The sequence below is a fragment of the Strix aluco genome, chromosome 3 (genome assembly GCF_031877795.1).
Source record: "Strix aluco isolate bStrAlu1 chromosome 3, bStrAlu1.hap1, whole genome shotgun sequence".
Taxonomy (NCBI): domain Eukaryota; kingdom Metazoa; phylum Chordata; class Aves; order Strigiformes; family Strigidae; genus Strix; species Strix aluco.
The window spans coordinates 123078182-123150270 of NC_133933.1; positions in this window are offsets into that span (position 1 = coordinate 123078182).

Below are 72089 nucleotides of genomic sequence, written 5' to 3' on the forward strand. Positions count from 1 at the left end.
CTCCACTATGTAAAGCCTCTGCTATCATACCACGTCTGTATTCCTCTATACTACATTGTTAGAGTCAGAAATATCTTGTTCTGCACAGAATAACTACTAAATAATCATATCTATGTGAAAATATGATTGTACCATACAATAATGAGAAAAGCAAAACAAAACAAATTAGCCATAGCCACTTGGTCAGAACAATAATCCTATCACAGTGATAAGGTAACACAACATTATCCTAGCAAGTCCTGAGACCTTGCAAATTCAGTAGAGAGACTGCGACTGGTTTTAGGAAAAGCAATACTGGATTTGTGGGCTACAGCTTTCCAGGTCTTTCAGCGTTCAGTCTGTGCACCTTGCTGCTCTTGGTCTGTTTTGTCTTTAACATACCCCCATGAAACAGGAATGCATTGTTGTTCCATTATCTCCCCTACTGAAACGCTTTGTAGGTTACATTAATTTCTAAAGGGTAAGCACAAAGTTTTGTGTATTAAAATCATGTGTAATACACTCTAGTTGAGTGTCTTCCCACTTAGAATATATTACTACATAAGATGAACTGAGAAGTTCTCTGCCACCATATATTCTGATTCTGAAACTTAACAATTAGCTATTCATTTTTTAAGCTAAGCTTTTCCTCTTTATTTTAACATTGCCTTAAATTTGACATGAAAGGTTTTAATGAAGGTGTGAAATACTTGGCAGTTAAATCTAGCATATGCTATAACACCTGTTAATTTCAACTGTTCATTTTAAGCTGTTACTTTATTCTTGGCATTTAGTCCAATTCACACTGTGATTCTTAGTTTGAAAGAAAAGAAAAAATTCCAAGCTGCTTATATATTCCCTTCTACTACAACTTTTACTTAATATTATGTATTTCTGTCATTTTTTTAACATTGTGCATTTGTAAGGAAAAGGTGTTAAAATCAGGATTGCAACATCATGCCACAAAAGATTAAACTGCAAGATGAGAAAACATGGGAATTAATGACTGAAGATTCATCTTGAATTTTCCTAAGAAAGCTTGGATAAGCTCAAATCCTTGGAGGCTCTTGGCAGTCTCCATCCATTTAAATTTGATTTAATCACAGGTCTGATTTTAATGTTTAGATATTGCTAACATAGAAATCTGACTTTTCGCATTGCAGTTATAATTTTAGCAATAGATATGTGATTAAACTAAAGTATATAAAGCTTTATTTTTATTTTAAGATTATGGTGAGCATTGTGCTCCTTTCAGTGTTAACCCTGGTGGTAGTCAGCAGCAGCTGGATTAATTCTGTCAAGAATTCCTGGACTGTTCCAGTCAAAGTCAGTGAACATTTTAAATAAGGTAGTGATCTAGTATTCAAAGCTGATTCATAAGGATGATTCAACTGCATTTTACAGAGTAGCCTAAATATGTATATCTCTTTTCTGTGTGTATTAGGTACTTCCATTATTCCATGAGTATAATGCCAAAAGATGTACCACTGTTAAAATAGGCTCTATAATTAAGTGTGAATATGGCTGTAAGCTGACAGTATATCATACAGGGCTAGTAGACCCTAAATACATAAATAGCATCATAATAAAGTCCTCCTCGAGATCACTATCACTTTTCAGATTCCATATCTGCAACACCTAGGGCATTAATGATCTCAAATTCCAGGTGTTTGTTTCCATTTCTCAGACTACAGGGACATAAGAGACGATATTTTCAATTGCTTGATTAAAGGAATCAGTACATACTAACTACTGATAGTAAATCCTCTAACAGTAACACATAGGTACATTATAGAGTCTTAGTAAAATAGGGTTGAAGGTTGCGTCAATTCCCTCACTCAAAGTCAAAAGCAACAACACCTTTAATTTTACGATGTGTTGAAGACTGGGACATCATATCTAGCCAAGGAAAGTAACCCAGCAAATATCTGTGTTTAATGGACAAGAGACACTGCTTCCTCAAAAAAAAAAATACATTTCCTTGATGGATTTACTATCTCCTCTTCTTCTCAATAAGTGGCATATTGCATGCCAGGAACATTTTCTCCTTTTGATTTAGTTGGTTATTTTTTCTTTTGTAGATGGTTAATTTATGCATGAATATGCACATATGTGTGTCTTAAATTTTCAGCTCTAGAGATATTTACTGCACTAGAAGTACTCTGGGTTTAACTCTGGCCTCATATTTTTCAAAGAACTTTGTAGGAAATCAGGAGCTGTAAAAGCTTCAGTTACATTTTGAAAACAAAAGGAGTGTCTAACTGTTGAACGCTAGCTTTGTTTGAAACTGTAGTCCACACTGAGAGATGAGCTCTTTGAAAATTGTGACCCTGAATGTTGATTTACCTGGAAAACAAAAGAGACACCAGAAAGTGAACCCCACCATGCAAATTAAATTCCTCAAATGTCCCAAACTGTCATAATGATTGTCCTTTTAAAATAACCACAATTCCAGTCTGATGATAGGTTTCACAAATCATAGTTCTCAGATTTCATTACTAATGAAATTTGTCGTCTAGGTTTGGCAGCTGTGATTGCCACGCAAATGTGAGCCACTAATTAGATTGATTGTCTATTTGATGCCTGCTGATTAGCTTATGAAAACCCTCTGTATTCCTGACTTCATGATAAAATGTTCCTGACTACATGATTGCTGATTGATGCTCAGAAAATCTGATTACTGTCTTGAATAGCCAAGTAATGGCTCTGTCAACTTTCCAAGGATATAGATATTCACCTGACAAAGATGATAGTGTAGGATCTTACATTTAGTGTTGACTATTACATGTTTGAAGTTTTTTAATTAAAATGTTCATGATACTTCTCTGAGCTGTGGATGGTAGATATTTAGAATTGGGTCCAAGATATGCAGAATAACCATCAGGTGTCTACTTTCTGACCTTGGACCTAGAGCAAGTCCAAGAGCTTCAGGAACTATTGCAAGCAAATTCTCTGATTTACAATTACAGTAAGAGAGACATCTAGCGACATACCGTTCAGCAATCAGGTTATTTGTGGCAGAGAACAGCATGTTACTTGAGTTATTTAGAACCATTTTCCGCAGCGAGTTCAAAAAGAAGATGTAATGTCATATGAGCTTAAAGACCTTAAAATTATTGGCTTAGGATGTTATATGCTCCACATATTTACTGCTGTGTGATATTTAGATTTTACACTAGTCTGTGAAAGTGAATGTACTACCCTTGGACATACATTTTGTATGTGTGCCTTATGAGTTCATAAGTTAATTTTCCACTGTTTTCTGTAACTGTGAGGTGTTATTTGATGTTTGAATTAACAGAGGAAGCAGTGGTTTGGTCCAATGGATGTATCCTAATAGTCAAGAAAACTGCAACCTGAAATTAGGCATACAGTTCTCACCTAGGTGTACTGAAATTGATGTTGTTTCTTTTGCTGTGGCTTGGACACACATTTGTGTAGAGGTAAAATTGGTTAGATAGACATCTATATTAGCAACAATCTGATAATGGTGATTAAGTGTGTAAGCTATTACTCTTCAGAAAGTAAGGGGACTAATGACATTGTGCTTATTACAAGTCTGATCCTGATATATTTGGCCGCAGTAATCCTACCCACCAACCAGATCCTGTCCCAGTCAACTTCCAGTCTGTAGAAGAGGTATCCTAAAAGTATAACATACAGAGGGTGGTAAAACTGAAGGGATTAGAATGCAGAGATAAGCAACTGAACTTCTCCCTCTGGAAATGGCTCAGCCATTGATTCATTATGTAAACCTTGGCAAGCTGTTTAACCTATACTGTCTTCATTTCCCATGTGTCAAATTGGCTGTCCTTGGTGAAGCACTACAAATGAGAGTTGCCATGTAATTACTAACCACCTTTACTTCTCTGATACTGACCACCAACATAATTTTGGATGGCTTCAGTACATTGTTGAAAACCAGTATCTTGTTAAGAGGTAGTTGCATGGTGCTTTTATGGCTTATAGAGTGTCGGTGACTATTAAATTATAGTGAAAGGCATACTTGGTTGCTAAGAGTGTTATTTTCTTTGACTTTATTGGATTTATTTTAAAAGGTATTAGCTTCGAGACAATGAATAAAGTAGCAAGACTATATTATGCCTTACAATATTGTATAAACAATTATATGCAAATTAATTAACATACCAAAGGTCATGTAGTTGAAATGGTGTAACCTTTAGAATAAATCCATCACAACAATCTTGTTAATAGCAAAATACATTTCAAGTCCTTATTGGCCTTTTAACACTTTATTGTATATGTGGTAGGACTATTGAATGAAAAGGACGTTGATATTTAGATTTTATTATGACATAGAGCTCAAGGTACTTTAAAAAGACTTATTACATACATTGATTGATGATTGACTTCAGAATACTTTTGCTTCCCTAGATGAGAGAAGTGATGGTTTTGACCCTGCTCATTCAATCAAAATGTTAATGCAACAGGAAGCATGGCTGCCTGCAGATTCAACAAGCCAGGAGAGAATCTAAATTATGCACTGTTTGTCTCCAATGTACATTTATGAATAAAATTGATTGTCATCCATCCCCATCCCCTCTGCCAGTGCTGAAACCCAAATACATTTTTGTCATGTTACAGTCAAACAGATTTTGAGGGAATAAGGAATTGGTTTTAGTATTTAGTATTGCACATGAACTGGAATTATTTCTATCTTTTAATATACTGTTTTCTCTAAGAGGTTTAGGTAGAATAAATGCATAAGATTGGAATGCCTCCTGCACACAATGAAAAAAAAAGCATTGCTCAAAATATACGTCTTGAATGTTCCACATGATGCCGAACATCATAAGTTACTTAAGAGTTCTCTTCAGGTCCCTTTTTCTATCATCGTTTTCTTTGCCTTTTTCACTGCTGTTCCTATTTACATACAAGTTAATGTAACTGTAAATCCTGTGCTTCCAGGAACAGAAGTTTTAACTTCCCAACTGAAACATTTGTGAAGATGGAAGATAGTCTTTTAATCAAGATAGGAAGCAGAGTGAAGGAGTTAGAAATGGAGTATAGTAAAAGTGTCTTATGTAGTAAATGTTAGCTGGTGACAGATATTTAGCTTCCTACCAACACTGAGAGATGCATCAGCCATTGCCAATGGTTTTATTTGGTGTCACTATTTTCTGTACTTGGCCATGATTTGCATGCTTTTCTCATTATGCAACTTTTTGGCTTTTATTTCTGGGTCCCACAGGAGACCATGATATCAAATTAACAGACTGTTACGAAGAAATTCTAATTTCCCAGGCCACAGATTCACTTGGGCGAATTTCATTCTGGGTGCTTTGACTATATCCTTTTCATAACCAATAAATATCTCTTTTAAGAGTCCATTAAATAAATCTAAAGAAACCATTTAATCATCCCAGCATTTCACAGAATCACAGAATCATCTAGGTTGGAAAAGACCTTGAAGATCATCTACTCCAGCCATTAACCTCACACTGACCATTCCCAACTACACCATATCCCTAAACGCTATGTCGACCCTACTCTTAAACACCTCCAGGGATGGGGACTCCACCACCTCCCTGGGCAGACCATTCCAATGCCCAACAACCCGTTCTGTAAAGAAATACTTCCTAATATCTAGTCTAAACCTTCCCTGGCGCAACTTGAGGCCATTACCTCTTGTCTTATCACTTGTTACTTAGTTAAAGAGGCTCATCCCCAGCTCTCTGCAACCTCCTTTCAGGTAGTTGTAGAGGGCGATGAGGTCTCCCGTCAGCCTCCTCTTCTCCAGACTAAACACCCCCAGTTCCCTCACCCGCTCCTTGTACGACATATGCTCCAGACCCTTCACCAGCTTCGTTGCCCTTCTCTGGACATGCTTGAGTGATTCAATGTCCTTTTTGTAGTGAGGGGCCCAAAACTGAACACAGTAATTGAGGTGCGGCCTCATCAGTGCCGAGTACAGGGGTAAGATCACTTCCCTGTCCCTGCTGGCCACATTATTTCTGATACAGCCAGGATGCCATTGGCCTTCTTGGCCACCTGGGCACACTGCTGGCTCATGTTCAGCCGGCTGTCAATCAACACCCCCAGGTCCCTCTCTGACTGACAGCTCTCCAGCCACTCCTCCCCAAGCCTGTAGCGCTGCTGGGGGTTGTTGTGGCCCAAGTGCAGCACCAGGCATTTGGCCTTATTGAAACTCCTACAGTTGGCCTTAGCCCATCGCTCCAGCCTGTCCAGATCTCTCTGCAGAGCCTCCCTACCCTCGAGCAGATCAACACTCCCACCCAACTTGGTGTCGTCTGCAAACTTACTGAGGGTGCACTCTATCTCCTCGTCTAGATCATCAAAAAAGATATTAAAGAGGAGTGGCCCCAAAACTGAGCCCTGGGGGACACCACTCATGACCGGCCGCCAACTGGATTTAACTCCATTCACCACAACTCTTTGGGCCCAGCCATCCAGCCAGTTTTTATCCAGCAAAATGTGTGCCCATCCAAGCCACAGCAACCAGTTTCGCCAGGAGAATGCTGTGGGAAATGGTGTCAAAGGCCTTACCAAAGTCAAGGTAAACAACATCCACAGCCTTTCCCTCATCCAATATGCAGGTCACCCAGTCTTAGAAGGAGATCAGGTTTGTCAAGCAGGACTTGCCTTTATGTCTCTGCTGTCCTTCAGGAAAGTAGAAAAGTAAAAAAACTTTAAGCACCCATTGGCCAACAGTGGTCACACTAGGAGATGCACACCAGAGTCTCCATGTGGTCAAGAGCCATTACAGCCAACAGCTGTAATATGAATATGCTCAGAGAGCTCAAGGGAAGGACAAATATGAGGGAGGAAAGATGGTGATGACTATGTAGCCCATCACAGGGAGTCTGGGCTACATAGACAGCTGGCTATGAGCTATAGCTCCTACCAGCTTCTCTCTATCCAAAACTAGAGACTCAAAATCACCCATTATGACTATGCCACATCATTGATCATCTGAAATAGCCCCAGTTTGGGAGCTACAAGGAAATCAGAGGCAGCAGAAGTCACAGTTCACCTTTCCATGCTCATGGTTTAGAAAAAGTCATTTCAGTTCAGCTAATTCAGTGAAGGCAAATCTGCCTCACAAAGAGAGCTTGAAACAGAACAAATAGACATATACATCTACAGGAGAAAACTGCCATATTTGGCAGTGTCTGTTGATGAGAGCTAGTCAAGATTTTTCCAGTTTAACAGGTTGCCAGAAGAAAATGCCAATTTAACAACACCTAAATGTTTTTCAAGAATGTACCAATTTCATTTAAAACCTTGATGGGAAAATTACCAAAATGAAACATTTTGATAAGGTCAAAACATTTCATTTTGACATTTATTTTATATTATCATTTATTATATAGTAAAAGTAAAAAAGATGAAGCAACTTTTCCAACTTTATCAGAACAGCAGATTTCTACCTTATCAAAATGTAATGCTTCAGAGCAGTTGAAACAAAGTTTTTTGGAACATTGTGCCTTGCAGGGAAACCTTAGATTTTGACTTTTGTTCCCCTTTAGAAATGAAGATACATTTAAAGTCTGGATTTTGTACGCAAAGAAGTTCCATTTGGAAGACAGTACTAACATAGTGTTCACCTTTTGATCTTGTAATATATTATTTCTGAATCATATGAACTGTTGAACAGCTCCTGACAGCACATGATGAGGTTACATTAGACCTAAAGGGTGGAATTTAGTTTTTGATTAAGATACCTAGATGTATGGGTTGTCGTCTCATACTGAATTCCCCCAAAATGTGTGGAATTAAAATGTAAATATTCATAAAGAAATATTAAAACACTTAGATTGCAAGATTCACAAAAAGAGAGAGTCCCATATGATTACTGGGGGTAGTGATGAATAGCTTTATATACCCAAATCATGATGTAGCTTGAAACATAATTAATAACAAGTGGGTATTTATTTTGGAATTGTCAGAAGATTCTATAGGTAGCCATTACCTAGGTGAAGCACCTTCTTTGACAATACTAGCTTAATTTTATAATGCACAAGGATTTTAATTCACTTGATATAGACGTCTGCAACAACATTAAACTTTTGAAATGTTAGAAAATTGCAGGCTATTGCTTTCATCTAATGCAATTAATAAACTCTAAAGTTTCAGCCAGACAGCATGTTTCCTCTGAAATAATTTTATAATTACATTTTAATTTTCCTTTATTTTTAAACTTGTTAATAAGTTACGGTAGAAATTCAGGGTGCAAATCAGAGATCACAGTCTGTAGTTAAGCGTAATGTGTGCCAATAATATCATGGTGATGATATTCTTTTGAAATTATGGTCCATTATTCGTTCTTGTTTACACAGCAGTGATCTTGAAAATATAGCTCTGCTATATAAACTGCAGAAACCTGCAAATCTGCAGATGTTCCTCAAACTTTCATAAAATATAGCAGCTCTTATTTCAAAAGCAGACATTTATTGTCTTCCCTATTGTAAGATAGAGGTTTTGAAAGTTGTTATCCTCTGGAGGTATGTAAGGAAAGAAAGAGAAAGCAAGAGATATTCCTTTTTTTTTTTTTTTTTTTTTTTTCTTCTGAACTGTGAGTTAGAGGAATGCTGCTAGCTATTCTGTGCATCCAGAGCACCAAGGATCAAGTAACTCTGTAGAGGGCTATATGGGTACAGCAGATGTAAGGCTCTGTTTCCTCAGAAGTGCAAGTATCCAATGAAAAATTCCAGTGCCTATTACAACTCACTGACACTCCCAGGAGACCATGGGAGACTATTTCATGTAAAACAAACCACTGCATGATTCATTTCACCATTTCATTTCAAGTAGCAGAAAAGGTGCATTCTGATTTCTCAGAAAACCATGCCCTTAAGTTCAGGTAGTGACAAAGTAATAAAAACACTTTGTTTTGTTTCTGTCAAGTTTTGTCTTTGTGGTTTGTTTTTTGCCACCTAAATCTTCTGTGGTTTGTACTGCAGGCAGCAGAGCTAGGAAGGTACATCATGTAAAATCATATGGAGTTGCTTGTGATGTCCAGTGACACCTGACTGGGTACAGCGCACTCTGTTAGGAGGAGGAGGTATTGTATGACAAATTATATATCTATATCACTATATGTATGCATGAACAGGTAGAACTGTGGGATTCATATGACGCTTTTTGAAAGAGCAGCTGTTTGGAGAAACAATTTTTTCCCTCTAATGAGATCAAAATTGAGAGGAAAAAACCAACAACAAAACAAACAAAATAAGAAACAATTCATGCTATTCCTGAGCTAGAGAGCTAACCAAGAGATAGGAGGTTGCTACATTTTTCACCTTCTGAAGGACCATGTGGAATTGATATAAGAGAGACTGGAAAAAAAAAGAAAGATAATCTGGTTGAAGTCAATGATTCTCCTCATGAATGCTCAGCTGTGGAGTGTCATTTTGTGTTAGATTTGTTACAGAGATATCAGTGAAATGGACCACCACATAAACAAAACAACAATAACTGTGTGGTGTATCTCAAGCTTTCACTCTATTTGTGGCTGGTCTTTTTTTTTTTTTTTTTTTTTTTTTTAAATGAGAAGGCAGAACTCAAAATGTCTGAACCTCTGTTGCATAGTAATTGCCTCGTCTTGTAAATTGGCTCTAATAGATTTGCAGTTTGGAGCTGATAGTGTTTTATGACTATGTTGCACAAATACAGATGACTGATGCTGTAAAAAGAGGGGATCTCAGGATCCTGAAGCCTAAGACATTAACAAAACTCTTACTGCCATAAGCTTAAATAGTCACTGGTTGTCTAGGGTTTCAGGTCAAATCACTGTTATCTGTCATTTGCTTACAAAAGAAAAAAAAAATGACAACAAAAGGAATTAAAAATTTCCCTTCTCTTTACTTTTAACATTTCCTGTTTCTCTTCTTTTAAGCTCAGAGGAGTCACTGCCAGACATAGCTAAAGATTATATTCCCATAACTGCATAGCTCTGGTTACATTTGCTTCTAATTTCTTCCTGTCTACACACAAACCTCTCTCACATGAGCTTCTTGATGGAACCATCTGAGCTAGCTGGCTAGGCTGGGTTCTGCTCTTGAGCTCACAGCCCATCATGAAGACAGCACACAGGCCTAATAGCTCCCAGCAGGACGGGTGGGATCTTTCATGATGAATTGGGAAAGAGTATAGATGACATCTGTATCAGCGGACTTCAGGCAGTTCAAGTCAGCAGGTTTCCATGCTTATATCCTAGCTACACACTAGCATCAGTCTTCATATGAGACTTTTATGTAATCTGATTTTCAAAAAAAAGAAACCCACATGTGTGCTCTAGACATGAATCAAGGTTTGTTGCAGAGATCAAGATGGGACTCGGATCCTGGGGGGTGCATCTGAGCAGAATCCAGCAAAGCATCCTTAATGAGCAATTGGGACACAGGTTATGTCCCCAGAATACCAAAGGATAAGCAAGAATGAGCAATACTAGTGAGGGTATTTGAGTATGGTCATGCAGTAGAGACAGCTGAGAGAGACTAATTTGGCTGTTAAAGCCCGAAAGCAAGCAACTCATGTTACCTCTGGAATGAACACATACAGTTAAAAGGATTCAAAGGTCATGTTTGTTGTCTTTTTGTTATTGTTTTCTTTTCTCTTTAAATGGAGAAAAGAAAGAGTTTAGGGCAACTTGAGATCTTGCAGTTGAAATCTGATGCTATCTCCTGTTAGATAAAGCAAAATAAATGAACATAAGGAGAGAAAAGAACAGTAAAGATATAAAAGGCAGGTTCTGTCTCTGGGGCTGATTTTTGCTTCTGACTTTGCTATGGGAGAAGCAAATCATGCACACCAGGGTCTAACACACTTGCTGCATTGCTAGGCTGTATGAACAGGTGCTTCCTTCTGCTTTTGTTACAGGTTAGCAGCACTGGAAAAGGTGAATTTGATTCTAAGAACACAAAGAATATTACCTGAAGTGATAGGTGAGTAGAAATACATGACTGAAGAAAAATTGTGGAAAAGGGGAAGTCTTACGTTACAGGTGACATTCAATGTTTAGCACAGGCAATGGAGGTGTTGCAGCACCTACTTCCCTTCCTCTGTCCTTTTCCAGCCAGGATGTGTTTCATGACCTGCCTGATAAAGTCAGAGTAGTGTTGTGGAGGATCCCAGAAATCTGGGAGACAAGAACAGCAGTGATAATAATAAAAGTTTCTTCTTCCAGCTTGATTCAGTCCCAGTAACTCACAAACGTAGTGCAAATCAGGATACCAGTCTCACCTTATTGTAGACAAAAGAATTTTAATAATTCTAGCTGCAAATATTTTCTCCCATTTATAGAATCTTTCAGTTCATTATTGTACCAGCCCTTGACATTACCAGGGGCTTGGATGACCTCTGATGACAGTTTTCTTCCTCTGAATGACCAGTTTTATTTGGACTGCTTTTATAAATAGTTTCTTTCCATGTACTTTATAGACTAATCTAGACTTTCACGCCTTTAGGTACCCCAAGGCTTTATCACCAGTGCAAAACTTTAGGTCAGAAAGGTACATTCAGATGATCTGATGAGCAATACAGGGCATCTGATCAGCAGAGTGGCTAAATAAGTAGCGAAGGGCTTGCAGCAACACAAGGGCTGTACCCCTGCTTGCTCTGCTTTCTGCATCAGTGTTGTGTTTGAGCTCACTGTGGCACTACACTCTCATAAGAGCTGTTTGGATTGGAAGGAGGATGAGCTTTGAAAAAATGCAACATCCAGTTCCAGTGGTTGGAAAAGATTTCTGTGCCTCAGCCTTTGTACTATGTGCTAAGAAAAGGGGAGGAGAAGCACCGAGTTGGTAAATGCCAGATGCACAGCACAGTGGACACTTGGAGCAAGGAGAGCTCTTTCTCTCTGGCAAAAGCAGAAGGGTTTTGCTGTTAGATCAGGGAAATCATCTCTCACTTTGGAGGTGAGAATTTGAGTCTTCTTCAGACTGTCTTGCAGACCAATAAGCTTTTACCACTACAAACTAGCATATGATCATTTGAGCTAAGGAGTTACAGGTGAATGGGTGCTAACATTATTCACTTCTCTCCCTTGAATGCCACTGGCTATTAAGGCTGCTGTGCTTGAAAAATGTTAGCCACTTTTGGTGGACTAGCTGGTGACTTACATGTTGAGTTTCTGATAGCATTATTACCGAGTAGATTGGTACTAGAATAAGAATTAAATATAGCAGGACTGATCTCTGATCCAACAGGAAAAAGAAATGAACAAGAGGTCAAAGCATCACCTATTCAAAAAAGAGGAAGAAAAGAGTCAGGGTAAATCTATATACAACCTGTAACGGGGATTTGTGAGAGATATGAATGTGAGTATAGGCATACATGTCAAGTGCCAGTAGACACTGTTCATGAGTACATAGCTAAGCACTACGTTTTATCAGACCAAAACCAACTTCTTGATATGCACTAAAATGGATTTTTGTGCATATATGTTTACAAGCATCTTTTATAAGTGGCTTTACTTGTCTTTTGTAGAGTAAGGAGTGAGATTAATTGTGACAGTTAACATTCACAAGGAAGAAAATAAAGGTTAGAATGAAGCTGAATTGGCAACCCTGATTTTTATTTAAGCTATCTTTACAAATGCATGAGTCCTACTAAAACAAGAAGGAAGCTAAGCTGAATTTGAAACTAGCATATGGTTCATTGTTTGCCCATCCAAATGAAGTTGGAGTGGAGCTTCAACTTGTCAGATTATGTTATAGAGGACATCCAAGATTCTATTATATTCTTATTAGCTGTCCAGAACTTAATGAGCTCAATAGAGATCGATTGCTTAATAAGGCCCCTCAAAGTGTATTTTTTCTGTCAGGAGATGGGGAAGTAATTTGACTGATCTTGCTGTCCAGGAGTTCAATTTTTTAATCACCCAGATGTATAAAAAAACCCCCTTTCTCAAGAACATCCACAGGAGTCAGATTTTTCTCAGTTATATCATTTATATACTTTCAGTAATTACACTCCATTTACTGGGTCATGGGAACTGACATTTAACTTTGAAGTGAAATGAATAACAATGAATTCACCTCTAATAGTTTCCCTGTTTCTCTGACCTTGCAAAATTACACTGCGATTTATTCTTTGTTGTATGAATTTACCTATTGTTTTACTAAATACCTATGTTGGGCAGAATACAAAATAAAAAATCAGATAGAAATAACTAATGTGTTACCTCTATACTACACAGATCACTACTATGACCTTTGTAAACTGCTCATACCCTGGTCGGGAGTGCTTCAGTTTATCAACATATGAAATGGAAGACTACATAACTGAACTCACTCTGCGGGCCCTTCCTGAAACTTGACAAACCAACCAAATTTGCATTTGTGTGCAAATCCATATGGATCATGTTTCAGAGTGAATTATGACATCAGCAAGTTGCATCCAAAGGTGTGTATATTCCTCCTCCCATGACAGAAAACAAAGACTTTCCTGGAGTCAAGGGCTCTCTGGTTACATCGAAACAGTAAAAAAAAACCAACCCAAAAAATCCCAACCACCTAAACATTATTCTGAATCACTTTTAAGATAATTCTGTTCACAATAATAAAATATTGGATGGCTAATTTACAGTATTTGTAATTATTTTGCTATTGCCAGTGAAAAGCACAATACTCTGATAAGCCCTTGTCCCTGGAACATGCATAATTTAGAAACAATTCATTATTGCATCAATTTTTATATAGTTATCCTTTGTTTTAATGATGACAGAGAAAACGACTATTGTGTATAGTAGAGATTAAATTTAGCCTTAAATTCACTAAGTAAAACTGAAATTTTCCTAGGATTTAGATTTTTTACAGTGGTATTAATGACATTTAAATGTCCCAAATGACAGAAATATCATAAAGTCTGTTGATTTTCTGAAATGCAAATCTTTCATGGCAAGCTGTTTTGGATAGATGCTGCTAACATCCTAGATAGAACTATGTTTTTAGACACCTTCTGGACTGTTTGAACCTGAAAGTATGAAAACTAAGCACCACTCACATATAAGATTCTGATTAACACTTGCATCCTCTTTGATCCATTTATTTCAGAAAACCTGGTATCTGAATATATTGCTAGAGAAAGAGATTCCTGCAACCTCACTGAAATATTTGGAAGTGATTCTCACTGGCAGAATGTCTTTTATGTACAGTTTTATGTACATTTGTGGTGTACATCTGGTTGGAGGTTTAACTTGAGACTACAACCAAAGAACATGGCTTTTACCTTCTCTAAATAATATGGTAAATTTCTGCTTTTCACAGGAGCTACATCATCTTTAGTTTCATCTCTGTCCTGGTTTCGGTCAGGATAGAGTTAACTTTCCTTGGGGTGGGAGGGAGCACAACTGGAGGGCCAGACCTGGTTTAGTCATTGGAGTATTCCATATCATGTGACATTATGCTTAGTATATAAAGGAGGCGGGGGCTCTCTCATTTCCGTTTCTGGTCGGCGCAGCAGGATCTTTCATGCTGTCGGGATTACTGCTGGGGGTGGGCTGCATACTGGTCTCCGGGTGGTGAACAACCGCATTGTGTATTACCCGTTTGGACTTCCTATAGTTATTGTTTTGTTATTATCACTAAACTTTTTTTTATTCAACTTACAAATTCTCCCTTTTTTTGTTCCTCCCTTATTTTACTGGGGAAGGGGGAAAAAATAAGTGACTGGCTGCGTGGTGATTGGCTACTGGCTGAGCCAGCTGAGTTCAAAGCACCACAATCTCAAAAGTATTTTTTTTCTTTTTTTTTTTTTTTTTAACTCTGAGGTGAATTCTATTTGCTTCTTTTAAGCACTTCATGGTAAGACACTGCTTGACTCGTGACATTGATACAACTTTAAAAATGATTGCATGCGGAAGAGAAGACTAACTCAATAGCTATTCTTTCTAATCTATACTAGAAAGTTTGAAACTGTCTACCAATCAAGCAGATCAAGGCTATTCTGCTTTTTGAACTCTTGATTTTATGACCTTTGTATTTTTCTACAGCCCAGCAAAGACCACAGTTGCCGTATTGTACAGCATACAAAATCAGGCCTCAAAAATACTCCACCGTGGTAGTGCTTGGGGCTAACCAATGCATCTTTGGAAAAAGGCATAACATTTCACTATGCACTTATGATAATTACCCACTGGAACAAAGTCCTTATGTGTCATCTAAGAGGCCATAAGGATAAAAGTGATAAGGTGTCCAACAGATGACTGTCAAAACTCAAGGTTTAATTGCTTCTTGTCAGAGTCTAATTTTCTCTTACATTTTCTGTTATACTATCTAATCAAGCACTAATGGCACAGAAAGTGTTCCCTACACACACTTAAAGAGCTTTGTGTCCTCTCTAGCCTCTCACAGAAGAGCTTTCAAACCATATTTCACATGCATTTGCTATTTCCCCAAACCATTTGTCTTCTATCAGATTAAATCTTTTGATTTTTGACCACTAAGATGAAAGATTGAACGTGTTACCAAGTTACTTTTACTTTTTATTGGATTATTAGGTTGGCTTTTTTTTTTTTTTTCCCCCCCCTGAAATAGCTATTACTGACAGCAGCAAGAGAAATATTTTTATTGGAGATTTTAGAGCTAAAATACTTTGCTTGGCCACATAACAACAGGAGAATCCCCAAGTGGGAGTAATGACTCATTCTGCTATGTACTTTACAAACATAGTAAGAGACAGTTCTTGCACCAAAGAGTTTCCAATCAAAAAAAAAACCCTACAAAAAAACCCCAAACCCAAGGCAAAGAAAGAAAGAAATGAAAGCAAAGAGCTCTAATTTTAACAACAGGGAGCTTTGTGACAGAAAAATCGAAGACTAACTGAGATTTTTGTAAAGATAAAACCTACAATAATGATTAATACAGATTTGGGTGGCAAAATGTTAAATTTTGATTGCAAGGATACTCATGTGGAACCTTATAATTGTGGTACCAAAAAATTAAGAGCAAGTTTTCAACGTGGAAGTAATAATTTATACTAATAATTGTAATCATTACTCATTTAAATAATTATTTGGATGTGTTTGGCACTTAGAAGAGCAATGAGGAGAAGTTGACATTCTTCCTTTTTCTTTTTTTAAAATATATTTTGTTTCAGATATGTGAGATCTAAACTATGGAGGAGGATTCAAGCCTGATTTGGATAGGGATGCAGAAAGTAATAAATGTCACAGAAAAAGAGAAAGAATGAAGGAGGTAATGACAGCAAATGGAAAAGAATTACATAAGATAAGGGGAAAAAAATGACTCTTTGAATCCAGTTCCTTCCTTTTTTTATTGAAAAGGTGCCTGGAGAGTATGGAAAAATATCAAGTGATTTAGAAAATATGGGTTTTTTTAGTCTGGAAAAGACAACGTTAATGGATTAACAGCTCTTAAATTAAAAACAATCTCATTTTTATAAAGAAGAAAATAACTGCTTGTTTTCCAAGGTTCAAGGAGACGACACACATCAGTTTAATATACAACAAATATAATCAAGCATGGATCAGACTGCATGAGAATTGTACAGAATCTGTGTTGAGATTTTTTTTTTTTTAAGATAAAGTTAAACAAACATCTGTCTGGGTGGTTAGGGTATTATTGACACCATCTAAAAAAAAAGTTATTGACTTGAGTTCTTCACAACCCTCTGATTCTCTGATTGTATTTCTTTGCCAGAAGAAGGAACTTTGGGAAGAAAGGAAAAACTTGAGGGCAGTGGTAGCAGGAAGGCTAATATAGTCTAAGTGCTGATCGGGTATCCTAGGATAAATGCTTAGTTCTACAGATGAAATGGTGTTTCCATGTAAGAAACTTGCCTGCTTGTTTTTTCTATAATAGTTTCCCAAGTAACTATGAAAATTAATGACAAAGGGCTTGCCTGAGACTGAGATTTGCTCTTACAAGTCTCAACTGAATATGTACTATGATACGTCCACAGTTAAATCTGTTTTGCCATCGTTTGCTTCACTTTTCTGTATGTCTGGCCAATGCAGATGTAGGACTTTCATGCTACATTGGGTTTGTGTGGCAAGGTTTTGGTACCAGGGGAGCTACACAGGTGGCTTCTGTAAGAAGATGCTAGAAGATTTGCCCATGTCCAATAGAGCCGATGCCAGCTGGCTCCCAGACAGACCTGCCGCTGGCCAAGGCTGAGCCCATCAGGCACAGTAGTAGCGCCTCTGTGATAACATATTTAAGAAAGGGGGAAAAAACCTGCACAACAGCAGCCAGAGAGAGGAGTGAGAATATGTGAGAAACAACTGTGCAGACACCATGGTCAGTGAAAAAGGAGGGGAAGGAGGTGCTCCAGGTGAAAGAACAGAGATTCCCCTGCAGCCCACAGAAGTTAACGGCAGAGTAGATCTCCACCTGCAGCCCGTGGACATCCCCACGCTGGAGCAGGTGGATGCCCAAAGGAGGTTGTGACCCTGTGGGAAACCCACACTGGAGAATGGTCCTGGCAGGACCTGTGACCCCGTGGAGAGAATAGCCCACACTGGAGCAGGTTTTCTGGCAGGACTTGTGACCCCATGGGAACCCACACTGAAGCAGTTCATGAAGAACTGCAGACCATGGGAAGGAACCACATTGGAGAAGTTCATGGAAAACTATCTACCATGGGTGGGATGCCACACTGGAGCAGGAGAAGAGAGTGGGGAGGAAGGAACAGCAGAGACAACAGGTGATGAACTGACCATAACTCCCATTCCCTGTCCTCCAACATTGCTTGGAGGGAGGAGGTAGAGAAATTGGGAGGGAAGCTGAGCCCAGGAAGAAGGGAGGGGTGGGAGAAAGGTGTTTTGGTTTTATTTCTCATTATCCTACTCTGACCTTTCTCTGGCAATAAAATAATTTCCTCGAGTCATGTCTGTTCTGCCTGTGACAGTAATTGGTGAATAATCTCCTTGTCCTTATCTCAACCCACAAGACTTTCATTTTCTCAACTGTCCCATTGAGGAGGGGGAGTGATAGAATGGCTTGGTGGGACCCTGGTGTCCAGCCAAGGTCAATCCACCACACATGCACAGCAGTCCCCTCAAGTAGTAAAGAATTGTCTTTCCAACAGGGATGTTAGAGCTGAGCCTTTAAACTGACCAACCTTTTGCAGAGCTCAGAACAGGTGTCTTCAACAGACTTTATATCACTGATTAGTTAATGTGAATCATAACTACAGAGACTAAATGTTTAGTATTTCTGGAGATGATCATGTAGATGCATGAGTTTTCAAATGAAAGTCTGCCAGTTTTTAAGTCTGCAAGTATATGCTACCAAGTTTTTAAAAAATAGATTCAGTGTTAGACCAATGGTAATGAAATGCTTCTATTATTTCTATAAAGTTGTCTCAGCTTGAAAACTTGATACAGTTTTGGGTTGTGTAGTGATCCATTTTGAAATTCTGAAAACATGAGGCTGTATTCATTCCCAAATGGGTTGTCAGAAGGGCCTCAAACAAAGTTTTGCATTATGCTGAGGCCACAGTGATCTTAGCTGTATTGTATTTCTCTGACTAACGTGTCTCCCAAAAAGATCTCAAGGTCCGGAAAAGACATGGAAATAATTAGTGGGTTGTAACGAAAAATCATATTCCACCACACTGCACCTCTGGAGAGAGTGTTGTCTGCAGAGTTTAGTAGTCAGCGAAATTATTTATGTTTCACCTGAATTGAGTAGAAGAAGACCATTTAACATAAAAGATATCTGATAATCATATGGCCAGTTTGAAGGCCCTTTTATCTGGGTCTGTGGATTCCCATATCTGCATGCTGTTGAGGAGATGGTTCGAATTTTGATTACAGAATAAAACACCTACAGAAAGTGCTGTATGCAAATGCTGGAGAGGATGGGTCAAAGTTTTATGCTTTCTGGGACTGCCTAGCATATTAACAGGTCTAGGGAAAAAATGACTGTGTTAAAAATTAATAGCACACTGACAAGTATGATTTAAACCTATCCAAATCTAAATCAGTCAGCCCTAATAAAATCTTCAAATACTTAAGAGGTAACCCATAGCCAGTGGTGTCAAAAAGTGCTATGAGGATTGAGAAATTAATCTGCATTTCTCTCACATAACAGTTTTGTCCTTGTGTGAAAAGTAAGTGAGGGATTTTGCTGCCCTTGTGTCTTTTATTTAACCTCCATTAGCACTGCATGTAGTAAAATGCTACCGTGTTAAATAAACATTACTTCTTTGAAAAACAAATTAGATAGCAAATAATATGTTAAGAGCTGACTGAATTCTTCCTCCTCATTTAGTTGAGATACATTTCCTTTTTCCTCTGTCAAGCATTTGTTGCTTTACACTTCCTTATGCTCATCAGAAAGTTGGATAAATTATTTTCAGATGCTGGGCTAACTGTAAATTGATTGCTTCCTCTAAGTGGCATTTATGGTATAGCTGGATCATCTAAATACCATTGTACTGCTTCGTTTACTAAGTAGGTGACAGAAACTTTCGTAATTGGAGAGCAGAAAAGGAGTTATAGTTATTTACAGAAAAATAGTTTGGAACTTTTGAAAATATTTCTGCTATTTAGCTGCTGTCCATATGATAATCAATCATCTGACCTTATGCAATACAGCAAACCAATCTTGATTCAATCATTAATGAAAGTCCTTTCTGAAACCACTCAGCCACCTCTGTATATGAAAAACCATTGATGGCACCGTGTAATACAAATATTGCAGCAATAAATCAGGTCGTGGAATGAATGGCAACATCCATATCTGTCTCTAGATCCAAAATGTCATCTATTTTGTTATTTTCTTTATGGTAGCTCACCATATGTGTTAAGTGCTTTGCTTTCAAGAAGGACAAATGAAGATCCTATTTAAAGGAGTTCAAGTCTAGAACAGGTTAGTAAAAAAAAAAAATTAAGGAGAAAAGAAGCAACACCAGATGATTCATACAAATATCAGCTGGACACTTTACTCCAGAATTTTTTTTTTTTAACAGAAATTTAAATGTGGAATGCGGAGAGGTGCTTACCAGTAACTTCAAACCACTTCAGTTGTTTTAGCAGTTCATGTCACTGGCTGATTCATGGTAATCTTAACCCCATTCCCAATTACTATGTTACTATTCAACAATCACAAACTGGGAGTCACTGGCTTCTACCAGAGCTGCAGACAGGTGTATTTCAATTCTACCCTGTCTTGGACATGTCTTCCATCTGCACCCACACCTACATTAGAGATTTTCTTCAGAAGAGTATCACATTTTGAGGTATCTCAACTACCTCCATTTTCTCTGCTTTGGTTTGGTTAGCAAAGTGATACTGGTACACAGGAAGCAGACTTCTGTCAGAAGCAACTAAATGAGAAATTCCTCTCCGCATGGGCAATTAATATTTGCTGTCCCCTACTGGGGACCAGAGGTTAAGAAATAATGACCAATCACTGAGACAGCTTTGAAATATCCAGTGGGGATGTTTGGTCCAAAGGACCAGCGTAAATCAATCTAAAGTATACCCTTGAATCACTCTGAATTACTTCTTAACATAAACATATCTTTTCTGTGTCCAATATGGCTTCAGCTGGCTTCATTGTTCTTGTTCACCTAATGCATAAATTAAAGTAATAGTGTTTAATGAAGACAGAAAGCAAAGATGTACAATTTACTGATGTAAAGTGCTTTGAGAACTTTGGACATTAGCTTTGTAAAATGGAAAATCATTACCATATGAAACAAATGCCTTATTCTCTTGAAATCTAATGAGGTAAATAACTTAAATGTTTTAACATTAAGTATTCAAAAGCACTTAGTATTGCTTAATAAAGAAAGCAATAACAAGAAGGAAAGAAGGAGAGCAAGTAAGCAACTGCAATGCCTACGGCAATTCCAGGGTTAGGCAAAGAACTAGTGTGCAATGAAATCTCATTATAGAGAGAAATAATATTTGCATTTTTACTGTTTCTTTTGTTGAGTCTTATATTTGAAAGGAAGCGAATCTATCAGTATTAGATATCTAATTTAGAAATTTAATATAAATTGGTTTATCTTTCTTTTTCAGTTCACCCATTTTTTATTGGATTTTATAATAGCATAAGCATATATGAAAAAAAGAGTAAAAATGGGTAATTATATGCACAGTTATTTTCAAAATGCATTAATAGCAAGGATGAGCTGAAAAGTACTCATACACTGTTATAGTATAGGCCATACATTAGGAACAGAAGATTAATCTTCATGAACAAAAGATACCTCTTTAACATTATAGATTAGATAGATAGAGAGATAGAGAGATAGACAGACAGACAGACAGACAGATAGATATGATGTGTGTATATAGATATGGTTACTGAAGAAATTGAAATGTAAGTTGACTCCTTTCTCACTTTCCTAAAATTTATAGTGAGAACAGCATCAGTGTGTGTTACAGATCTTCCCCTCCACCCACCACAGACATACATGAGAGACACTGAACTGGCACCCTGCAGGTTCCAGGGCCAAAGGAACTGTTTTAGCTTGACCTGAAGAGCCAGTATATACACTGCTGTCAGAGAAAAGATGTTGCCAAAGTGTGTCACATTTTCAGTAGATCATCTGTACTTATCTGATCTGGGTGACTTCATGAGCGCCCTGAAGCCCCAGATGAGGCTCTGTTTGGCATTTCTGTTTCTATAACCAATGAAATTTCTTATAATTTTCTACAAACTAGATAAAAAACACTATTTAAGTGTACATCTGACTTTTAGATATTCTCAGGAAATAGAGAGGAGGTTGAGAAAGAACCAGCTAACGCATTAATCCAGAGGAAACCAAAAGATGGGGACTGGCTTTAAGCCAGAGCCTTGTATTCTTCACTTTTATACTGTTATCTGACTTCCAGTATAGGATATTTATTTTCTCTAGACATCAATCTCTACAATGTCCAGAAAAAAAATGAGTTTTTATGGCTGAAAATGCAGTTATCTTTTTCAATTCTTCTATAGCTTGGCCCAAACAAATGTTTTAAAATATGTAAGTCGTGATACTTCTTTGTAGTCAGACAGCCAATTTTATTTGTCATCTGAGGCTTAAAACAAAGCAAAACTTTAAAGACCACATTGATTCCTAAAGATATTCAACTAAGGAATTATTAACATATAATATCAAAACCAAGAGTTTAAAAATCCTTAAAACTTAATTTTGTAGCTATGAATTTCACTTTGCTGTTAAACTGTAATGAGACTATGGATTTGCTGTAGGTCTTTTTTTTTTTCCATATCATGTATCTTTCCCAGGAAGTATATTGCCTTACAAGAGAATAAAAGTAACAACTTTCAGAAAGTTAGCACTTCCTGAAGGCTACTTAGAAGAGTAAATTCTTCTAGACTGGCACAAAAGCTTGCGGAGTTAAAGATCAAAAGTATTTCCTTACAGAGTGTTTTCCCCAGCAGTTATAGTGGCAAAAGAATCCCTTTCATTTTGTAAAGGGTTTGCTTAGATGATTCAAATAACCTACTCACTGTATCCCAAGGGAGAACACTAATTATATAGCGATGTAAATATGTTGTTTCAACAAATGGGAACAGAACAAGACTACTGCCCACATTAAATTCTAAATAGAATTCAGCATGTTCTCCCTTTCCCTGTAATCAGATAATATTTAACTATTTTAGTTGCTTAAGGTCTTTCCAAGTTTTTAGTGTCATTTTCATATTATTGAAAATATTTTATTGTTCATTTAAATCTCAGCTTCCCTGAAGCAGAGACATTTTGCATTAAAGATTGTGCATGACCAGCTTCATAGCTATTCACCTGGGGATCCTATGGCTTAAAGTTTATTTTTATTTTAATTCAGTGATATGACTGAGACTAGGAACAATTTAGAAAAGGAACATTAATGGCATATACATCAGATAAATATGCACGAACACATATATGTGTATGTGCTCCTACATGTTCAAAATCAATACAGTTTTGTCCTTTAACACTGAAAGACAGGTATTAAACTAAAATTACCTCATATCTTATTAAGTAAATTTTTAACATTTCCTGGATGAAGGGCCTTTAGGACAGAGTTCTCATGTTCTGTCAGACTCATCAGAAGTGCAGTTAAATTTTACCAATTTTTTTCAGATTTTCTGAAGTTACAAACCAGCTGCTTTCAGATCAATGTTTTCCCACAGTCATCTTTGGCATATACCATTGTTTCCATAGAGGTGTTATCATCTTCTAACTCCCTTGCCTTTCAACCCCTGATACTTCAGTCTATGAAAGAAAAGTAGTTGTCACTCTTGTCATTGTCTCCCAGGACTGAGAAATGAGAAAAGGAGGTGCGGTAACAGCTAGTCATCATTTTCATCTGATAGAAGGGATATGTTATGTGGAGGAGGGAGTGCCTGAAGTGGGTAGAGGGAATGTGTCATTGGCAAGCCTAGGGTAGGGGTAAATGTGGGCTAGGAGAGAAATGTTTGTGAATTCACTAAAACTTGAGAAGAGGGAAATTCCACACTGAATGGAGCTGATACGAATCCCTCCTTGCCTTCTCCCTTTAGGATAATTAGCCAGACTTTAATTGACCCATTCAAATTCTTACACACAGGGTGGTCAGAGTGAGTTCATAATGAAGGGGACATGACATTTCATATTATCTTTTAGGAACAAATGCAAAGTCTTCCCCCAGAGGGAAAGCAAACTGGAAAAACTGTCATTATTTTGGAGCTTTGGGAGTTGGCAGTGTGGTGAGAGTACAAGGACCATTAGTAAGCATACCAAGGTAAGAGCTGCATTAATGGCATTTATGCCCAAGACATATGTTTCTGTTAACCAGCCAACTTTTCTACCTTCCTGTAGAAAACAGAAAAAAAAATCTTACTGATTCCAGAACTGACCCTCTTACTCGTTCTGTTCCTAGACTTCTACCTTACCAAGATTGTTCATATTTTAAGTTTTCTTTAGGACACCAAGTTGTCTTTTCTTCTCTCAAAATCTGTACCCCATCAAATAGGTTTCCTTCTGCATGCTGCTCCTGTTCTTAAGAAGCTGAGGAACTCCTTATTTTCTGAATGAGTTGAGGAGAGGAGAGAAGAATAAAAGCAACATGGAGGGACAAGACAAAAGAAAAAAATAAAGGAGATGATAATAGACATGAAGTATTTCTTTTTATACAGACATGCTTACCCTAGTGTTAAAGACTTCCTTTTACCATCCTTCTCTCAAAGAACACACCACATTGTAAAGAAAGAAGGTGCTATTGACAGGTGACCTCCCAAAGTGCACAACAAAGTCACATAACAGCTTATAACACATTTATAGATCTTTTCAAAGGAAATATCTGATTACATAGAAGAGATTATTCCTATGGTCCAGTAAACCTCAAAATATTCAGATTGCTGCGGAGATGTTGACATTTTTGAAATATTTGAAACTGCGTTCATTTAATTCACAGCTCTAATATATAGAAGCACAAAAACAAACCCAAATTATAACCAGTTTTCTCTCCTCTGCTCATTCCATTATGAGGCTCATAAGTTGCCTAAGCATTCACTTGCAGCCAGGTGTGGCCTAAGACCTTCAATGCATTTCTAATGATTTTTTTTGCTTAGCTTGAATATTAATGAATGATGCACTGAAATTTTCCTTACGATGTGTAATGAGAAAATTTTCAAGGATAAAAGTTCTTCTCATTCTTTATCCTAAGTTTTTTTCTATTGATTTGAGTTAGTGTGTCACCTTAGGTAGCACCCTCAAAAATGTGTTACCTTGCTTAATGACTTTTATTCTTAAGGAATTCTCTTAAGTAATCCTGATGCATTCTAGCATGAAGATGGCAATTAAGTATAATACAAATTGGACTATAAACATAATTCAGCTGCATTCCTTGTTTTGTTTAAATTTGAACTGTCAACTTCTGGTGTTTGTGATACTTATTTCTAATTGTCAAATAAAAGTCAATATTACAAAACCTCTCTGGATATCAAATAGCAATAGACATTAAAAGCTAACTAACTATATTCTGCATGAAGATTGACATAGTCCCTATGTTTTTTACATACCAGGATATTCAGTGTGGTACAATGGAAAAATGAATTACATTAGGGGTCAGGAAATTCGGACTGAATTTCCAATGTTACAATCAATATACTAAGTGATGTGATGAGACTCACTTTACATCTCTGTGTCAACTTCCTCTCCCATTCTTATTCTGTCTCATATGTTTAGACTGTAGATTGATTGAAAGGGATATTGTCTATCGCCAAGTGGATAGAAAACACTTCTTAGAATGAAGTCTGATTTTGACTATGAATTCAAGATTTTACAATGGTTAAAAAATAGCAACAACAATAACAGGACTCAAAGTATTTGCAGGATTTTCACTCTTTTCAAAATACTAACCAAAAATGAGTCTACACTAGAGTTCTTTACCTGCTTTTCTAATCTCTATTCTTCATGATCTTAAACATATTTTCTTGTGTTATTTAGGGGGTGTTGCTGAAGAATGTTTTAGATCACTTAAAGAATCACTGTCAAAGGTATTAGCAAAAAATTATTTTAATGTGAATTTGTAAAAGTGCAACTTAATGTTTGATGGCAAGGTTCACGCTATTTCTTATGACATGGAAGAAACATACAAAGGAAAATCGAGTTAGAATTGATTTAGAATGATACACACAGAGACCGGAGATATTATTTAAAAACCATGTATAAGTGTGTATGTAATTATACATATATGTAAGTATTTATAAAAAATTCACTTTGGAAACTCTTTTGCTTGGAACTCTACAATCAAATCAACTTTTACAACTCTATTCTAGTTTTCAGTTTTTGTTTTTTCTATTGGGCACAATATTCCTGGCTTTTTCTCTTTACTTCTTGTTGAGCTAATTTAAGAGTTTCTTTAATCCATTTCATAAAACATCTAGTGTTACCATCTCCTGGATCTTCATACTCTATTATGCCAAAATAGCGGGAGCCATTAGTCCTCTGAGTGCCCTTGTAACTTACAAATTATAAAAAGTACATATAACTTGTCTGAGCGATATGCTTGAAATGTTCTTCTATGTATAACATAAATATCTGAATCTGATGAAAAGCTCTTTCTTTCTCTTTCTTTTCTCTAGATGAATGTAATGCCCTGGATTCATAGTGTGCATCCATCTCTGGTTTGATATGACTTACATGAGCATTTGTTTACTTTTCTGAGACAACAATGCCATGTCACATGAAGAAGAGAGTGATGAAATGGAGTTCTGCTAGATCCTGTAAGGCTTGAAAAAAGCATATATAGTGCCTGTGTTTAACAAAGGAGATAAAGAAGAGCTGTAGAAATGCAGATCAATCAATCAGATTTATTAATTTCCTAGAAAAATAATGGAAGGATTATTAGACAATTTTTAGGTACCTAGAAAATAACAAAATGGTGAAAAACAGCCAGTGTGGTCTTATCCAGTGTGATTTGTATCAAACCAGTCTAATTTATTTTTTATAGCAGAGTAGCAGACTTTATGGGAAGACGAGAAACAGTCAGACTCCTGTTTTAATATGATCCCATTGCCATTTATGTTCACTTTCTTGAACGTTTTTTGTTTTGCTTCATATATCATTCTTAAAAGTTTGTTTAGTTTGTTGCAAACATCATTTTCATAATATTAGTGTAGCATACGTGCAAAGACATGTGAAAACTGAATATAAAGAACAGTTTTCAATAGCTCATATTCAGAATACAAGATTGTACCAAGCTAGCCCCTGCCAAGATTTATCTTGTGTGGTACTCATCAGTATTTTTATGAATAAACATTAGAATAAGGAGTAGATGTATTAAATCTGCCAGTAACTGAGGTCAAGGGGATTGTCACTATGTTGGGATATGCAAATAGAGTTCAAAATTATTTTAATACAGGAGAGAGATGACTCTTAGAAAAAATACACCATTTGGTAGGAACAAGTGCAAGATGTCATCCTCAAGTGAGAATAATCTAGCGTACGAATAGAGGACGGGAGAGAACTGACTGAAATAACACTACAAAAATGGACTTAGGGATTATAGTGGATCAAAAACTGAATTTTATTAAAAAGTTATATAGAAATCAAATTTCATACTGGGGATATAAAAACATAAGTAGCATCTCCAGAAATCCTGAATCTTTTCACTTTTCTCAGCAAAGGGGAGAATTCCATCAGAGTTGTCTGAGTGGTACTATACTTCTGTGACTTTAGTTAATAGGGTCATAGAATCAAAGAATCATAGAATGGTTTGGGTTGGAAGGGACCTCAAAGATGATCTAGTTCCAACCCCCCTGCCATGGGCAGGGACACCTTCCACTAGACCAGGTTGCTCAAAGCCCCATCCAACCTGGCCTTGAACACTTTCAGGGATGGAGCGCTAACAACCTCTCTGGGCAACCTCTTCCAGTGCCTCACCACCCTCACCATGAAGAAATTCTTCCCTACATCTAATTTAAATCTACCCTCTTTCAGTTTAAAATCATTATCCCTCATCCTGTCACTACACTCACTGATGGGAGTCCCTCACCATTTTTCCTGTAGGCCCCCTTTAAGAACTGAAAGGCTGTTATAAGGTCTACCTGAAGCCTTCTCTTCTCCAGGCTGAACAGCCCCAACTCTTTCAACCTGTCCTCATAAGGGAGGTGCTCCAGTCCCCTGATCATCTTTGTGGGCTCCTCTGGACTCACTTGAGAATGTCCATGTCCTTCTTATTTTGGGGGCCATAGAGCTGAATGCATTAATACAAGTGGGGTCTCACAAGAGCAGAGTAGAGGGGGAGAATCACCTACCTGCTGGTCATACTTCTTTTGATGCAACTCAGGATATGATTGGCTTTCTGGGTTGTGAGCACATATTGCTGGCTTGTAGTCAGTTTTTCATCCACTACTACTCCCAAATCCTCTCTGCAGGGCTGGTCTCAATCCACTCATCTACCAACCTGTATCTGTGCTTGGGGTTGCCTCAACCCATGTGTGGGACCTTGCACTTGGCCTTTTTAAACTTCATGAGTTTCTCAAATGTTCACCTCTCAAGCCTGTCAAAGTCCCTCTGGACAGCATCCCTTCCCTCCAGAGTGTCGACCACACCACACAGATTGTTGTCATCGTCAGACTTGCTGAGGGTGCACTCAATCCCACTGTCCATGTCACCAACAAAGATATTAAACAACAGTGGTCCCAACTCCGTCACTGCTTGCCACTTGGACATTGACTCATTGACTCTTTGAGTGAGACCATTGAGACAATTCCTTATCTGTCAACTGGTCCATCCATCAAATCCATGTGTCTCCAATTTGGAGACAAGGATGTCACATGGGACAGTGTCAAATGCTTTGCACAAATCCAAGTAGATGATGTCAGTTGCTCTATCTTTATCCACCAAAGATGTAACCCCATTGTAGAAGGCCACCAAATTTGTCAGGTACGATTTGCCCTTAGTGAAGTCATGCTGACTGTCACCAATCACCTCCTTATTTTCCATGTGCCTTAGCACATGGCAGGATCAGGATGATCTGCTCCATGATCTTGTCAGGCACAGAGGTGAGACAGAGTGGCCTGTAGTTCTCCAGTACTTCCTTTTTTCCCTTTTTAAAAATGGGAGTTATGTTTCTCCTTTTCCAGTCAGTGGGAACTTCACCGAACTGCCATGACTTCTCAAATATGATGGATAGTGTCTTAGTCCCTTCATCCACCAGTTCCCTCAGGGCCCACGGATACATCTCATCAGGTCCCATGGACTTGTGCACCTCATGTTCCTTAGATGGTCTCAAGCCTGATCTTCTCCTACAGTAGGCGGTGCTTCATTCTCCCAGTCCCTGTCTTTACCTTCTGCAACTTGGGTGGTGTGGCTGGAGCACCTGCTGGTGAAGACTGAGGCAAAAAAAGGCATTGAGTACCTCAGCCTTCTCCATGTCCTTGGTAACTAGGTCTCCTGTTTCCTTCCAGAGAGAACCCACATTTTCCCTAGTCTTTCTTTTATCACCGACGTACCTATAGAAGCTTTTCTTGTTGCTCTTGACATCCCTGGCCAGATTTAATGCTACAAGGGCTTTAGCTTTCCTAATCTGATCCCTGACTGCTCAGACAATTACTCTGTATTTCTCCCAGGTTACCTGTTCTTGCTTTCACCCTCTGTAGGTTTCCTTTTTGTGATTGAGGTTGCTCACCCATGTAAGTTTCCTGGTGTTTTTGCCTGACTTCCTCTTTGTTGGGATGCATTGCCCCTGGGCTTAGAGGAGGTGATCCTTGAATATTAACCAGCTTTCTTGGGGCCCTCTTCCCTCCAGGGTTTTATCCCATGATCTTCTGCCAAGGAGATCCCTGAAGAGCCCAGTCTACCCTTCTGAAGTCCAGGGTAGTGAGCTTGCTGTGTGCTCTCTTTGCTGCCCTAAGGACCTTGAACTCCATCCTTTCATGGTCACTGCAGCCAAAGCTGCCCTTGAGCTTCACATTCTCCACCAGACCCTCCTTGTTGGGGAGAATAAGGCCTAGCATAGCACCTCTCCTCATTGGCTTCTCTATCCTGGAGAAGGAATTTATCATCAATGCATTCCAGGAATCTCCTGGATTGCTTATGCCCTGCTGTGTTGTCCCTCCAACAGATAACAGCGTGGTTGAATTCCCCCATGAGGACCAGGGCTTGTGAACGTGGGGCTGCTTCTATCTCTATGGAGGGCCTCATCTGCTTCGTCTTCCTGGTCAGGTGACCTGTAGCAGAACCCCACAATAATCTCTCCTGTCCCTGCCTTCCTCTTAATCCTGACCCATAAGATCTTGGTCAGCTCTTCATCCATCCCCTGACAGAGCTCCATGCACTCCAGCTGGTCACTGACATAGAGGGTGACACCCCCACCTCACCTCCCCTGCCTGTCCTTACTAAAGAGCCTGTATCCTTCCCTTCCAACATGCAGTTGTAGGAGTCATCCCACCATGTCTCTGTGATGCCAGTGAGTTTGTAGCCCTGCAGGTATGCACACATCTTTACCTCCTCTTGTTTCTCCATGCCACATGTGTTTGTATAGAGGCACTTAAGATGGGCCCCGATGAAGCTGACTGACTGGCTGGAGTGGCAGGAATTCCTTTGAGCTGTTCTTCAGGTGCTCTCCTGCCAACCTGTGGTCCCTCTCCAGGCTCTGGGCATCTATTGCTGGCACTGGCATCAAACTGGTAGAAGGTGAATGGACCGAGGTTCCTCTTCCCCAGCAACTTTAAATTGCTCTTCACCAGCTTGGCAAGCCTCTGACCAAAGATGCTCTTCCCCTTCTCTGACAGATGGACCCCATCAGCCCCCAGTAGATGAGGTTTCTCAAAATGAGTCCCATGGTCTAAGTAGTCGAACCCCTGTCTGTGGCACCATTCGTGTAACCATTTGTTGAATGGTTACCATTTGTTGAATGGTCCCTTAAGAAGTCTTATTTTTCTGGTAAAATAAGACATTTCAACTAATCCTCAATGTTTTTATAAAAGCTTTCATGATTTTATTTCAGTTACCAGGTTTTTTTGTACTCCTATTTTTTTTCTTATGGCAAGGTGATTCTTTAGTAGATAGTTTTTTGTTGCACTAATTTTATTTGCAGTGATCAAGCATTAGTTTTAGCTATAATACTGTCTCAGTACTCACATGAACTGGCTTCTTAGTGTCCTGTTTTCTCTTTTGCTCTATTGGTGTTAATATGTATGGTAGGAAATGTATGTTATCAAAAAAGGACTACTTCTTACAAGCAGAAGTTCATGCACGGATTTGTCTCAAAAAAGACTAATTAAAACTTACAAACTTCTTTAACAGTGAACTTTAAATTCATGTTGTGAGGAAAATCTGCTTGCATACTCATGCAAAGGATATTTTTCCATGATATACAAATACCAGTGTACTGTTCTTTTGGGCCTCAAGAAATAAGGCAACTTGATGACATTTTATTGTTGTAGTCAAAGATACATAAGAAGATTTATTATATGTTCCCAGGCCATATAATGAGGCATACTCTTCTACTGCCTTTTAAGCCTTTGGATCTTCTAATGGCAGAACAGATGGATTTGTTAACTCTCTGAGGAGCCATGTAACAATTTTAAGATTGGTTTTGAGTTTTCCCAGATACATATAGATATATATACATACACACACACAGAGTCAACTTCTTGCTAGTTGTACAATCACTTGACTGTCTTAAGAGAGACTGTTATGAAATCTGTCTCTGGGTTAGATCAGATTCAAGCCCACTATTTATAATACATATATAAGCTTCATAACAGATTTCTTTCCTTTCTGAAATAATTGGATGGTTGATGTCAAGAAGAGATGACACATGCCATATCTTTTTACTCATCAGAGTCCCTTGAAAATTTTCAAACCCAACTTCTTTAACAAGGAGCTTTTCTATAATCTAGACCTAATGAGCTGAACAGTCTTTTGATAAAAAAATCACATCCATAGATGCTGATACTTTTCAATGGTGAAAACCATGGGAATATAATTAGAAAATGTTATGGCTTGTAGCTATGTTTATTTTAATTACCAAACAGTGCCAGGGCTTGCTCTCTGGCCTTAAAGACAAATGGCAAAATTGCAGCACATTCTCTAATGTGCTAGACTAATCTCTCTTAGCCCTCAAAACAGGGTGGCAACATACAAAATATCTGATGAGGATGATTCCTGGTGTAAACCACCTTCTCAAAAACACCTGTTATTTGAAAGTGTTCGTTGGCCTGGGTCAAAATAATATCAGTATTTACCTGTTATAGATGACTGAGTTCCAGTGCAATGGCCTGTCCTCTCAAATTAATTTGCTCTTCTGAGAGACTGAAATGGATCGACGTTTGGTTAGTTGGCTGGATATGAGACTAGAAATTGCCTTTCACACTGAAGAAGATAGTTGGATTTTGTTAAATTGTTTACTGAATAAATTCTTCTGACATGTTGATTTCCTGGTTTGGAATGTGTTTATGACATGTTCAGGCTAGGCTGTTTTCACACCACAGGTTTTGTTAAGATACTTTAAGATCCCATAAATAGAATAAGATGCCCCAACACTTTGTAGATGGTATGACCATATACAGATTTAAATGAATAAGTAAATAGCGTAGTTTGAATTGAATTATAGGAGGACACTTTTGAACACTGGTTCCTTGTCACTTTGTCCAAGATACATATTTAGCATCTGCTGCTCATTTGCTCTGCTAGGCCAAGGACTTTGTGGCTATGAAATCAGTAATAAAATACATCCTTTCTATTACTGTCATACTGGATTTCTACTGTTAGGAATACCTACATTTTGGTAACTAAACAAATGTAAAAGGTGTTACCCAGCCTGAATATAATTCCCTATAATCTGAGACATTTAACACTGCTGTGTTCTATCTCTTTTCCAAAACACGTTGAATTCCCAACTGTTACCCCACTTTTTGTACTGCTATTTTTTGCTGACACTAGATTGCAGACCTAGGAATATTCTCTAACATGGATTCAAAGTATACCTGAGCCACTTTAAAGTTATCTTCTTTTACCTTCGAAAGGCCAGTTCTTTTAATGACATTTTGACATGGCTAATATGTTTTAGGTAAAGGGCAAAAGACTAAGAAAATCTTTTTATTGATATTTAATTGAAACATTCCTCCAGGAACTTCTACTGATGAAAGGCCAGCCAAGTTTTGCATTCTGTTTCTGTAGCGAATTCTGTAGGTATACAGTTAGGCTGTACTTGCTGTGCTCTCTAAACAGTTTTCTTCCTCAAGCTTGAAGATACTGTCTCTTCTAATCCCCAGAAGATGAAAAAGCAGAGGGTTTCCTGTTCCTTTTTTTAATTATTAAAATTGATTAATTCTCAGAACTTTTGAGGGATATCTCACTTTCTGACTGCTGAAATGTATTGTGAACAACATTAACAGAAGTTATGCCATTGTTCCTTGTTGTCCTCTCTACAGCAAACCTATTGGATTTCTATTCCTTTTCAATGAAAATGCAGACTTACAGGTGGGTGCAACCTATAACTAAAGTTTTATAAGAATTGAGGAGCCACAAATGAATGCTGAACATGGTTTAAATACTCTCTATCAGTTGTGTTTAGCTTAGTGGAATTGACACTGTTCTCTGCCACCAAAACAGCAAGCGTTGGACTCATTGGGATTTCTTTTGCCAAAGAAATCATTGTTGTCCTTTGAAAATGCAGTTCAAGTTGCTATACTACTCTTGATGTATGCAGTACTTTCCTAGTAAGTGTATAGGTCTGAGACATTTATGGGTTTTTTATTTGTGGGGTTTGTTTTTTGTTTGTTTTGTTTTGTTCTGTTTTGTTGTCTTGGCAAAAATAGTTAAAGATTTTTAATTTAAGCTTAGCCAACCATAGCCAAATAGTTTGCATTTTACTGGTGTACTTCACATATATGAAGTAAAGCTGAATGTGTTGTACACTTGAAGTGATATGTTTCTTCTGTTCCTTTCTGCAGTATGCACATATTGCTATTCAGCTTCATTTCACACCTTCATAGTAGAGAAATCTGATTACTTTTCTCTTCATTATTAGTGTATAAACATTCCATCAAACAGAAAGCTTCCCAAGAACCCAGTGCAGCACCTTTGCACTTTATCTGCCTGAATAGAGATTTGCCACTTGAAGAAGCTGTTTGTCACAGACATATGCACGTTCCTTGAGATATTAGCACTGTTCATCTAAATGTTATATTGGCATTTCTAGAGCCCTCTTTAAAAAAATATTATTTCTTTTTAAAAGGAGAACACAAATGCAGAATTTTAATATTTGTGGCTGTCAACTAGTGAAATCAAACAGAGAAAGAAACAGGATTTTGGTCCCCACCTCCAACCCTATGTTATACGTTTTTACTTTAGAAAACCTTTTAAATAAAAAAAATCAGAGATGGCTAGTTTGTCTAGGCCCATGAATTCTGTAGTTTTGGACTATGTTCAACATCTGAGGGGAAGGGTTCAATTATCCAGAACAACTGTTGTTTTTAACACTATCCTGAGAACGGCTGGCTAAGATCAGATTTCCCAGTTCCTGGGCAAGTGTTCCAGCCATCCGCCGAATGCTTGGAGAGCATATGGCCGCACTACCAAGAGCAGCAGCTTTCAAGAAAACAGTACTCTTGCTCTTTCTGCATAATAAAGACAAGAAAATGCATTGTATAGTTTCAGGTTTTGAATCTTCTTTTACAAACACTTATGGAGATGAAATTCAACTTCTGGCCACCTATAAATTAGTCATCTAGTCTAAGGAGGTCACCAGATTTCTCTTCACAATGAACAATGAGAGTTAAATGCCATCAGAACTCAGTCCATCCCATCTTAAAATAGGATGTTAAAGTAGATGGAATGAATGATCTACTATAAATTTTTATCTCTCTCTAAGATATAGTCTAGACAATTAACTTTAATTTTAAAACTAGCTTTCAGACACCTAAAGTTAAGAAAGACAAGTCTTACTTTTACAGGGATTGAATGAATAACATGAATATGTAGTTTAGGGTACTATTAGGCTGGGATGATATAAAATTAAATTTTTTAGAGGTTTGCACAATGTATAAGTTTTTTTCCCCTAAATTCCCCTCTTCCTTATGATTTCAAGATATTGTAAACACACAGTTCAGAGCTGTTGAAGTGTGTGGTCACTTGGAGGCTACTGCAGACTGCACATGACTACTATAATATATGCAATATTTTTCATCTTAATTGGTGATCAAGAGAAATTGGATTTCTTGAATAAGAATGATTAGTTATCTTAATTGTGGCTAACTGAATAGGTAGATAATTATCAGGAGTAAGTTTGTGTTCTGCCTTTAGAACAAGTGAGTCTGTCAGGGTCTGAATTCTCTCTGTTAAGTTTGTGGATTTTATCATATACTAGTCCTACGATATGTTTTAATTGTGATCTGGCACTGAATTCACTGTGTTGACTAAAGAGACCAGATGTTTCAGCTTTACAAACCTGTGATTTTAATCTGCAATGTTGCATTATCAGCATTTCTAACAGTTACATGCTAACTAATAAGGAATCATCTACAAGAACCCTTTGTCTTCTGTATCGTCAGAATGCTTTATAGGCTCCACGTCACGAAGCAATGCTGTGTGCTTTTCAAACTGTCAGCATTTGTTATGATTGGGAAGTGGATTTTGCTGTAATCTCTGTCAGAGTCAACGGGCAGCTGAAGTTGTTTTTTGAACTCCTAATACTGCTTTGATGTTAATTGCTTAAGTGAAAACTTAGAAAAGACAATTGCTATTGTAATCATGTTTTTGACTCATGTAATATGTTTTTATTGGTATATCTGAGCTGAAATTTTTGTACTCTGGATTTAAAAGCAATCAGTTTTTCCTTCAAAGGTATCTGCTTTTTGTTTGTGTATTGAACTCACTGCTCAACAAAGAAAAGTATTAGCATGTCCACATCACTGTGAAAGCTTTCTTTCCCATTATACTCAAGCGGCAGATCCACTTCTAGGATTTCACAGGTAAGGACAACTGATTGACTTTCCTTTTCTGATAAAAGATGTACGAAGTGATGAAAGACACCTAAAGCCAAAAACTCTGCCAGATTCTACCTGACAATAATTGTTAATAATTTTGCACTTTTATTTTTTTCTACAAGCTTTTAATTTCTTTGGTTGTTCAGAAGCATTTTTGTGTGATGAAGACATGCAATCATGACCATCAGTGTTCCATTTTCTTATCAAAGTTGAGGAAATGTGTTATACATTTTATTTGCCATTTCTTTTTCTCTTTTTTCATAATTCATCTAGAAACTGGGGGGGGGGGGATAACAAGTTTTATGCAGTGAAATTCAGCTTTAGATTAAGATATCTAAGCTTATTTTTTGACAAGGTATATATATGTTTATCTTCATGAGAACTAACATTTAGGCTTCTGTTACAGTTAACTGAGAAATAGTTAATGTAGTCCTTGGAGTCTAGAAAGGTGATTGCCACTAGCTACATCTATATGAGCAAATTAAACAGAGGGTAGGCATGGGCTTAGGTATTGGATGTTAGTCATCCACACTATTAAATTGTCCTTGGCCTGGTTTTAGTTTATTCCAGACAGTGGTCACCTGAATAATTCCCAGGCATGTTTTGAAACATAGCATAAATCAGAGACAATTTACAACAGGTAATTTGGATGGTACCAACCTGTTTTTGACACAGAGAGTAATAATAAGGACATAATTATACCATACCAGTTGACCTCTGGGCCTGCACAGTTCAGGTTTGCTTAAAAGTTTGCTTTGGTTACTCACAGATAGATGTTTACTGCCAACTGCAATGTTCTAGCAAGTCCTGTCTAGCCCTCAGTGCTCTCTCTAAGAGAACATGGAACTCCCCTAGGTTCTCTATTGTATCTGTGAGCAGTTTGTAGATGTTTCATATAACTTAGTGTACCTCAAATGATACTAGATATTTGTGTGTAGCCAACTGAACCAAGACCTATATGTCTTCTTTAGGGTGAGCTGAAAAGCTGTCCAGGTTTTATTAACTGTATTGTCAGAAAAGGCTCATATGGCACCAAGCTACTCTATTTAGTCAACTGAATATGTTCTAGGAATCTTAAATAATTTTAGCTGAGGCTTTGATACAGTTCAGATCAGTTTACAAAAGTTTATATTTAAAGCCTCCTTTTCAGGCTTCATAGCACCCTACCTCTTCCCCAAATGAAGGCCATTTTGAGTTGTCTGTTTTGGGATGAGATGCCTTGCATTCTCTAAGTCCAGCGAATATAAAGACACTCTATGTAATTAATTCAGAAATAGATGCCCATACTGTAGATATTCAAAGTTATTAATCCCCACTAATACATTGCATTATAATGACTTCTCTTTCCAGGAGTATAAACAGCATTACTAAACGGTTTGATTTACCAGTGTACCATATCACCTTCAGTCATATTTATGTAGCCAGATATTGTTTATATGTATATAGATCTCCCACTTGCTTTGAGAATTCAACTGACCTACCACAGCTACTCATGACTACCTCTGATGACAAGGTCAATTGTTATTTGCAAGCCTTGCCATTTCCTTGCAGCTACTTTTTTATATTTACTTACTGTTTTTCACTTGTGTGACAGCATGTGAGTATTGTGCATGTGCCTCTTTCAATCCTTGGACATTTTCCAGCTCCTCTACTAACTGCAGTGGCTCTGTTGCCAGCTGCTCTAACAGAGGTGTAATCATAAACTGGTTGTTATACTGTCTACTTGGGTTTGTCGCTTTTTGCTAATGTCAGCGTGGGATTGAATTGGAAGTTTTCTGGCAGTTGCTGGCCCTTTTATATACACAGTGTTCCTGTCTCTTCTCATTTCTTCATGTAAGTGAGGAAATGTGTTGGGTTGCACTAGGCTTTCTATGGCTGTTTGTGAGTCCTATTTAGTTTAAATTAAGCCTGGGCTCTTCTGCTGTCTTGTGGGGAAGTGAATGTTCAACACATGATGCTTTGTCTTCTTTTTTTTGCTGTCTTTAGATAACAATTCCAAGAATACATTGTCCACCCTTTCTATTGTGTAAAACTTACTTGTAACTTCCAGGATTTCTGCTCAGTCCATATGAAGCTCAAGTCTGATGAAGCTGAGAGATGAATGAGGAGAATATTTATTTTAAAGATGTCTTCCTTAAATTCTGGCATTTTGGAGATGTCCCATAAGAACCTTTCTGTCCATGCTTTGGTCTCAGTCTCTAGCCTGTATGTGAATGCCCCATGGAAACTGATATTAGTGACATCCCTTTCTTTTCTTTCTGTCTTTGTCTTTTTCCTCCATTTGACTTCCTCAAAAATTAGGAAGATCAGGAACCATCAGCCTCCTATTCCCTTATCTCAGCCTTGAGGAGTCAATTAAAATCCCGTGCTCCCTGTACTCCATTTAAATCTCTGCTTTAAAAGGAAAATTAGACCTTCCTTCTGCTCTGTTCCTCTCCCCACCTACCCATTCTATAGTGAGAAAAAATAGACCTCCTTGAATCTCCTATGCTATCTCATGTGTATTGATATTGCCATTTCATATGCATTGAAATAATTCCTGATGTTTGGAATATTCTATTTCATTCCTTGCTACCTAATATTTTCAAGTTTCTATGGCTGGCTGTATTATTCTCTTGAATGTATTATGTATATGCATATGTATAGATAGATAGATAAATACAGTGTAAATTTGAACTGATCTGTGACTGGAAACAGGTGTGGATTTACTAAGGTGGATAGTGTAAGTGTAAATGTAAGTATAACTGTAGCCCAGATTAATAACTCTGGATAGCATCTACTTTCCCAGTCCCACTGTGTAACATCTGTCTTCATGTTAACTACTGCATATTTCCTTCTTTTTTTCTTTTTTTTTTTTACCAGTAAAGAAATTCAAGTTTGTATTCTTAGCTCTAATTGACAGCGACTAGAGCTATCACAAAATCATAGAACTTGGGAAAGGGCCTTGGAGGCAGTGGCTGTCACTTGTTGTATGCTAGGCATGTATCTCCAACATAGAAAAGAGTATCCCTAGAGAGCTATATGATAGGCTGGGCAAGGGAGAGTGTCTCATATCTGGTTCTCCACGTACCACCTTACATGTGAGAGTCTATAAGCTGTGAATGCTCATTGCATTCCTATTGCCTGGTATTTCAAAAGTATGTTTTGGTTGTTAAGATTCTACCCTGTAAGTCTTGCTTTTAGTTTGACCTTTTTCACAGCCAAGACCATGCCATCTTCCACCTAATTAGCTATTTCTTCAGAGATATTTTGTGAGCGTGTCTCATTTCTCAGTTTTAGATTCTGAGCCTGATTTGATGAGCTAATGATCCTATTAGTAGACTCAGCATGGTAGTGACATTTTCAGAAATAGTATATAGGAAAATATTGGGAAATAGGTTGTATTTCTTACACATTACTCATATTCTTCCTGCTCCATCCTTCCAAAGAATCTGCATGGTGACATTTTGAGGATAAATAGAATAAAAATATTTTATAACTGGGTGGCAACATTCTGCTGATTCCGATTTTGCGTGGGTAAACTGCTCTTGGGGTCAGAATATCTTTCTTCATTACTAATTACCTAAGGGTTTTTTTTTACTGTCTGCAACATTTTGCTGTATTTATTTTCATTTGAACTAAATTGTGGCTGGAAGTATCTTTTCTATTTCTTATTATGCCAATTTTCTACCCCACTTTTTATGAAAAAGTCAGACTCTGACTAAGCTGTGGCTTGAGCAGTTAAGGACTCAATTGGTATTCAGGGGTATGTTTCCAAATTTTAACTATTAGTTCTGCAATTAGAGGGACACAGTTTCCCTGCAGAAGATGGGAGTGAGAGACAGCAGCCACAGGGAATGAAAAGATCTGGAGATATGTTTTACTGCTTTGATAAGGGCTGTGATTTTAATCAGTCTTCTACCAAACTGGACAAAATAATTCCACTTCTGAGTAGCCCTGGGTATATAGAGTAGATACAATACTCAGTGGGGTAGTGTATGTGAGCAGAGCTGACAGAAAAAGCATGATGTGACGTTCTCATGGTTAGCAGATTTGAAAATTGGCAGCTGGATATTTTCTGTTTAAAAATAATCATGTATTATCTCTGGCTGTTATCAGTGCTATCAGAAAACCTAGTAAGTAACAAACATTTATATTAAGTTCTTACATTCACTGTTTCATCTGGGTATGAATTTTGTTAATTACTACTGTGATTAGAAGCAGTAGGAGGAGTACTGTTAAAGTTATAATCCTCACCACACAGATTTTCACAAGAGAAAGAATCTTAATGTGAATCTAACTTAGCCTCAGCTTAGAAAGCATTAGTGAATTTGGAAAATTAATTAATTCTCCAGAATTTTCAAGTGCCCGACAATGCTGGTTGAGGAAAAGACACATGGCTTATGACTGAGCCAGCTTTCCATGTATCTAATGTAATTGTGATTTGTGCGTAGTACCACAGTATCACAAAGAACTGGTATTATGATTATACACTTTCAACTCCAAAGGATTTTTTAAGTTCCTAGCATAACTGACTATATTTATTAGTCTTGTATTTTAAATTCAGTATTCTCATTAAAAAAAGTCAGATTTAAGATAAAACACTTTTCCCTTTTTTTCATAACGACCTTATTTAGATATTTCAAAGTAATGATTAATACCATAATCTTTTTAATGGTCTTGTTCTCTTAGAAGACCTCATCTGGTCTAAAATTATATTTTTCTCCTTTCTGTAGTCTTTACATCCTTCACAACATTTCTAAAGTTGTAGTTGTATTCAGGCTTTTCTCCAGACAGTTTATTACATCCACTTTAATATAACTGGCCATATACCTTATAGTTTGGACTTGCACCTTGCCTATCCTCTGTGCTGCTTTAATGTCTAACGAACAAATAGGAGTCCACTTAAAAACAAGGCAAAACAAAGCAAAAAATCCCCAAACATCCCACAGTTATCTAAGCGATAATTTGTCTTTAAAAAAAAAAAACCAAACCTCCATGAAACCCATTTACTACATCTTTCTTCCTTGAATTTGCTTTTGCTGTTAGTCTAATGACTTACGCTTACTAGGATTTACTCTTTGGAATAGTACTCAAGGTCCTCTCAGTTCATCTTCTATTCTCATATAATTTACTTGCACTGTAAGTTTCTCTTCCAGAACATCTAGAGTGTTCTTAGACCTTTTCTTTCAGTCTTCTTTTCACACTAAAGCCTTTCACATATGAACTTGTTATTACCTAGCACAGTGTTAACATCCTCTTGCTTCTCCAATTTTTAGATATTTCTTTGAACATTTTGTTGCAGCAGAATTTTATATAGCACAATATTTTTTATTTTTATTGTGTTTTTTTCCTACAAAGCTGTGTCTTCAGTATCCCCAAATACTTAAGAGTCATGGCATCATTCAGATTGGAAGGAACATTCAAAGGTCTCCAGTCCAAACTCCTGGTCAGAGCAGAGTCAATGCTGAATTCAGACTGGGTTGCTTAGGACATTGTCCTGTCATGTTTTGAAAACCTCCAAGAACTGAAAATTAACAGCTTCTCTGTGTGAGTTATGGAAATGCTTAATTATTCTCATAGTGAAAATTCATTTTATATTCAATCAGAACTTCCCCGTTTCAGTTCATGGCCACTGTCTCTTCTGAACTCACTGTGAGAGACTGGCTTCAGCTTCTTGGTAAGCTACCCATAGGTACTGGAAGGCTGCAGTTAGACCACACCAAACCTACCTCTTTTCATGCTGTAAAAGCTCAAATCTCCCAGCCTTTCCTCACAGGGTAAGTGCTCAAGTCCTGACAATTTTGGGGCCACCAGCTGAATTTGCTTCTGTTTATCAGCATCCTTCTTGTATTGGGAAGTCCAAAACTGGAAGCAATATTCCATATATGGTTGAATAAATGTAAAGACAAATCATCCCTTCCTTGATTGAGTATGATTTTCTTGATACAGCCCAGTATCTTGTTAACCTTCATTATTGCTACACTATTGACTACTGTCAGCTAGGACCCCCAGGTTCTTTCCAGCAGAGCTGTCCTCATTCACACAGTCCCCAGCCTGAATCAACACAAGGGATTATTTTTCCCTCAGTACAGGATTTAACATTTGTCCTTGTTGAATTTCACAAGGTTCTTGAATCATTCCTGAAGCCTTTCTTTGTCTCTCTGAATGGCAGTCCTCCCCTTTACTGTCCACCCCAAATTAGTGTCACCTGAAAATTTGGAGAGGGTTACTTCTGCCTCCTTCTCTAGGTCACTGATAAAGATACTAAACAGTATGAGTCCCAGAATAGACCCCTGAGAAACTCTACTTGTAACCTTGTGCCCTCCAGGTAGAGTATGAACCACTTTTTATCATCCTTTAAATGCAACTATTGAAGCAGTATTTCACCCATCTATTAGTTCAGCTAGTAGTTCATCTAGTAGTCCAGTAGATCATAGGATGCCAACTGAAAGACATGCAGGGGACCTTGTCAAAAGTCTTGCTAAAGTCAAGATACACAACAGTTACTGCTTTTTTTCTCATGCACAGGGCTAGTCATTTTATCAGAGGAGGCAGTCCTCATAAGACTTGTGCTCTAGACCCTTCACCAGCTTTGTTGCCCTTCTTCAGACATGCTCCAGCACCTCAATGTCTTTCTTGTAGTGAGGGAACCAAAACTGAACACATTATTTGAGGTGCGACCTCACCAGTGCTGAGTACAGGGGGACAATCACTTCCCTGTCCCTGCTGGCCACGCTATTTCTGATACAAGCCAGGATGCTATTGGCCTTCTTGGCCACCTGGGTACACTGCTGGCTCATGTTCAGCTGGCTGTCAAAGAACACTCCCAGGTCCTTTTCTGCTGGGCAGCTTTCTATCTACTCTTCCCCAAGCCTGTAGCATTGCATGGGTTATTGTGACCTAAGTGAAGGACCTGGTTATCTGCTATCATCTCATTATCCATTACAGCTTCTGCAATACTTGTGTAATTCTTCATAATACCTTATGAAATTAAACACAGATGGAATAATTTTAAAGAAATTAATAAAAATATCAGGTGTTTAAAAAAAAAGTCAAGCAAGTCTCTTTTCTTTAGTCATTAATTAGTCTTCCTCCTATATATGTCTTTTTCAGTCAATGGAAATGGGCATTTAAGAAAGAGGAAGGATGACAAAGAGTTGCTGTTGATAAGTTCTAAGCCTAGCTTGTCCACTATTTTAATTCATATTTCAGATACAGTTGATACTACTCTGTGCAAGTTTGCATCAATTTTACCAAGACATCAATCCAAATAATCTTATAAGTTATTTGGATGGTAGACTCTGCAATAATCTTTGCACAACCTACTGAAAATAAGCACTGCTGGATGCTCATTTTTATTCCCATCTTTTTTTGTTCTTGAAGGGTTCCAATTATTTTCACATTCTTACAATATAAAGGCAAGTAGCTCTATTTTTTAAATGTCTATTTATTTTCTTCTTAGTTCTGCCACACCTAATCACATTTATTAATCTTTTCTTACAGTGTAACTAAACAGAGTTAAAGAACATGGTCTTACTTCTACCGTTCTTCTAGCTCTACATTTACTTAGCATGTTACATGGATGGAATCCAAGGAAATTTTTTAAACTCATTAACCAATAGTTGTAAAATCCATCCTTCCCTGGTGCTTTTCAATTATGTAATTTTCTTCTACATTCTCTCTTCACTTTGTTTTCATAAATGATACCTCTTCATGTATTATTCTAGATGTATTTGCCTAACTACAGTGTTTCAAAATTTTGATTCTTGACTGGAAACATTGTTCTCGATGCTGGATACATACAGATCAATAATGAAGCAAGCCTGTCTCTACTATGAAAATATAGGTATAAGATGAGAGACAACATATGGATACAGACAGATGGGACAAAAACCATACAAGAAAACTTATTTTCACTGTTTTATGAGTATGTCTTGACTCCACCATTTTTTTGTTGTGAATGTGTATTTTAATGTGAACTGACTCATGTCTGAGAAATAAACAGTTTTTAAAAACGACATTGGTTTTACATTTAAAAAATCTATGTAGTTGTTGTTTGTTGTTTTAAATCTACAGGTATGAACTCTGAAGGACCATAAGAATAACTTTAGCATTAAGAGGACATTGTCATTGTCATTATAGGGACAAGAATAAGCCAAATTTTGGTCTATAATTGGTCTACTTTGGGATAAATGACATATTTGCAGGTTTACTATCTTTTTAATCTTATTGTATTTCACAGTATTATTTTAGCTGGAGAACATTTAAACCTGTTTTATCTTAGTGTCTGAATTTGAAGATATTATATTTCTTACTTCTAGAACAGTATTTCCAGTTCTACAAATGTTCTCTAGACTTGTAGTCCTGGACCCAATATACTTAGAGGCTGGATTTTCCCACTGTGCTTTGAGAACAGATAGGTCTGACAGGTGGTGAATTTTGTGTTTATACTTCTTTACATCATGCAGCTGAGCCATCAGCAACAGTACTACAGTTCAATACTTGTACAAACCAGATCAATAGCTACTGTTTTAGAGAGGGAAAAGAAGGAGAGAAGCAACAATGATTCTGGGACTGTTCCTGTGGTCGTAAAACTTAGCCATCATATTTTGCTCAGATCTATGATAGAATTCAAATATGTTATTCTTCTGAATTCTGCACAGACCACACTTTGTAAACTGTCGTTAGGATGGACTGTGTGATCCTTGTCATGCTTCTGTTCAAAGTGAGGAAGGATAAGTGGTGAGTGTAGCTCTAAGGAAATACAATCTATTTTAAAGCACTTATTATTATAGAAGACAGCTTAGATAGCTGGCTCAACTGGACATCCCTGCATGAATACTCTCTGTGAATGGCCCCTCCCCTCCCCTCCCCTCTCCCCTCCCCCCCTCCCCTCCCCTCCCCTCCCCTCCCCTCCCCTCCCCTCCCCTCCCCTCCCCTCCCCTCTCCTCTCCTCTCCTCTCCTCTCCTCTCCTCTCCTCTCCTCTCCTCTCCTCTCCTCTCCTCTCCTCTCCTCTCCTCTCCTCTCCTCTCCTCTCCTCTCCTCTCCTCTCCTCTCCTCTCCTCTCCTCTCCTCTCCTCTCCTCTCCTCTCCTCTCCTCTCCTCTCCTCTCCTCTCATGTTAGGGAGGTCTGGGAATGACACACATTCAAGTCTAAGCATAGAACTTGATAAAAAGTTCCCTGCAAACCCAGCTCTGCAGTCAGTGAAAGCTTGTTAAACCCAAAATGTTTTAAATGAGACAGTTGGGCTCAATGAACTATAAGTTTCTGTGTAACTTTATTTTGTCAGAGCTTATTTGACTAGCTGTACATGTTGACAGCTGCTGACAGACAAATACTTTATCAGTGGTATAAACTGTAATTGTTCTAACAGAGAAAAATGGATTGTACTTGATGCGTTTATGAAGTGTTTCAAACTAAACTCTGGACACTACAGAAATGCATCTGACTCTTTCACAAAACTTGTGTGCAGTAATTGGAAATATTCATCATCATTCTCCATTTCCTTCCTCATCTCAGTTCTGTTTTGGCCTATGAAGTTTTTGAGATCAGAGATAAAGATAAACTATAATGTGGTGTTTTGGATACTGCTAATGAAAAAGAGAATTATATGAAAACTGTTTTCAGTTTCACAAAGCCAGGTACACCTCATTATCATGGGAAACATAGATTTGAACCTGGGTCTCCTACAACCCAAGCAAAGTTAAACAGGTTCAAACCCAGATAATAGAGCATGTCCATAAGCATTCCTATGAAAATCTATTTTCAGACAGGTGTTTTAATGATTCAGATTTTCTTCCAGTGAGGAATTTAAAAAGATATAAAATAATTAAAATTACTGGGGGATACAGATGTCATCTAGTTTGCTCTGCTCCATCCACAATCTGTTGGTCTTGTGTCACAATCAAGGAGTAGCAGTATTATGGATATACCAAAGCCCCTCAAAACTTACTGTATCATCATCTATAAGTGCTTTAATGTCCATGTCAGAACTTCTGCCTTTTCACCAACACCAGTAATTTACTAGGAAAATTGCCATATACCAGGTCAAGTTATGAATAGGAGATCTGTCTCAAGACAACTTCTCACTCACACCAGAATTATCAGGACAGACAGATGAAGTATCTGAAAGAGTGTCAGAAAACAGATTTTAGAACAGACTTCTATCAACACAGGAAAATTTACTGTCTCATCCCTTCAAACCAAACTTTCAGTGATAGTAGGTGTTCCCAAGATGCAGTCCTGACATCTGTGCTATGAAGTCATCAAACGTGATATGTTACTATAACAGCCTGTTACTTTCTGTTACAAAAAGAAATGAGCTTGAATTTGTGTTATTTGCTTAAAATTAACCTCAAAGTGTTAATCCTGTGATATACTTTTGGTTGGAAGTGTTCTCACTGTTTCTCAGATGTCTCCAGAAAGCTATTGGTTTTCTGTTTGTTTGCTTTGTTTTGTTTTTCCCAATGAGGTTTCTCAGAGAAACAAAATTTAAGTGATCATATTGTATATGTCTATCTATCCCTCCCCTTTGCTTGCCCATAATTTTGTAACCTGTCCACCAAGTTCAATGAACTTTGACATAGACACAAACATTTCAAAGATTCTATGCTCTTAGACACACTGTGAAAACAGACAGCTAAGTACTTGAGAGAGAACGTACAGCTGTCTGCAGTATGACCTCAGCCCTTATTAAACAGCAGGGAATACACATGGAAGAACTGCATTACAAAAATTTTAACCATCAGATAAATTTTCTGTGGAAGTCATATCTTTCTAGATAACACCTGAGACAACTCCATAGGAAATCAAAATTTATCATTTTCTCTGTTCATGGAGTTATCGTTTTTAGTTTTTAAAAAGTTTTTGTCTGTTTAAAACATGTTTGAGATGTACATTTCACCATTAGTATTATTTTTTTAAATACCTAACCCTACTTTTCTCTTTTCACATTCTCACTCTGTTTACTATTTGCTCTCCCCAAGAAACTTAGAAATACTCAGTTCATACTTGACATCTGGATATGGAGCTGTATGAGCCAGAATTAAGTTTCCTTTACAGTCTCTGGCTTCTACAGTATCTGGACTCTTATATTCACTTGCCTTTCCTACATTAGTGCTAAGGGAGCTGTTTTGGAGATTAACTTTACCATCTGATGTCCTGCTTTCTATAAACTGCCCTATATCACCTTTATGAGAGCTGTGCCATGCTGTGAACTTAAGTGTTGCAATCTGGACAGATATTTGCCTTCTAAGTCACAACCCAAGTTGTCAAGTTAATATCTAATTAATGAATAGGAAATCCTTTTGTCTTGTTCTGAGTTCACTTTTTCTAGACCATGAATTCACAATGGAGAACCAGAAGAACTCAGGAAAAAAATGAAAGAGAACAAAGAAAGGTAAGGTCAGGCATCTTGCTCAGTGCAAGTGTTAATCTGAAAGCAGATGGAGCACTTCTTCATGCACAACATCCTGAGACACTCTACTCAACAGGCCAGCCCATTTGATGAAGTATATTGCTGTCTTGAATTTTAATATGACAGGTGTACTTTTAAGTCTCTTGTTTATGCTTCAGAACTTGAGGACTACGGAAGGATCCCAGTGGACTCCTTCACCTACTTTTATTGTTGATCATGTGTAGGAAAAAGAGAAAATACAGAGGTCCTCACCCATACATCTGATCTGTCACTGTATGTAGTTACAACATTGAGTGAGGTACCAAGCTCAATGTGTGTGAAAGGGTTTTACACAAACTGCAGAATAACAAGAATGAAATATCCATAATAAAAATATTTTTACCTTAGCCAACCATCAAAACACCTACAGAGAGGAGTGGGCTCTTTATATGCACCTAAAGTTGAGATCTACAGACCATCACGTGGTTTCATCACAGCCAGCACACGTCTCTGTCCCTCCTAACCAAACTTGCACAGAAACAGCTGTTCCCAAACTACCATTGTGATATAATTCAATTCTATTTCTGAAATCATTATGGTAGGCCTGTTGCTATGACAACATAACACTCTCTGTGGCTAATGCATATGTCTCAGAAACAATTAGAGAAGTACCGCTATCCCAAAATTGACTTTAATTAGATCAGTTCAAAAATTAGTCTCCAATACCATACATCAGGGGGAAGTGTGTGATAAATCTTTTCTTTAATAAATGATTCCAGGCAAAGTAGTTTGGTTCACCTATATTCCCCTTACTTTTATAGCTGTTGACCTTTTAGTTGTATATAAGAAAAAATGAAGGTGAAATCAACAATACTATTCCTCCTACTTGGGAATATGAAATAATCACGTTTAACCAGGAAGTCTTAAAAGGAAAGTGCATAATTGCTTGTTAAACACCTTGCTTCTCCTTCTGAATATTTTTAAATATTCAGATAGATCTAGAGCTTTTTAGGTTCTTACTGTAATAATTTTTTTTCATTGTATTACAGTGCTTATGTAGGAAATTCACTGCAGGATGCATCTGATTATACAAACCTGTTCCTCCACAAAAATATGCATCTTTTGCCACTAAGATAGGTTTTCAAGTCTCATTCCACATGATCTTTATCCCACCTAAATTTTAATCATATGATTTTTAGATTTTTATCTCATCTTTCCTGCTAGTCCTTTATCCTAATTTATTGTTTGACAGTGACGATAGAGACAATACAACAAAATACTGTGAAGATTGGTGGGACTGCTCTGCCTGACTATCACCATTCCACTGGGGTTCTGCCAAGCCACAGGTCCTTTCCAGTCCTGAAGTCCTGCACAGTGGCAATGTTTTTGCCTAGCATGGTTTGGAAGGAGAGAAGGTTTGAGATTTTCAGCTTTCTATATGTAACCAGACATTACATAGTCACCAAACAATAAAAAATTATTCTTCAAACTGAATTTGTTGTAAGATCAACTCTCCCAAAGTTGCAGGTTCCATGTTACTCCATTACTTTTCTGAACTCCTTATGTGATGTGTGTCACTATAACAACATGCAGTTGTCATGTCACTGAGGAAGAAGTGCAACTGTGTTGAAATCCTTTTTATTTAAAAACGTGTTCCATGTAACCTTTTTTTTTTACCTTTTGGTGGGTGGAAAAAAACATCATTCAAAAATAGTTAGTAGCAGAGAAGCTCACTGCATTATACCTGAAGTACATTTTAACAAATTAAAAAAAAACCAAAACAACTTAACAGTACATCTATATCTTCCTCTTTTTAAATTTTTTACATATAATAGCAATAAAAATAGCAATAATAACTATAGCAATTCAATCTACTGTTCATACTGCATCTCTTTTCTTTATGTTCTTTCTCAATGCCTGGGAAAGCCAAAACTGCTGGATTTGGAATAGCTGAAAAATGATAGCATTAAGTACTAATTGCTTCCCTACTCAGTAATTTCTCTAAACTAGGATTAGCTGAAGAAATGAGGTCTTCATGAAGAAAATGGGGTAATTCCTAAACAGCCCTCAGCAAAACTGGTTCTTGCATGTGTGCAATAAAACTGTTTCCTCAGCTGAGAGACAGTGGCTTTGTCTCACCTTGTAGCTCTAAAACCCATCACTGAGGTATAGATTCAGCTTACCTGCCCATAGTAAAATTGAATATATCCAGGTGTGTTGACAGAAGCATGGATGTTGCATTTTGTCAGAATTTTGACATTTTTGAGGACACAGAAGCCTCCAAAATAAGGACTGGTTCAAAAGTCTGGTGACCCCAGATATTGATCTGACACTGAGAGAGGAGTCAGATGTGCTGGATCATGAAGAACACTATCAGAACAATCCTGACTTCACACTATTCACACGTTTTCCATTCTCACATGGAGCCAAGGCCTCCGGGGATCATAACTTAATTTATGGTGGTCTCATAGTGACATGAGTATGAGTACCTCACCTGTGATGAAATCCCTTCTTCAACTTAAATAGAAGAGATCCATGACCACATCCAATCACTATGATACAATTTCACTTTGACCACCTTCTCTAAAGGCTTTGTCTTGCACATGATTTCAGAACGTATATATAAGATTAGGACTTGTATACAAGACAACCTGAGACAGCTCATTCTAGGGCTAGATAGAGGGCATGTGTCCCTTGTAGGTTTTACAAACACTCTGTTGATTAAGGGACTCCCCTGAGTAAAATAGACTGGTTGTTAGTTCCTGCTGTGCCTGGTTTGGAATGATTTTTGAGACATGGACATTAGGATTCATTCTCTCTCTCTCTCTCTCCTTGTGGTTCCCTTTTATCTAATTTAGACACCTAAACACTCAACTTGATAGTTTCCATGTATTTTAGTATTAGGTGTCCTGCTCTGCTTATGCACTGTACTGGGAGGCTGGACAGATGTTTTGGGATTGTGTGCACCTCTTACTCTGAGTGTTGTTGAGTATTCAACATCCAGAGAAGTAAATCTGCAGATCTTTTTCTCTTGCTTTTCTGATAGGCAATGGAAAACATCTGGAATATAACTACAGTAAAACTATTACCAAGGCTGTTTCAGACAGTCCTTTGATATATTAGATCACTACATTGAAATTTGTGTAGTGCTCATTTTATTCTTTATTTAAAGAGACAGTTAAGCTTAATGAGCAACAAATGGTGGTGCTTGTGAATGAATAAAGTGGTCCTGTGGCTGCTGTACCTTCCATGATGACTACTAGGAAGATAGCAAGGAAGATGTGTGTTTCTGCTGAAGTTATTGCTGGATTGTTAATTCACCCAAATGGTGTTCTGTTGCCCTGGAGGTGTGGGAGAGTGAAGAGCAGGGAATTTAAATGTTGTTGACTATGTCTACTTTAGCAAGTAATATAGTGCAATAGAAGGTTGTTAGATCAAAGCAACGAAAGCTAAAGACCATATGTATCACATGTGGTTCCAGCATATAAAGTGTTGGACTAGATTTAATTTGAGCCTTTGACTAAATGTCCATAAAGTTTGGTTTAACACTGAAGGACCAGTGATTGTTTTGGGCTTCTATGTCCCCATTAGAGGTTGAAATACATGTGTAATGCACTTCAAACAGATCTTCCATTTCTGTTTCCTCAGAAAAGACATATGTTCATGTACACCAAATCCTCTCTGAAATGGAAACAATATGTAATAAATGTGGTCACTGGAGATTTGTTTCAAAACTACATTATTGCTCCATCCCAAAAGTTAATAATAGATGAAGCTTTTGATGAATAGACTTTATTTACTGATCTAGAAAGAGCTGCAACTGAATAAACTGGGATTGTCTCAGGACTGCCACAGAAATATTGCTCCTCTTGACAACTTTTCCAGTGCAGGTAGTCCCGCTCAGAACACAGTCGCTTCTGGCACTTTGCAAATGATACTTAACATAGACTCACAGTTTACACTGAAGTCACTCTGAAAGGGAGCATAATGTTGGAGCTGAGAATGAAAAGGTGACAGAGATGTGCCTAGGATAAATGAACATTTTCAGTGCCCATTTCTTCCAAGCTGAATATGCTTGGAAGAATTCAACACTTGTCGGTAGCTTATGTCATGATAGATTTTATTTCTTAATTACGCTTATAGTACATTCTTTTGTCTCTTGGTAAGTCTGTTAGTTCCTAGAGCAGTCAAGTTGGATAGTGCCCTTTGTCAGAAGAGTTTTACACAAGCTTTTGCTAAATACAATCTACATAGATAGAATATAAACCTTGTTTAACTTTCTCCACCAAAATAAACTAAGAAGCATTTTTTATAAAGGACTAAGCATCTTATTTTTTATTATTTTCTATTCTGTACATAATGACTTATTGCATTTTCACAAAAACATTCCACTGGAATATTCAAAAACAGCTAGCTTTTAAAGAAAAAAATATAACAGCTTAGTGTACAAAACACTAAAATGCTTTTTATCAGTTGAACTTGAATCTGAAGAGAGATGAGAAGTTTGAAGGTAACAAAGAAAGAGAGATAATCAGGGTTTCTGGGTCAGTCTGGTATGGCGGTAAACCAGCAGAATCAGGGATAATTTAGAGTGAGTGGTTTTTATTTACTGTAATGAGATAGAATGAATAATTATTCTAGCTAAAGTTTTGAGACCATTCAGTGATGAAAAGTGAAGTAAAAGAAGAAACAACTCCCACTCTTGCAAGGCCAAGAAGGTTATTCACAAAGCAAGAACAACTTAACACACATTGGAATATTTTATTGCTCTCATTGATGAGCTTCATAATATACTTAAAGCTCTTTTACCTATATTCATTGTAAACAGTCTTTACACAGAAAATAACAAAAAATCTCTTTTATTATGGATCGTCTACAATTTGATAATTTTTTCCAAATGTCCAATTTATTGTTAGAGATAGATCTGTGGCTTTGGTTTTCCACAAGTTATTTGTATTGAATGGTGCTATACAGAGGGAACAAATCTTCCAGGACTTCTAGAGAAAAAGCAAAAAGAGGATTTCAGTGTTATTCCAGGTGTACTGATATTCATGCTGTTCTTGCATAGAACGGTTAAGTTTCTAACAACAAGGAATATTTGGCACTTGAGGAGAAAGGTGAAGTCAGTGTGGGACGATAAGCAGCCAGCTACCTTAACTGAGGACAGGATTTATTCAAAGCTTGTAGAAGGTGATGGATATCTCTTGGTAACCTGGATCTCTGAATCCAGAAGACCCAGAAAGAATTACTGGTGCTAAGTGAGATTTGCCCTGACAGATTGAGCTTTGACTTTGCATCCATCCTCTTTAATTGGAAGTAATTTATTTGCAATTTAAAAGATGCTGCAATCGTGGAAAAAAAAAAAAAAAAAAAAAGATCAGCACATTGATAAATGAAAATTTGTTTGCTTTCAATAAATACAGACTGTCAGAGTTATTTTGCTTATTTCTGGGACTCAGTTATCCTCAATGTCCTCTCTCTAGCTTCGCACTAGTATAGGAACCACAACTGAAATCCACAGTGTCAAAATGATACAAAACTTAAATATGTTGTGTGGATTCCAACCTCTGTCCCTACTAGTGATATTCCTTTTCTCAAGAACTCTAACATTAAATCTTGATCTATTTAGTATTCCCCTTCAGATCACCAAAATAAAGCAATTTTATTACCTTATCAGAAATATTTAACTCAATGCATTAAACCAAAAATGCTTGTCCTCTTGCTCAAACACTTGCTCCATTGGTACAGAAACAAAATAAACTCTTTTCAAAATCAGTTTGAGTATGAATCTCTTGAAGGTGTTTTATACTTTTCTGAGTCATTTATTTGTTTGTTGTAAATATTCTGTTTTGTGAGATATAAAGCTTAATGCTACTGAATATATGCGCTGGAGGCATCTGAGTTTGTCAAATAGAGCAATATCAGTGGAAAATAGTCTTTTAAGGTTCATATATTAACACTTCTAACTTAGTAAGTGTGATTGTAAGTGCCACTTGGATCATTACTACAAGAGTCAGAGTCCAATCTTGAAGTCTTGAGGCAAAGCTGAAAGTACCACTTAAGACAAACAAGTCCAAAAATAATAACCAAGAAAGACCTTGTTTCTAAAGGCACCTAAAAAGCACCAAGCAGTTTCAAGTTTGACAGGAAATGTTTGTAAATATGTATATCAACTGCATTGTCAAGAGAGTCTTTTGTTCAGAGCACTTTCCTTAATAGGTTGGAGATCTGATTTCCATTTCCATCTTCTGAGGATGATAAATTAACCATAGAATAGTGATTTAGAGCACTTGCCTAGGGAAGTCACATGTAGTTTCCACTCAGACAACACTAAAGATTCCTGAGAGCAAGGACTGCACCCCAAGTCTACTCCCTTCTCACCAAGCATTGGTAGCAAAAAACCCCAAACACCTCTTTCATTTACTACATGGTTAATAAATGGTTATATGGAAGTTGGTGGCTTTACCACTCCCTTCCCCACTTCTGATGATATTTTTAAGAGGTTGAGACCTACCCAGATAGGTATTTATTTTTAGGAAAATATGAACATTACAGATGCAGTCACCAGTCAGCCCTGCCCCATAAAGAAGTAGAGGTCAGATGCATGGTTATCTATATGTGATTTCTGTTCAGATCTCTTCAGAAACATTAAATTCCCCATTAGCTTACAGGGAGCCTAGATAACTAACCAGGAGCTCCAGCTGGGGCTAAGTATTCAATTTTCAAGAATTCTGATGTGTAATTCAGAGATACATCAGCAGATGCTATGAATCTTGCCTTAAATATCTATTCTGTATTTGAAATACATCTTTCAGCTGTTTATATATGGCATGATGGCTATATTGAAAAACTGCTAGTATCCACAGACAGGCTCAAGTGCAAGGTTTAGTCATGAATTTAGAATCTGCAATTCTTCACAAACTTTTTGAGAACAAGTTTTATGAAAGGAGGAGCCATTAGCTTAGATTTTTGTAATGCTGTCATTTTCCATGGTGTTTATACAGGTTACTGCATTGTTTTGTTGTGAATTTTTCAATTAATAGTAGCAACAACAATAATAAATCCCTACCATTACTTTACTCTTGTACTTTGAATCATTATTTTTTACTGTCCATCAGACATAGAAGGTCACAAAACTCTCAGAATCAATAATATGACATCATAAAACCCACAATGACTGTGTAGTGGGCAGTCCCCAAAGATAGAAGTTATAGCAGCTGACTCTTCAAAAGTGATTGAGAGATGATTTGCTTACTGAAGAATATAAATTCTTTGTTAACTTTCTTTAAAACATTCATAGGTTTTTAATAAGAGGAAACATTTAGCGAAGAGGTATGAAAGTTTTTAAAAATATCTCAGAAATGCATCATGGGACAACTGTTGAGGCCAGTGCAACCAGCAGAAATTTACACTGGATAAAATTTTTGCCTTTGTCTCCCCACCTAATATTCCTGCTGGTCATGAAGAAGATCTCAAAAACAGAGTGAGAATAGTGTCATAGATATTGTCATTCTCCTCCTTTTGTTAAACTGATGGTGACTAGAGTAGAAAATGGCATCAAGGTGGTTTTGTGTGTTTTTTTTCTTTTATTTTTCCTTTCCCTTTTCAGCTTTCTTCAGAGCCTGAGCTTGGAAAGCTCATGAAATCTAGTAGGTGAATAAAAGAAGAGCTAGAGTCCCAGAAGGAGGTGCTGATGGGATGTGAGAACTAGAATGATAAGTGACTTAGAACAGCAAACTTCCAAGTACTTATGCTGCACCCATAGGGATGGTGAACACAGAAAAGCAATCTCCTTTTATGCCAGATGTAAAATACGTGATGATAATGATGATGAGAAGGAGCATAGGATTTGTCATACTGGATCAGACAAATCCTATGTTCCTTCTCATTTGTTGAGTTTTGCATTTTTGCTGCCTTCAGAAGTGACCAATGTCTGATGCTTGAGGGGAAGTTGAAGAAAAGACCTTAATGCACTTAGCCAGTTGTGTGGAAAAGAAGGTAGAGAAGGGGATATCTTTGTGACCCCTGCAGCTATCAATTTACCCTCTGAAGCATAGTAATAGATTACTTCAACATTCATATTGTTGTTATTACTCATGAAATTATTCAGCCCTTTAAAAATCTTTCAACAATATTTGACTTAATAATCTCCTGCTGGAGTTAATTCCAAGGGATGACGACATGCTGTGAAAAGTATTCACTTTCACAATTTTTGCTGTATTTTTGCCTTCCATTTATTTCATTGTACATCTTTTATTGATTCATTATGGCATAGGGTTAAAAGTAAGGTCTTATCATTCTGTACTTCCTAAAAATAAATAGAAATAACAGACCATTCCATTTTCCTACATTAAATAATATTCAAGATGGGGTTTTTTTGTGTGTATAGTGAAGAGTTCAGTGCCTCTATTTTTCTGTACCTGCAAACAGATAAGGTAATGATGGCAAAGTCTTCCATGATAAAAGATAAAATAATTTTGTCTTTCCTCTACATACATTCTGGATTTATGTGGTATATTCTGCATATATTGTTTCCCTGTGTATACTTTTATTATCAATAAGTTGATTGATTCCTGAAGAAATTTCAGTAACACCTGAAATGTTAACATGGAAAACAGTCCCCACCTATCAATTAATTTTTAATTGAGACTGATCATCATCGACTTTAAGTTCTACTTCAAAGTTTCATGCAGAAATAAGAATGGGAAATATTATATTTTTAGAGTCAGAAGGGAACATTCTGTTTATCCTCCCATACGTAGAAATTCATCAAGAGATTTCTTTTTTTATATGAAGCTATACATTCTGGAGGATCTGGAATCTTGCTAAACCTGTTTCATAGAATTAATTAGAGACAACTACATTTTTCTTCATGAATGCTGGACTGAGTTTCTTTTGGCATATTTTCTGATTACATATGAGACTGTCTTGATCCATAGTTAGGATAACACTGTCTAATATAATGTGGTAATAAGAACTAAGAAATGTGTACCCAAACCTACCAAAGCATTATTTCAGGAATAGGTAATAGCATATGTAATCTTACAGTTGGTGAAAATTCCCAGAAATGTACATACCCATATTTATATATTGACAAATATAATTAACCTTTAGCACAAGTATCTGATTAAGCTACTCTGCTGTGAAATCAAATACTGAGTATCTATATTGATTCAGTTAAGCACTGATTTTTTTTTCCTTCTTCCATTTCTAAATCAAAAGTAAATTGTATTTACTCACTGTCTTTATTCATTTCAGCAAATCTCTAGTAAGAGTGGGAGCTGTGTCTGCAAGTCAGTGTGGTCAGTCAAACAGACCACCTCCAGATGAGCTCCAGCCTCAAGGATCCCTCCATCTGTCCTCTTACTTTTTCCCAAGGGCATGACAATTTGATCAAAAAATGCAGCCTGAGCAACTTTCTGTTTCTCTTTCAAAACTGAAGCCTGTCGCTGCAAAAGGACGATGATGTTGCTTATAATCTTCTCACCTCTTCTCTGCATTTGAGAGGCACAGCAGTGTGTCAGCAGGAGAGAGGCTACTGAGCACCAGTGTTCCTCACTCTAGGCTGCTACCTCTCTGTATAGGCTCCTAAACCCCAGACACTTCAGTTTGTGTCCTTTGTATTCCTAACGTGCTTGGGGCCTGCAAATCTGCAGAAGTACTTCCAGTTAGGTGCATCTAGACAACCTGGTGCGTACCAGAAACAATTTTTCTCTGTCTATTTCTTCTGAATGTGTCTATTCATCAGCCATTTTCAGAGCACCTCTAAACACCTTCTGAAAAGACTGGAGTCTGCACAAATTGGAATTGCAAATGTTAACCCTTTTTTGAAAATACAGGGAGAGTTGATGCATGTTTTCAGAGATCTGGGTTTCCTTCAATAAGACCTGTTTGAATTAAATGTTTTGGTACATTTGCTCAGTATTTCCAGATGTTCATCCAGGTGTGCATGTTTCTGTTAAAGCAATAGAATTTCCCCACTGCTGGCCAGCCCCTGTAATCAGATCAGTGCTCCATCTGCTGCTGATAGTAGTCTAGTATTTTTAAAGCATTCAATCATTAAGTAGGTGACCCAGGTTCAATTCCTTTTTTTGCCTGAAGAAGGATATTACCTGTGTCCCACTGGAATGTGTTATGTTCATAAAAAAAGTGAAGGAGTTCTTGCTCTATTTTCCTTTTTGAAGCTGTGTCAGTGTGTATAAAAGATTTCATGTTTCCCTGGCCTGAAAAGAGAAAGGGCATAGTGATGTAACTCTGCACCTCAGTGCTGAGTACTGTTGCAAGGGATTATTTTATATCCAATCATTGCTTAATTTGACCACAGGAATGGCCCTGAGAGCAGAAACTGGTATTTTCCAATTGGCTAGTGAATGAGTATCTTTGTGTTGTTTCTGTACAGTTTACTGGACATTATTTTGAGCTTATTGAATGCCCTTATTCACTGCAGTGGGTACCTGCATGCCCACTAGAAGTGGGGGATATCACAGAGCCATGTCATTAACTCTGGGTGTTGCAATACTGAAGCTTTTAGGCATTTAAGCATTTAGATTGGATCCAGTCTGTGATATCTTTCAATGTCTGACCTTTTTATTTCTTGCTGCTTCAGTCTCTGCTGAAGATAGTCTAATTTGTGACAAAGTTATACTTTGTTTGCTTTCTCCATCTTACAGAAAATTGTTATTTTCAAGTCCTTTTTTTATCAGTACTTTCCCAGCAATAATTATGGCTCCTACCTGATCAAGAGATTCAGAAGTTGGCAGTATAAGTCACTTTTCCTATTCAGCTTTCACAATGTCATAATGACATTTTCTTAATTTAAACACCTGCCTGTCCTTTGCAGAACCAAAAGCACCTCTGTTCTCCATTCCTATAATTTCATTTTGAGTCTTCTTTTCTGTTAAACCACAATCATATCATCTGAATTTTCTTCACGCAATCTTTTTATTTCACATCAGTGCACATCCAACAGGTTACCTCCCTCTGTGCAAATAGTACCTCTAATTGATAGTTAGAATCCACCCTCTAGTTGCTTTTGTCTGTCTCTAATGTAAATCTCATACATACAAATATATATGCTTTGTTTGTTGCATTAGAGATGTGCCAAAAAACAAAGCAATCAACTACTAAATCATGTGTTCTCACTACTTAGAGAATCATAACAGTTGGAGATGGAAGGGAAGCTGATGGGTCACTCCTTTTTCATTGCAGGATTGTTCTCAATAATATATTCTTAACATTGTCCAGACCGTTATTAAATGTAACTTTTTTCATTCTACTTAAATCCAAAAAAGTGAGACAGATTACTGCCTTAGAGCAGAAGAAATCTCTTTGAATCTAAGACAGTTCTGGTTTTTAAATTTATTTTTATGAGTGTACAGACTGAGATGAAATGCAATTCAATTTTATAAAGAACTAAATTATGGGTAATATGAACACTGAGCTGAAGAGGAAACTGGTCAAAAAATACTAACAAATTTGTGAATTTTCAGGTTCTGGAAAGTGCATGATGCCTTTCTGGAAGACTATTACTTCAAACCTTTGCTTATAACTTCCATACCCTCAGCCAGGTAACTCTTATACTGAACTACAAATAGGCTGAATACTCAGCTGTTATAAATCCAGTATCCCTGCTGACAGTGCTGCTTGACCAATTTGCACCAGCTTATGATCTGTCCTTTTGATCTGGCCATGTTTTTTGATGATAAGCATCACAAATTGGGACTGGATTTTCAGAAATTTCTTTTTCTCTTTTGCTTTCTCAAGGATGGATAGGTGAGCAAAAATTTTCAAACATTAGCAACTCTGACTTCAGCATTAATGATTCATGTTTCTCTTGCAAACTTTCCAGTTTCCTAACTACAGGAAATTATACTGCAAGTGACTCTTAATCACCTATTGCATTGAGAAATTATAAAATCAAAACTAACCAGAAAATATTGTGGGAGCTAGAATATCAAAATAGGTACTGAGCATGTATCCCGTCTTCTTAAGTTTAGCCTATAAAATATTATACACCGAGGTTTTTTTATTCTGATTTTGTTGGATTCAAATCAGAGTAAGGCATAGCTAGAAATGGAGGAAGAAATCAAAAGGATGTTGGAGGAGCTACAAAACTGGATCAAATGACAAAATGAAAAAAGCAACACCAAAGATAAAGAGCCAGGTCCCCTTGCTGTTGTAAGGTATTGTAGGAGTGGCCTTAAAAGAATCATATCAACAGAATGAGGTATCCTTAAAAATTTTTAGTTTTGTTATTATTAATCGAATTTTACATGAAGAGAAGAGAGAAAAAAACCTGCCTCAGCAAAAGCCAGGGAGCCACATAAAGGTGTACTGGCAGTCTCCAAAATTTTACACGAAGAAAATAGACAAAAAATTTAGAACAGAACAAAAGGGTAAATAAAAAGAAGAGTGTTATTGTAAATTAATTGACTTTAATATTTTTTGGTGATTAACTTAACATATACACCTCAGCTTTGTGAAACCAAATTAATTTCGCATGTTCTCAAATAAGCCATCACTAAGGGGGAAATATCAAAAACCAGAATGCCTCAAATACTTTCTTAACTGAGAGGAAGAGTTCTGAACAGCAACCACATATGGGTTTACCTAGGGGATTGATTAAGATGTGTCTGGTACAGGGGGAACTGCAGTATCACTATGCAGAGCTGCTTCTCTCTTCGTGATTGGATGCATGATATTTTGCAGATGGTCCCTCACATCAGCACTCTGATATCTTGCATGCAGAGCTGGAACCTAGTGAGGTAGTGCTGTTGTTATGACACGCTTGCTGCAGATATTAGAGAAACATGCAGTTGGCTAAAGTGTATCATAATTTGATTCCACATGGTAGATTTTGGGATAGAATAATTATATCAGTGTAAGGTTAAAAAATAATCCAGTGAGCCAAGTGCACGAGAAGCTGGACACTGCATTCATTGATTTACTAAGAGCTGCTGTAAAGATGGGTGGTGAGAGTGTTCTTCAAATGTTAAGACCACAAGATTACTTCATAATGGAAACTGCTAGGAAACCTAAATAGATGAACAGGTCCTAATTCCCCATCACATTCTCAGGGCAAAGTTGTATAATACGCACCAGGTAACAGCACACTGTAGGAAAATAGTTTGGTTTTAAAGTAAATGTCAAGAGCCCCTGTGTTAAAAAAATCTGTTCTTTTATAGCACTATGGGCAACCATGAGATCAGAGATGAGTGGAGAGGGAGAAGTGAATACTGCACAATAATGGCAGTGTTCACCCTTTACTGATTCAACCTATACCACTTGCACTTCCCTGACAATTATTTAACATGCAACAGTGACTATATTAAGTATTTTTACTATTCCCTACAAAGTCACCCTGGAGGAATGGCACAGAAGAGCTGCTAAGGTTCTCAGCTTCCATGCTTTTAGCTCCATCTTAATTAGCTGGTGGAGTGAATGAAATTATTTTGCCATTCCTGTGTCCCAACTTGACAAACTGGGACTTGGCACTAGCTCAGTCCAAGACACTCCATGCAGCTATATATGGTATGTGTTAATGGTGCTATTAGTAACACATTGCTGAATGATAACATGTTAGAGCTTGTAGCTTCAACTCTCTATGGAAGAGACTTGATTAATGTTAGAGAGAACTTTATAACAAAGATAAAATTTCTGTGACACTGTTTTATATTGTCAAACAAAGAGGGATAATCTTTACATTGAATATTACTATGTTTAATTAAACAGGCTATGCCAGGCTTCCTCCTCCCCACTCACACTGACACACATGTAATATTTATTTATTTTTTTTAAAAAAAGGATGCTAAGATTTGAGGGGTCATCAGTGACATTAGTGAGTCTCCTAAAGCCTGGTCTGCTGAAGGCTGATGGGTACCTAACAGTATAGTAGTTGCAGGGTGGCCAGTCAGTGTGAGATGTCACTTCAAGAGACTGATTCTGTAGATCTAGTTTTTTATATAAAAGCTTGTCGTTGGAATAGCTAAGACATATCTTCTAATGGGAGTAGTGACACAATAGGGACACATTCATCAAAGAAGCAGCGGGTAGGGTGTTTTTTGGAAGGGGAGATTATCAGTGATTAAATGACAATCCTACTAATTAAAAGTCAAAGTAGATAAATAAGGAATAACTCCCATGATAATTGCCAAATTTATATATTTAGAGAAACCTAGCACATCATAAATAGTGTCTGTGCCAGGGATCTATAAAGACTTTAGGAACAAATCGCTAGAAATTTTCATTATTTATCTCCTTCCACATTTTAACAAACAGAAAATCTGTGTCTTCTTTTCAGTGTAAGCCACAAAAGAAACATGCTTATTTTTTTGATGAATCTTTTGGGGAGGAGAAAAGAAAGAATAATGTAGTGAGAAAGTACAAACAAGAGAGGATCTCAACCATGAGAAAATATATTAAAAAAAAAAAAAAGCTTGGATTCTCTTTTCTTCTGAGCATTAACCTCCTATTAAGTACACTAGTTTTATGTCAATGTGTAGCTCCATTGACTTCAATTAAGATATCTCAGATACCCACCCTGCTGAGAGGGCAACCACAGACTTTTTAAAAGTCATCTAACACAGAAATGTGGCAAGAGTGGTGAATTGGGTCATTTGTGTAATTTTTATCGTTAATCTTGCCTTGTACTTTATGTAATAATTTATGCAAAGAAGGTACCTAAAGGCCTTTTTAGGGCCTCTGGTATTGCTACTGATATTAATGGGACTGTTTTATGCTCATTTTTGCAAGATTAAATATGTATTATGTGCACAATTTTATGCACAGTTGACTTCACTGATCTAGGATGCTGAAGCATTTGGACAGATCTTGCACTGCATAGACCCTGGGAGTGTTTTCTTCTTGGATCTCTCAATGTAGCCAAAAACAACACTGACTGAACAGTTCGGGAAAGTGGGTCCTGACTACATGCGGTTGACTCTTCAGTCTCCTGGGAAATTAGAAGAGAGGATGGTGTGAGCAATGCATCAGTACAGAATCTGTAGAGAAGTTTCATTCATTGGAAGCTGCAAGCTCATTTGGAAATCACAGTGAATTGTGCCTTAGAAAAGTCAGACTATTGCATCTAGATTAATCTTGGAATTGCTTTGCGTTGGTCAGAGACTATTCTTGACTCACCAGATGCTTGAGCTTCCATAACAAGGACAAAATGTAGGAGAGATTCAGCAGCTTGACACTGGAGTATTGACAAAGAAATACAGCTACTGACAACTGGCAGTGCTTCCCTTCGCATCCCTGTTGTCAGTCCTATGGTAATCCTCTTTGGCCTTTTGACAACAGAAAAAGGATAATATTTTTCCTTACATTGGATATTATACAAATGCTAGTAGTTTTAAGCAGTTAAAATCTAGCTAAGTACCAAGAATTACTTAAGGGGAGTGCTATCCAGCTATTGCAGGTACGCCAAGCCATCAGATCTTTCTGAAGCATGCCAAGTAAATATACTGCAAAATCATTCACACAGTTGCACAGTTTTTAGGCAGAAGTGATATTCTGCAAGCTGAGGCCCTGACTCTTTTCTGAATTCCAGTAGTTTTGAAAGGATAAAAGCCCTGCAAGTTTGTGAAGTCACCCATCCAATATGTGAGGCCAAGAGTAAAAATAGAACCCCTGACCTCTCCCTTCTTCCTCATTTAGATACTTTTCTCTGTAACCATGGGTAAAGTGCAGTAGTGGAACACTATTGCTATTAGGTGAAAATGAGCTTTTATAAGAAGCCATGAAAATTAAAGTAATAATTAAATCTTCATATAACTTTAGGTTGTATTGTAAGTGCTTAGCTGAAAAATTCGTCTTTAACTCATGGCCCGCAGCAATCACATCTGTTATATTTTAGGAACAGAAAGCTAATGAGGTGGAATCTGGAGTACTGAGCTTAATTGGGCTTGTTTTGATTAAGTGTATGTGCTGGGAATATTTTACACACTAGTATAAATTGCAAAACAGTCAACATAAGCCACAAAATTTGCAAAATCCATTGTGGGTAGTATTAGAGAAAGGACTGTTTCCAATAAACAATAAATGGCAAAAGAAAATATCTGAGGTTTTGATGAAATAAAGTGTACTTCAATTTACTTAATTAGTGTCTTTCTGCAGTTGTAAATGCATTTCTGTCTTGTTCACATACGCGCAAGTACACACACAGACACAGACACAAATGTGCTGTACCATATACAATTGTAACAGCTTGTCTTTAGGCTGGGTAGATTAAGTCTGACTGGCAAAGGCATTTAAAAGTGAATAATCTTTATACAAGCATGAAAATTTGATGTATCCTTCATATATTACAAATTTAGCAGAAAGAATAATATTTTACATCAGTTTTAAAAATATGTGTTTCAAGGGGGGTGTGTATGTGCAATTTTTGTCCTGCCAATCCTTATCGCTTTAGGCCATACTGTTAGATAATGTAAACCCACATAACTTCATTGACTCTAGTACACTTTGCTGATCCACCCAATTTAGATCTGATCTCTCAAGTTCCCATGTGTATTCAAAACTTAGGAAGTGGAAAAAATGTAAGTAGTATATTTTAGCAACATTAAAAATGGTTTAAAATGGATTTTCTCTACATTAAAAAATGTTACAAGCTGGATGACTGATATTTTGGTATCATCCATAACTAGAAACAGATGCTGACTCTTCAAAGTAAATTGCATATGAATGAAAAGCAGTTCTGTTTAGATTGTAGCAAAAAAAAAAAAAAATCAACAAAAAAGATTTTGTCCAGTGCTTTCCTTAATAGATCTTAAGACAACTTTCAAGTTAAAATACCTCAATTTTTGCACATAAGGAAAGTAAGACACCAAGAATTGGGTTGCAGAAAGCCATTGACCTGAGTGATGATGATCCGTCCAGTGATGACCTCATCTGTCATAGTCTGCGGAGCCTAACATGAGCCACATGATAGCATCATTTGACTTTTGAATCCTTCTCTGGCTACATGGGTTGAAACACTAATATGTGTCAAGATACTTCGTTCAACTCAGATGTGGCTGTCCCATGTTGAGCTTTTTCAGCTGGTAGATATTTTCCCCCTGACCCCAAATCCAAATAAATAATTTAGACTGAGATTTTCAATTTTTTAACATTTCAGGGGGATTGGCTTATCAGGCTCTTCAAGCCCATTAAGATCACAGTTTTGATCAATGAATGTTTTGCTATGATTAACTAACACCTAAGAATCCCGTGAGAGTTAATAACTTCATTTTAGCTGTTTACTGGTTTTATACATTTTAAAGCCTTTAGCCTGAGCTATAATTATTGCTAGGTAAAGGAGACATACCTTCAGATAAGTCTCTAAACAATTCCTGATATTCCCAGTATTCATGCTGGCTCTTCCATTCCACAGCTCACTAGGAGGTAATAGGGGTAAATGCACTGAACATGGAAAGCACGCTGAGTTTAAGGAAAAACATTCTGCAGTCCTCCAGGAAAATGGTAATCATAATGTTTTAAAAGGTTGGATTAAATTCTTCTGCCAAACTCAAAGTCCCATTGGTGAATTGCAGCTCCTTCCTCTGGGAAAGGAGAATGGTATTTAAACACACATATACCTCCTCTATACTACTCATACAGGCTAAGGGACTGATTGAACTAACAGAAAAGCAAAGTACAATACCTCAGGTTAGGTCTTGATGGAGGAAACTCCTTCACTCGAAAAAAATTCTGTCTAATGGCCACAGTTATTCAGGGCTTTGGCTTTACATTTAATTCAGAACAGTGCACTGCTAGTTGCATTGTGACCCCTAACACTATATTGTCTGATTGGTTCAATAATGACTCTGAGGAATGAGAGACACCTACCCTATTATCAGCTCCACCTCCTGGGGTTTCCCTTAAAGGGACTTCCATTCAAGTCTGGTCTAGAGCAACATATGCAATTACACTAGGAAGAATGAGAATGTGAAGGGGCAGCCACTGCAGCTTCAGGTCATGAGACGATTGCTGGCTGTGATTAGAAAGAAATCCCCTCCTCTTAAATGAAGTATAATAGCATTCGTATATAAGGATTCAGGACTGGCCATTGTTAAAGATAGGATATTCCCTGTGACAGTTCATACAGTCTCTGATTGCTGTACCCTTAGCCTTTCAAAACGCCGCAAAGGAAAAGAAAACTCTCAGAAACTTTCTATCTTCTTAGTGAAAAAAAAAAAGGGGGTAAAGGGGAAATAAATTTTACTACTCTACTGCTCTGTTGCCCAACCTTCAGATACAGCTTTTTCCTTTAAAAGTCATTTTGAATGTTCTTTTTTTTTTTCTACATAGACAGTGTTTAATGTTTCTAATATTTGATGTAAAAATTCTGAATTAATTTCACCATATTGAGCCTACTAAATATGATTTCTTTTTAAAGTATGTTGCTCTTGTGAAAGACTGGTCACTAAGGATTGTCTGTCAGTCACCTCATAAAATAAAGGTTATTATTATTATCAGTAGCGAACAGTAGCTGATGACTTCAAGTTGAACAAAGGTCAAGAGACTAATCACTGATATGCTTTCAGCAACTATCTTTTCTAGTCAAGACTTAAGCAGTTGTTAAAGGCATATTTTTTCAGCTTTAAAATTTATCCTGTTTTTCCTCATTGTCTGTATACGTGCAGGCATGTGCACACAAATCCATCTCAGGTTAGGTCTTTTTGTATCTGCCAAGTTTCACTCAGGCAAATGAACACAAACACATAACCATTTCAGAATCTGGAAAAGGAATAATTGCGACATTCATGCATCGTGTATCCGAGGGGAGTAAGTGGATGGGGGACTCACTTTTTCTGTTAGTAGCTACCCTGTCTGTGGCATCCCTGAGCAAATTTCACTTCTCTAGCATGGTTCTTAAACCAAGACTCCATTACTCTGCTCCTGCTGGAATGTTTCTTCCAACCACCTCACTTAAGTGCATGGGATGTACTGTGGTTTCTCGAGACCTTTGTTTTAGAATTCTTGCACTATAAAACTAGACCAGGTTTTCTGGAGATACATCCTTTTTCTTTTGATCTTGCAAACTATGGAGTATCAGTAATGTATGAGGCTGTTCAGGTCTGAGAGATGGAACAGAGTTGGTGGGATTCGCTGCCTCTGCTCAAACTTCAGTTAAAGCGTGAGAAGTTTATATAGGTCAGCAGTGTCTTCCTTTAAACTGAAGTAGTTGGCCATGCTTGGAATATGTAATGTGGGTGGAGACACAGCCTGACAGACACAGAGAACTATTCAACCAAAGACTGGCATCAGCTGAATCCCTTCATTGTTTCTGAATGCATTGTTGAAACTACTGAACAAGTCATTGTTGGTAAATGACTGTCTGAAATAGTCTATTTCTTCACTATAGATTTAAAAGAAAATATTAGAGCAAGAGAAAAAGTAGGTGAAATTGATTTCATTTAACAATAACCTTCCAGCCTTGCCTCACGTCTCACTCAAATAACCTTTGTAACTAATTATAGTGGAGCCTGAAAATAAAGCACTTCTAGGCTGAAGGGTTTTAGAAGTCAGCAAAATTACCCAGTGCTCAATATAGCCAAAATCCTATATGCTATTATGTTCTTGTGCCAGCAAGGCTGCCTGCAAGTTAACATCTATAGAGCTATGAGAGGAACAAGAGGCAAACATTGGTATCATCAAATGTTATATTGATATCCAAAGACATTATGGCAGGCTGGGAAATCAATAATTTCTAAGCACTTTCTTCTTTTGACTTTGTATTAAATTCTGAGTGATTATAATAATTGCTGGTTTTCCTCCTTTTTCAGGTCTGGTAACATATCCAGACACTCAGCTTCATGTGCTCTCCTGCCAAACTACTCTTTTTTCCTCTCTGCCCCTTAAAAGATTGGAAGTGTGCTTTCACATTTATTGGCTACTATCCTCTCTGATGCAGATTTATAGTTACAAAAAGCTTATCTGTTCCCCACTCCATTTGTCTTAGCTTGGACGGCCTTTCAGATCCCTAGGAGTTAGGATTTAAAGACTGTTTACTTTAAAGGAACTCGTCATTCTTAAAAAAAAAGACCCTAGATTCCTTACTTTGTCACTTTCCAGATGATCTGTGTCTTGCTCCTGTATGCCTGAGTCTCTGCTTTTGTCAGTGTTCTTCCTTTATGCTAAATATAGTATCCCAAATATCCCCCCCCTTTTTTTTTTTTTTTTTTTTTTAACTTTCAGGATACCAAATGCTCCATGCACATTGTTGTAGGGGAAATTTTCTTTCTTATATTTAGTGACCTTCACCATATACTACAAGGTCTATCTGTTTACTTACTCGGGCTTTCTTCAAATCAATAGCTCCCAACTGTAGACCATGCACCATTAGTGATTCATGGAGCAATTGCTGCAGGTCCATAGAGAACTGCCTAGCAAAGCACAGGTTACACTGCATTTCCAGCTGCTATTTTACATTAAAACCAACTAAAACTATATTAAATAGTTTCTGAATGCCACTATTTAAAGAAGGCAATTGCTGCTGTTACAAAAGGCTGATATCTAGTTGTGAAATGTTCTATGTGTTGACTAGGAGGAGGGGAAAGTGGGACTCAAGGTGTTGAAATGTGACCCACATCCTGGAAATGTTTAGGAACACTTGCTCTTTACAACTTCTCTGCCTCAGCTATAATCCTCTGATTGGCCTATACAGAGTATCTTTTTGAGTTAAATCAGTTTTATGATTTGTAAACTCTGATGGCTTTAATTTGCTGTAAATCTTTCCAGAGATTATGATACTTTGTACAGCATACCTATAAATAAGTTCTATGACAGCCTCATTAATCAGGATACATTTTAAAAGCATTAGCCTTTTTTCCCTCTGTTGAATCCACAGCTTATCTTTCCTCAATTATGATTAGTGTTCACGCAAATCAATACTTTTTTTTGCAAACTAGGGAGTTACACTTGGCCTGATCTAGACCTTCTTCATCTTCCAGTTGATGTGCCTCAATATTTGAGAGGTGTTTGAAAATGGTTCTACATTAGCATACAGCAAATGGATTCTATTTTAAACAGGGGTAAGTCTAAAGAGATCAATCACTTTCAAAGATTGCTCTTGATATTTTTAACTTCGAGGTACCTGACTCTGAGAACAGAGCATGAACTGGTTACCTTTATTTTCTCTGAGGAAAGTGGGTGATTCAAACAGGAAGATCAAACACCAGCCTTCTGGAAAAGAAGCCATTTAAAATTGGTCAGCACCTAGAAACCTTGCCTTTTCTATCCATCAAAAAATCATTACACCATTAAAAACAATTTCTTCATAGTGGAAGACCTTCAGGAGGAGTTGGGACAATGTCCCCACTCCAGACCAGCAGGAAAGTTTGTCATTTGGGTTTTGAACTACTGGGAGGTAAAGAAGTAGATCCACTGGAAAAAAATATAGTTCCTAGGACTTCCAGACTTCTGGCCAAATGTTCTGATCAATAGAGTGTTCATTGGTAAGAGTTATCTCATGTAAACGTTTACAAGTTATTTATCAAAGTCCAAGGCTATGGTTTGGTAAGATATTTGGGTTATCAAAAACATGGATTTAAAGCATGAACTTAAAAACTTAACCTGGAAAGAGACATCAGTTCTTTCAGTACATGTGAAGGGAGTCAAGGGTGCAGGATAGGAGCTTGGACAGATTAGTATGTTTTGTGTCAGTATTATTGTGCCAAACATAATGCTGCACAGAATTGCTTCCTAAACTCACCATTCTAATATCTCCCTCTAGTCAGTGGAGGACAGACATTGTCACAGGGTAATTCATAATGGCTATCTTTGGATGAGATGAACCAGCGTGCAGGGGTGATCGACTCCATCAATAGTAGAGTTAAAGTGAATAAGAAGATGATTAGTTTCTAGATACTCAGGTTATATGAGATGAATTGAATTCTAGATTTCAAAAAATTAAGGTACTTAAGTAGAGGAGGATCTACCTGACTGGACTTGCATGTCAGATAACTGATGAGTTTCTCAGTTCGTCCAAGACATCAAGGCATGTGGAGAAGAACTTGCTCAGTAAACTTTCAAGTTCTTTTAGAGGTCAGGAAGCAGAAGATGTATAGAAGTATTCAGAACTTAATTTTGATTCTAAATAGTTCAAATTTGTTTACCACCTTTTTGTGTTTTGCTTCTTCTGTATCTGTCCAATGGTGCTAATGTCACAAATTCACTAATTTCCTCAATATCTCTGAGTACATCCAGCTCGTGAATATTTCTGTGATAATAATGTGAAAAAAACTTATCATAAGTTCTAAATATGACTCTTTGTGTAGTGAATTTTGGGGAGAAGAAGAGAAAGTAACAGATCCTCATCTGATGGAAACAGAGCACAGAGTGTGTCATATAACACTCACTGGCAGTGTATTACACCAGAATTTGAAAAAACAATGAAGAATGCTGTTCTCACCAACAAGGAGGGGCTGGTGGGGAATGTGAAGCTCAAGGGCAGCTTTGGCTGCAGTGACCATGAAAGAGTGGAGTTCAAGATCCTTAGGGCAGCAAAGAGAGCACACAGCAAGCTCACTACCCTGGACTTCAGGAGAGCAGACTTTGTCCTCTTCAGGGATCTGCTTCACAGAGTACCATAGGATAAACTTTGAGGGAAGAGGGCCCCAAGAGCACTGGTTAATATTCAAGGATCACCTCCTACAAGCTCAGGAACAATGCATCCTGACAAAGAGGAAGTCAGGCAAAAATGCCAGAAGGCCTGCATGGATGAACAAGGGAGCTCCTGGACAAACTCAAACACAACAAGGAAGCCTATAGAGAAATTGTCTGAGCAGCCAGGGATCAGGTTAGGAAGGCCAAAGCCCTTGTAGAATTAAATCTGATCAGAGATGTCAAGGGCAACAAGAAAAATTTCTATAGGTACATAGGTGATAAAAGGAAGACTAGGGAAAATATGGGTCCTCTCTGGAAGGAAATGGGAGACCTGGTTACCCAGGATATGGAGAAGGTTGAGGTACTCAACAGCTTTTTCACCTCAGTCTTCACTGGCAAGTGCTCCAACCATATCACACAAGTCACAGAAGGCAAAGGCAGGGACTGGGAGAATGAACTACCCAGTGTAAGAGAAGATCAGGCTCGAGACCATCTAAGGAACCTGAAAGTGCACAAGTCCATGTGAATTGGTGAGATGCATCTGTGTGTCCCGAGGGAACTGGTAGATGAAGTAGGTAAACCACTATCCATCATATTTGAGAAGTTGCAGTCTGGTGAATTTCCTGCCGACTGGAAAAGGGAAACATAACTCCCATTTTTAAAAAGGAAAAAAAGGAAACACTGGAGAACCATAGGCCAGTCAGTCTCACCTCTGTGCCTGACAAGATCATAGAGCAGATCCGCCTGATCCTGCCATGTGATAAGGCACATGGAAAATAACGAGGTGATTGGTGACAGTCAACATGACTTCACTAAGGGCAAATTGTGCCTGACAAATTTGGTGGGCTTCTACGATGGGCTTATAGTGTTGATGGATAAGGGAAGAGCAATCGATGTCATCTACCTGGACATGTGCAAAGGATTCGACACTATCCCACATGATATCCTTGTCTCTAAATTGGAGAGATGGATGGTCCACTCGGTGTATAAGGAATTGACTCGGTGGTTACACTCAGAGAGTTGCAGTTAAAAGTTCGATGTGCAAGTAGAGAGCAGTGACAAGTGGCATTCTTCAGAGGTCGGTATCAGGAGCAGCACTGTTTAATATCTTTGTGGCAACATGGACAGTGGGATTGAGTGCACCCTCAGCAAGTTTGCTGATGACACCAAGCTGTGTGGTGCAGTAGAATACGCTGGAGGGAAGGGATGTCATCCAGAAGGGCCTTGACAGACTTGAGAGGTGGGGCCATACGAACCTCATGAAGTTCAGCAAGGCCAAGTGCAAGGTCCTGCACATGGGTTGAGGCAATCCCAAGCACAAATACAGTCTGGATGAGGCGTGGATTGAGAGCAGACCTGCAGAGAAGAACTGGGTGGTGTTGGTTGATGAGAAGCTCAACATGATCCGGCAATATGTGCTTGTAGCCCAGAAAGCCAACTGTATCCTGGACCGCATCAAGAGAAATGTGGCCAGCAGATCAAGGGAGGTGATTCTCCCCCTCTACTCTGCTCTCATGAGACCCTACCTGGAGTACTATGTCCAAATCTGGGGTGCCCAAGATAAGAAAAACATGGACCTGTTGGACTGAGTCCAGAGGAGGGCCACAAAAATGATTGAGGGCTGAAGCACCTCCCTTATGAGGACAGGCTGAGAGAGTTGGGGCTGTTCATCCTGGGGAAGAGAAGACTCTGGGAACATCTTATAGTAGCCTTCCAGTACCTAAAGGGGGCCTATGAGAAAGCTGGAGAGGGACTTTTTACAAGGGCATGTAGTGATGAGGGGGTAATAATTTTAAACTGAAAAAAAGGTACATTTAGATTAGATTTAGGGAAGAAATTCTTCACTATGGGGGTGGTGAGGCACTGGAAGAAGTTGCACGGAGAAGTTGTGGATTCCCCCTCCCTGAAAATGTTCAAGGCCAGGTTGGATGGGGCTTTGTGCAACCTGGTCTACTGGAAGGTGTCCCTGCTCATGGCAGAGGAATTGGAACTAGATGATCTTTAAAGCTCCCTTCCAACCCAAACCATTCCATCATTTCATGTTTCTATGATTTCCTACCAGTGCCATCACTGGAAATCAAGTAAAGGTAACCTTCACACCCATCTTCACCATCTTTTATGTCTAAACATATCCACAGCTCTAACACATTTCCCTTTAGGTTTTAACAAATGACCAGTCTTGACAATACATTCTTATGTCCAGTAAGATTCTGCCTCACCTAACCTGAAACCTGTAGTGTCCTGTCAGATGTTTGTTCCACTGAAGTCTATTTGATACTTGTCTGCAAAAGCAGACAGTACTTGTATCCCCCTTCCTTTCCTTTACTGGTGAGTAAAGTAATGGGCAGGAACCAAGTGTGACGAGGACCAGGGTCCACAACTGAAAACAAAGCCATGAGTTGTGCTCTTCTGGAAATTTGGCTCACAGGTATTCCTTCTCCCATCCTGTCATGTCAATTCATGAAAAGATTAGGCAATGCCATAAAAAACAAGTAAACAAGAAGATTAAAATAACCTTTCTAAAGAATAAGAATTTGTATCTCTTCAACAGAACTTCATAATATCAGGCCAGGTGAAGTTTTTTGCAGGTCTGTGATAAGGATTTGTGCTCCCACAGTTGGACAACTCTGCTAAAATGGCACTCTGCTATGAAGAGCACAAGACCGCTACAAAAAGGCATCATAAATGATATGGAAGGGATAAAGGAAGCAAAGTCTAAATAGAACTGAAAAGAGTCAGAAAGAAGAGGATTACAATGGAGATCTGATGGGT